Source organism: Ranitomeya variabilis, chromosome 1 (genome assembly GCF_051348905.1).
Source record: "Ranitomeya variabilis isolate aRanVar5 chromosome 1, aRanVar5.hap1, whole genome shotgun sequence".
Taxonomy (NCBI): domain Eukaryota; kingdom Metazoa; phylum Chordata; class Amphibia; order Anura; family Dendrobatidae; genus Ranitomeya; species Ranitomeya variabilis.
The window spans coordinates 321,709,214-321,781,302 of NC_135232.1; the positions used below are offsets into that span (position 1 = coordinate 321,709,214).

The window sequence follows — 72,089 nt, forward strand, 5'->3', positions numbered from 1 at the left end:
AACACACTGACTCACCGGTGACATCTGCAGTTGAGGTATTTTTTCTTCATCCAGTGCAGACCGCCATTACTTCTTCCAGCAAAGATTCGTCTCTGCAGAAAATAACACAGTTAGCTATAGCTGATCGCTTCCAGAGCACATTCCCTACTATTTTCCTCGACTTCTATACTATGTCAGATGAAGAAAAAAAAGACAGTGCCACCCTGCTCAGTAGCAGGACCCTTTTGTTCTCCCCATGGAAGACAGTAAGATCAAAAGTAAATTACACCAGTAATAATGTCCCCTGATTGGCCCCTACAGCAATTATGTCCCCATTTGCCACCATAAACCAATAATGTATGTTCCTCATCCTGACCTCAATACAGTAATTATGTCACCCCTTTATTTAATAAGGTGCCAGATCCTTGGTCCCTTTATTTAATGTCTCCATCTTGGACCCCAATGTCCACCTTAATAAGGTCCCTATCCTGGGCCCCTTCCAGTAATAATGTCCTCATCCTGGGCCCCTTTATTTAATGTACCCTCCCTGGGCCCCTATGTCCGTCCCTATGGCCACTACCTTGCCCAAATACAGAGGGGGGGATTCTTCTCACCTTCTTGCGCTCCCCAGCATCTTCTTGTGGCTTCATATTTGGCGTGGTCGTTACAATGGCTGCCGACTGCAGCTGTGACAGGGCGCTCTGCTCTGTGACAGGCCGCGCGCTGACGTCACATAGCAGTAACATTGAAAGGCCGCCGACCTATCAAAGGCTGCAGGAGTCATTTAACAAAACTGCTATGTGACTTCAACACATGGCCTGTCACAGAGCAGAGCGCCCTGTCACAGTAGCAGCCGGTATTCCTCTTGATGTGCGTTGTCGCCAGGGTCGGCTCCAGGTTTTCATGGGCCCCTTTAACACATGCCACGATTCCTGATGCACAGATAAAAAAACAGATATAGTACAAAATATAGGCACCACACAGTGCGCCATACAGTATTACGGGCACCTCATAGTCCTCCATACAGTATTATGGTCAACACATAATGCTCCATACAGTATTACGGGCACCTCATAGTCCTCCATACAGTATTATGGTCAACCACATAGTCCTCCATACAGTATTATGGGCACCTCATAGTCAGCCATACAGTATTATGGTCAACACATAGTGCTCCATACAGTATTACGGGCACCTCATAGTCCTCCATACAGTATTATGGTCAACCGCATAGTCCTCCATTCAGTATTACGGGCACCTCATAGTCCTCCATACAGTATTATGGTCAACCACATAGTCCTCCATACAGTATTACGGGCACCTCACAGTCCTCCATACAGTATTATGGGCAACCACATAGTCCTCCATATAGTATTATTGGCCCCATATAATGCTCCTCCATACAGTATTACTGTTCCCATATAATGCTCCTCCATACAGTATTATTGGCCCCACATAGTCCTCCATATAGTATTATGGGCCCCATGTAATGCTCCTCCATACAGCACATCATGGGCCCCCTGCTCCTACATTACAGTATTGTGGGCCCCGTGCTTCTCCACACAGTATTACGCCCCCCCAGCTCCTCCACACAGTATTATGCCCCAGCTCCTCAATACAGTATTATGGACTCCCCACTCCTCCAGACAGTATTATGCCCCCCCGCACAGTATTATGCCCACCCCTGAACAGTATTATTGCCGCCCGCACAGTATTATTGCCCCCAATGCAAAGTATTATGCCCCGCACAGTATTTCCTCCCCCAGCTCCTCCACACAGTATTATGCCCCCCTCCCCCTGCACAGTATTATGCCCCCCCCCCTCTCCTTCATAAATTATTATGGGCCCCAGTCAGACATAGAGAAAAAAAAATCCTCACCTCTCCCGTTCCCAGCGCAGGTCCGGTGCACTCAGTGTCTCTCCGGCTCTGCAACGCTCAGGACAGAGAGGCTGAGCGCGCAGTGATGACGTCATCGCACCCTCTGCCCTGAGACAGAGGGAGCTGAAAACACTGCAGCTGCCGCAGGAACCAGGAGAGGTAAGTATTAGAAGGGGGGCCTGATGCCAGCGCTGGCACCGTGGGGGGGGGCCCTTGTCGTGGCGGCGGTCGGTGCCGCCCGAAGATTTAAAGGGCCCGCGTTTTTTTTCTTTCCTTCTCCTCCTCCCTGGGTCGGGGCCCACCGGGCATTTCACCGGTATCCCGGTGGGCCAGTCCGACCCTGGGAATATGTAAAAAAAAAAAAATAAGGGATATGAAATGGTTTACTGTATGTAAACCACGTCTCATATCCTGTCGGGTTTGAGAAGGAGAGAGCAAAAGCCGGCGGTTGATTACTGGCTTTTCTGCTATCTAGCTCTGTATTAAATATAAATATATATGTGTCTCACTGACACACACACACACACATATAGACTGTATATATGCTTTCACGAATATTTGAGAACATGGATCCATTATATGTCCATTTTGCAAGCCCGTACGGATGACACACGGATACTTTTTGGAGAAAAAAAATCGCATCCTCGCATTGAATACGGATCACTGTTCAGGAACTTTTCTGCTTATCTTGACAGTAAAAAACGGACTGTATTTTGATACGTTAAGTCTGACCCCGGCCTTACTCTGTAAGAGACTGGAACATGTATGCAAGGATTTACTTTTAAAGGGAACCTGTTGCCCCCAAAATGGAAGTTGAGCTAAGCCCACCGGCATCAGGAGCTTATCTACAGCATTCTATAATGCATTCTGTAATGGTGTAGATAAGCCCCCCATGTAACCTGAAAGATGAGAAAAAGAGGTTATATTATACTCACCCAGGGGCGGTCCAGGTCCGATGGGTGTTGCGGTCCGGTGCTGGGTCTCCTATCTTCTTACAATGACATCCTCTTGTCTTCTTGCTCCGGCGTACTTTGTCCTGTTGAGGGCAGAGCAAAGTACTGCAGTGCGCAGGCCCCGGGAAAGGTCAGAGAGGCCAGACGCCTGCGCACTGCAGTACTTTGCTCTGCCCCGTACGCTGGAGCAAGAAGACAAGAGGATGTCATTGTAAGAAGATAGGAGACCCAGCACCGGACCGCGACACCCATCGGCCCTGGACCGCATCGGGACCGCCCCTGGGTGAGTATAATCTAACCTCTTTTCCCCATCTTTCAGGATACATCGGGGGCTTATCTACAGCATTACAGAATGCATTACAGACTGCTGTAGATAAGCCCCTGATGCCGGTGGGCTTAGCTCAACTTCCATTTTGGGGGCGACAGGTTCCCTTTAAGAATAAGAATCGTACCCAGCGCCAGCAGATGTCACAGCACTAACTAATGTAGAAACAACACGTACAAACATCAGCTATTAGAAAATCACACAAGTCACAATACAGACTAGGAGTGAGGGCCTGATCCCAGGAGCCGCAATCTGAGACCATGGCTAAGAACCCTTCACTAGACACCACACCAGCAGCATGTAATGAGGCCAGTTTTTACTTTTTACAGTGCAGGGACTGGACAAAGCGGGAAAAGTAGCGCCACGTGCAAGGTGAGCCGGAGCGCCCATCAGTACTGGACGGACAGGAGAGGAGGCCCCTCCTCCTGACCAGTCTCCTCCCCAGTCCCCTCCCGGTAGGAGGCGGAGCTTTGTGCTGTGGGCGGCCCCTCCCCTTCCCAGAACCTTAGCCTCCATTACAGGAGCTGCTGCTGCAGTAGACGCTCTCACTTACCTACGGGCTTGAGGTCGGTGCACAACAAAGCTCCGCTGCTCCAGCTCGTTCCTGAGGTTAGTGCGGGGGCGCGGGCCGGGACTTGTTTGTTGTTCTCCGGTCGCGGAGTTGTGTGTGTGCGGCGTTGTGTCTCTCTGACCTCCAGGCCGCCATGTTGTTGAGCACGCGGTGGCTCCGTGTTCCCGCGCTTTCTGTGGTACTTGGCTTGTCCCTCGTTTTCCATGTGCGGTCAGTAGCCCAGTCCTGTGGCGGACACGTCACTACAGGCTTCTTATTATTCTTTGGTGTCCGGGAGCGGCAATGGCGGCCCTGTGGGGTGTTCCGCCTCGTTGTGTGCCTGGAGCTAGCACTCCGCTCTGCCCGTTACTGACCCTAGAGAGGCTGCGCTCCTTCCCTGTGATCACTGTCGTGGATTTGTTTGCTGGGACTTGGCCGAATGTATGCCCAGCGATGCCTGTAACGCCCCGTGTCTCCAGCCTGCTGTGATGAGTTTGCATAGTCCGTGTTTCACCTGAAAACCAATGATTATGTTCATGCCCTGAGCAGGCTTGTGCTGTGCCCACTGCTTTCCCAGTGATGTGGGGTCTCTGCCCGGCTGCTGCTCCCCATGATATATTAGATTTATAACTTCCACTTGAATAATATTCAATGTTCATTCCCCTCAGATGGTTAGTAGACTACGACCACTGTGACATACACGGATTTTCTGCCAGAGAAGACTTGTGCAGGTAAGCAACACACCTATCATCTTTACTAATGTGTCCTCTGCTTTAGCCCGAAGGTTGTGATCATGTTGTTCGTGACCCTTTTGTAGACCTTACAGGTGCATTTACATGAGCTAATGTAAGGGTTAAATCTGTCTAGATATGTTGTGGGTTTGTCATGACTTGACAAATTACTCGTAAATGTGTTTAAAGGGTTAACTGTCTTGCGTCATTCATCCCAGTTCTAGTAGAACAAGTGGTGGGCGAGCTCCATAAGTACCCTGTGGCGTTCCGTGATGAGTTTGCATAGTCCGTGTTTCACCTGAGATCTGTGATTACAATTCATGCTCTGAGCCACATTTGTCCCTGCGGTCTACGGTAATTCCCTTTAGTAACTTATGTTGCTTCATGACCTTTTTCTGTTTTCTTTAGGTGATCTGGATGTCAGGATAATAAAGGTAAATTTCATTGGTTTGATCTGACTTGTGCTGATTTTCTTACCCTATTATTGGCTAGTGATTTATTAACCCTTCCACTCATCGATGGCTGTTCCTTTCTGAGCCCCGAGCTATGGGCTTTGAGATTTTAGGCTATCGTAGATTAAAGTTGCCTTTTTCACTCGGGAGTGAGTAAAGGTGGGTTGGCTGCCTCACCTCTCTTCTGAATTTTGCGGGGCAAGACAAAAAAAAAATCCGTACTCTAAATGTGTGGTATGTATGACTAGCATGTGTGCTCATTTCTAATCAATCTTGTTGCAGGTTACTTGGACTGATGACAACCTACAGTTGATGCCATCTTGTTTTGTCTGAAGGTACAGTATCATAACGCTATCAATTTTCCTAGTTTCACTTACTGTATTTATCGCCAGTCTGTGGCTGCCCCATTTTTGAAAGCTTCACACAGAGTTCAGTGAGTGTTCTCCAAAAAAGTTGTCATAAAGGTCCTAATTTCCCCATAAATGTCCTGACTCTTGCAAGTCAGATCTCAACTTCTGGGTTGTGATCTTTGCATGCAGAGCAGGATCCAACAACCTTTGATGGATCTCTGTATGTAAGGGCAAAATCTGTCTTTGCACTACCCCAGTGCTTCAGCATGTTTTTACTAAGCTGTTGTCGAACAGTAACCACTTTACTTTTCTGTTACCACTTAATTCTGTTTGTCAGCGGCTTTCTCATAAAGAAACGTGCACTCAACTGAACGGGTGCTCCTTTGTGTGAGGGAAAGTTGACCAAACAAAGTCAACAGCCATCTAATGTATGCGGCTGGTGGCTAGTGTGAACACTGTAAAATTACATTTACTTTTTTTTTTTAAATTGATTACTTCCAGTTTATAAATACCTGTAACTCAAATTTAATTTGCACAATAGGTCATGTCCTGAAAACTTGTCTTTAAATGGCCCAGGAAGCTTTAGTCCCTTTCCACCACCCTTTTTAGATTCTTTAATAATAGTTTAGTGTTTGCTGCCACAGGTGATTTGTGTTATTTGCCAAGCTTTCTGGAGTTAAAATTTTCCCCAAGAACCCACACTAGGTCCCAATATATACTTAAAGGGAAGGTGCCATCAAAAAAAATTTTTTTCCAGCGATTCAAAAAAAAAAAATAAAAAAATAATTAATGTTTACATTTTCTTAAAAAATATGATCATTTGTATTTTAATTTAGTAAAATATGAAAAATAATTTTTAACGGTTTGGCATTTACACTTTTAACCCCTTCACGACCCATGACGCCTATGCGGCGTCATGGAATGATCGCATCCCTGCAGATCGGGTGAAAGGGTTAATTCCTATTTTACCCGATCTGCAGGGAGAGGGGGAGTTGTACTTCAGCCTAGGGGGGGTGGCTTTGCCCCCACGTGGCTACGATCGCTCTGATTGGCTGTTGAAAGTGCAACAGCCAATCAGAGCAATTTGCAATATTTCACCTATGAAAATGGTGAAATATTGCAATCCAGCCATGGCCGATGCTGCAATAGCATCTGCCATGGCTGGAAATCATGTACTGGCCCCCCCCCCACCGCCCCCGATCTCCTCCCCAGTCCTCCGTTCTGTCAGGTACCCCCCTCCGTCCCCCTGTCCGCTCCCCCGTGCTCCTGTCCGCTCCCCCTGTCCTCCGATCCCCCCCCCCCTGTGCTCCGATCCACCCCCCCACCACCCCCTCATACTTACCGATCCTCCCGAAGTCGGTCCGTCTTCTCCCTGGGCGCCGCCATCTTCCAAGATGGCGGGCGCATGCTCAGTACGCCCGCCGAATCTGCAGGCTGGCAGATTCGTTACAGGTACATTTTGATCGCTGTGGTAGGTTCTACCACAGCGATCAAAATTAAAAAATAATAAATAAACCCCCCCCTTTATCACCCCCATAGGTAGGGACAATAATAAAATAAAGAAAATATTTTTTTTTCTTTTTCCACTAGGGTTAGGGTTACGGTTAGGGGTAGGGTTATGGCATGTGCACACAGAGCGGATCGGCCGCGGATCCGCAGCGGATTGGCCGCTGCGAATTCGAAGCAGTTTTCCATCAGGTTTACAGTACCATGTACACCTAAGGAAAACCAAATCTGCTGTGCCCATGGTGCGGAAAATTCCGTGCAGAAACGCTGCATTGTATTTTCCGCAGCATGTCAATTCTTTGTGCGGATTCCGCAGCGTTTTACACCTGTTCCTCAATAGGAATCCGCAGGTGAAATCCGCACAAAAAAACACTGGAAATCTGCTGTAAATCCGCAGGCAAAACGCAGTGCCTTTTACCTGCAGATTTTTCAAAAATCGTGCGGAAAAATCTCACACGAATCCGCAACGTGGGCACATACCCTTAGGGTTAGGGTTGGAATTAGGGCTAGGGTTGGAAATAGGGTTAAGATTAGGCTTGTGGTTAGGGTTACGGATAGGGTTAGGGGTGTGTTGGGGTTACAGTTGTGGTTAGGGTTGGGATTAGGGTTAGGATTAGGGTTGGAATTAGGGTTACGGTTGTGTTGCGGTTAGGGTTGTGGTTAGGGGTGTGTTGGGGTTAGGGTTGTGATTAGGGTTATGGCTACAGTTGGGATTAGGGGTGTGTTGGGGTTAGTGTTGAAGTTAGAATTGAGGGGTTTCCACTGTTTAGGCACATCAGGGGTCTCCAAACGCAACATGGCGCCACCATTGATTCCAGCCAATCTTGCGTTCAAAAAGTCAAATGGTGCTCCCGCCCTTCCAAGCCCCGACGTGCGCCCAAACAGTAGTTTACCCCCACATTTGGGGTACCAGCGTACTCAGGACAAACTGGGCAACAACTGTTGGGGTCCAATTTCTCCTGTTACCCTTGCAAAAATAAAAAATTACTTGCTAAAACATAATTTTTGAGGAAAGAACAATTATTTTTTATTTTCACGGCTCTGCGTTATAAACTTCTGTGAAGCACTTGGGGGTTGAAAGTGCTCACCACACATCTAGATAAGTTCCTTCGGGGGTCTAGTTTCCAAAATGGGGTCACTTGTGGGGTGTTTCTACTGTTTAGGCACATCAGGGGCTCTGCAAATGCAATGTGACGCCCGCAGACCATTCCATCAAAGTCTGCATTTCAAATGTCACTACTTCCCTTCCGAGCCCTGACGTGTGCCCAAACAGTGGTTTACCCCCACATATGGGGTATCAGCGTACTCACAACAAACTGGGCAACAAATATTGGGGTCCAATTTCTCCTGTTACTCTTGCAAAAATAAAAAAATTCTGGGCTAAAAAAATATTTTTGAGGAAAGGAAACACATTTTTTATTTTCACGGCTCTGCGTTATAAACTTCTGTGAAGCACTTGGGGCTTCAAAGTGCTCACTACACATCTAGATAAGTTCCCTTGGGGGTCTAGTTTCCAAAATGGAGTCAATTGTGGGGAGTTCCTACTGTTTAGGCACATCAGGGGCTCCGCAAACGCAACCTGACGCCCGCAGAGCATTCCATCAAAGTCTGCATTTCAAAACGTCACTACTTCCCTTCCGAACCCCGACGTGTGCCAAAACAGTGGTTTACCCCCACATATGGGGTATCATCGTACTCAGGAGAAACTGGAAAACAACTTTTGGGGTCCAATTTCTCCTATTACCCTTGGGAAAATAAAAAATTGTGGGCTAAAAAATCATTTTTGAGAAAAGAAAAATTATTTTTTATTTTCATGGCTCTGCGTTATAAACTTCTGTGAAGCACTTGGGGGTTCAAAGTGCTCACCACACATCTAGATTAGTTCCTTGGGAGGTCTAGTTTCCAAAATGGGGTCACTTGTGCGGGAGCTCCAATGTTTAGGCACACAGGGGCTCTCCAAACGCGACATGGTGTCCGCTAAAGATTGGAGCCAATTTTTCATTGAAAAAGTCAAATGGCGCTCCTTCCCTTCCGAGCCCTGCCGTGCGCCCAAACAGTGGTTTACCCCCACATATGAGGTATCAGCGTACTCAGGACAAATTGGACAACAACGTCCGTGGTCCAGTTTCTCCTTTTACCCTTGGGAAAATAAAAAAATTTTCGCTAAAATATCATTTTTGTGACTAAAAAGTTAAATGTTCATTTTTTACTTCCATGTTGCTTCTGCTGCTGTGAAACACCTGAAGGGTTAATAAACTTCTTGAATGTGGTTTTGAGCACCTTGAGGGGTGCAGTTTTTAGAATGGTGTCACTTTTGGGTATTTTCAGCCATATAGAACCCTCAAACTGACTTCAAATGTGAGGTGGTCCCTAAAAAAAATGGTTTTGTAAATTTTGTTGTAAAAATGAGAAATCACTGGTCAAATTTTAACCCTTATAACTTCCTAGCAAAAAAAAAAATTGTTTCCAAAATTGTGCTGATGTAAAGTAGACATGTGGGAAATGTTATTTATTAACTATTTTGTGTCACATAACTCTCTAGTTTAACAGAATAAAAATTCAAAATGTGAAAATTGCGAAATTTTCAAAATTTTTGCCAAATTTCCGTTTTTTTCACAAATAAACTCAGAAATTATCGACCTAAATTTACCACTAACATGAAGCCCACTATGTCACGAAAAAACAATCTCAGAATCGCTAGGATCCGTTGAAGCGTTCCTGAGTTATTACCTCATAAAGGGACACTGGTCAGAATTGCAAAAAACTGCAAGGTCATGAAGGGGTTAAAACCCCTTTCTGTCATTGGACGTACTGTTCCGTCCATGTGGGGTGGGCCCTACTTCCCAAGGACGGAATAGTACGTCCAGCGCGATTGGCCGCGCTCACAGGGGGAGCGCGGCCGGGTGTCAGCTGCCTATCGCAGCTGACATCCGGCGCTATGTGCCAGGAGCGGTCCTCAAACATGATCGCGGTGTGCCGGCTGTATAGGGAAGCATCGCGCAGGGAGGGGGCTCCCTGCGGGCTTCCCTGAGACCCCCGGAGCAACGCGATGTGATGGCGTTGCTCCGAGGGTCTCCTACCTCCTTCCTTCGCTGCAGGTCCCGGATCCAAGATGGCCGTGGCATCCGGGTCCTGCAGGGAGGGAGGTGGCTTACCGAGTGCCTGCTCAGAGCAGGCGCTTGGTAAGCCTGCAGTGCTCCAAGTCAAATCGGTGATCTGTGATGTCCCCCCCCCCCCCCTGGGACACAGTAAAGTTTTTAAAAAAAGTCCACATGTGTGAAAAAAATAAATAAATAAAAAAAAATCCTAAATAATTATTCCCATAAATACATTTCTTTATCTAAATAAAAAACAAAAGTACACATATTTAGTATCGCCGCGTCCGTAACGACCCAACCTATAAAACTGTCCCACTAGTTAACCCCTTCAGTAAACACCGTAAGGAAAGAGGCAAAAAACAACGCTTTATTATCATACCGCCGAATAAAACACGATCAAAAAGACAGATCTAAATAACCATGGTACCGCCGAAAGCGTCATTTTGTCCCACAAAAAAAGAGCCGCCATACAGCATCAGCAAAAAAATAAAAAAGTTATAGTCCTCAGAATAAAGCGATGCCAAAATAATTATTTATTCTAGAAAATAGTTTTTATCGTATAAAAGCGCCAAAACATAAAAAAATGATATAAATGAGGTATCGCTGTAATCGTACTGACCCGAAGAATAAAACTGCTTTATCAATTTTACCAAACGCGGAACGGTATAAACGCCTCCCCCAAAAGAAATTCATGAATAGCTGGTTTTTGGTCATTCTGCCTCACAAAAATCGGAATAAAAAGCAATCAAAAAATATCACGTGCCCAAAAATGTTACCAATAAAAACGTCAACTCGTCCCGCAAAAAACAAGACCTCACATGACTCTGGTCTCAAATATGGAAAAATTACAGCTTAGTCCATGAGCCGGGCCAGATATCGGTACCACCCGGAGTGACTAATTTTCTTTGGTATTTTTAGGTAGATGCATGTCTGTAGTTTATTTTTTGATATGATAGCCCTTACATATACGTAGCTTATTAACCCCTTCAGCCCTAGGCCTATTTGTACCCAAGTGCCTAAGCCAATCTGACCTGTGCCACTTCATGGGCTAATAACTTTGGAACGCTTTCACCTATCCAAGCCATTCTGAGATTGTTTTCTCGTGACATATTGTACTTCACGTCAGTGCTAAATGGGAGTCAATATATTTTACCTTTCTATATAAAAAAAATGCTAAATATTCGGAAATTTTGGAAAAATCGGCAATTTTTTAACTTTGAAATTCTCTGCTTTTTACAAAAATACTGATACCCCCCCATAATAGTTATTAATTTACACTCCCCACATGTTTACTTCATATTGGCATCATTTTGAAAATGAAACCTTATTGTTTTACGACGTAATAGGGCTTATAGTTTTATGCGCAATTTTTCACATTTACAGCAAAACCCACTTTTCAAAGGACCAAGTCACTTCTGAAGTCACTTTAAGGGGCTTACATAACAGAAACCACCCATAAATTACCCCATTTTGCAAACTACACCCCTCAAGCTGTTCAAAACTCATTTTTAAAAACTGTTAACCCTTTAGGTGTTCCACAGGAATTTTAGCAGAATGAAGGCGAAATTTCAAAATTTCATTTTTTTTCCAGATATTACATTGTAATCCAATTTTACCTGCAACCTAGCAAGGGTTAACGGCAAACCCAAACTTGGTTACCCTAATTCTGCAGTTTATAGAAACACCCCACATGTACTCGTAAACTAAAGTATGGGCACACAGCACAGCTCAACACGGAAGGAGCGCTATGTGGTTTTTGGGTGGCGGATTCACTGGAAGAAATCTAGGGGGCCATGTCACATTTGAAGGCTGCCTGAGGTACCCCCACAGTGGAAACCCCAAAAAGTGACCCTATTTTGGAAACTACACCCCCAAGGAATCTTTTAGGGGGTATAGTGACCACTTTGACCCAACCAGTGTTTCACAGTAGTTGGAAACACTTGGTTGAGAAAATGGAAAAAGTGCATTTTTTACATGAAGGTGTCATTTTAGGCTCATTTTTTTATTTTTAAGAGGTGTACCAGCAAAAAATGCACCCCACTATTTGTTCACCAATCTCTCCCGAACACAACAACACCCGATATGTTGTCGTACACTGCAGTATTGGGGAACGGCAGGCCTCGGAAGGGAAGGAGCGCCAAATGACTTTTGGAGTGCAAATTTTACTGGAAGAAATCTAGGGGGCTATGTCACATTTGAAGACACCCTGAGGTGCCCCAACACACGCACACACACTGACACATACACGTTCTGTGCTGAACAGGACTCTCCGGTCTTCTCTGCAGAGCTCCTATCTCCCTCTGTAGAGGCTGACACCTCCCAGGCTTGTGACTGATCACATGGCCGTGACATCACCACAGGTCCTGTAGTCCTGTACTGTGTGCTGCTGCTGGTAAGGAACTTGTGGAGAGAGGGGGAACAGTCACCTAGCACCAGCGCTCCCAGCTCTAAGAACGAGCGCCTCATGAAGGTGGGCCCCTGCCTCCTCCTTCCCTGCGCGGCGGCCTTTCCCCCCGGCGGCTGTATTCGGCGTATAAGACAACCGCCCTCTTGGAGCCATGTTTTTCATGGCTAAAAAGTTGTCTTATACGCCAGGAAATACGGTAAATAAAATTTTAATGTTTTTCTTTGTGTTTGCAGGTGTTTACTGACTATCTAACGGCATGATGGAAGTACCAGCAAGGAAGAAATCACGGATCGACTGTATCATACACTGCTCTAATGATGACAGCGATGATCTGGCGTCCCTTAAGGATTTGGACTCCTGGAAAACATTGCTTAGGGCTGCAGAGATCAGGCAGCATGAATCAGTCCTGGTAGCAGCTAAGGGCCTTGAAGAAGGAGAAATACCACACATACAATATCACCGTAAATGTCGTAGTATCTTTACAATGAAGAAGTCACTGGATTCTATCCTTGGCAAGGGTGTCAATGTCGAAACAGCAAGCAAAATCTCCATGAGGAAGCTACCGAGGGGTGCCCCCAGTGATAGCAGGGTGTATGCCAAAGTATGTATCTTCTGTGAGAAGTCAAGCAAGTACCTAAAAGGAAAACAAACAAGGGAGCCAATTGTCCAGTGTGTTGAGCTACGAGCAGATGAGACGATCCGCAGAGCAGCGATAAGGAAAGGCACACAGAGAATACTTGGTTTACTTAGCAGAGACCTTGTTGCTGCAGAGGGGCACTACCACAAGTCGTGCTACAAACTATTCACAAAAGATGATTCCCAAGTGGCCTGTAGGTCTAGTGCAGCTGAAAATCAGGTCGAAAGCGAGGAAGTACGCTACGAAGAGGCAGAGAAAGAGGCCCTTGAAGAACTCTTCTTGTATATAAGGACTAAATTGTTCCCAAACCCAGAAGTACTGCCTATGATAAACCTCACATCTAGACTTGAGAGATTAATGATATCCCGTGGTATCATCCAACTGAAACCATCGACAAAGAAACATGTTCGACGAAAACTTGAAACAGAGATTGGGGAATCACTCCGCTTTCTCTCAGATGAGAAAGGTAAGCTTCTAGTCTATCCATGTAGCCTATCAATGGACGACCTTGTCCGGCAAGTACACAGCATGACAAAAGATCTGCAAGAAGCAAGAGCTGCTAACTCTGGAGATATCGTAACCAAAGCAGCAATGCAGCTAAGGAATGAGATCAAGAAGCAAGATGTGAGTCAGCCATGGCCTCCCAATACAGATCAGAATGTCGTTCCTGCATTAGTCACTCAATTCCTGCAAACCCTGCTTACAGGAGATTGTGAGTGCCAAACTACCTGTGAAAGAGCTCAACGTCTTGCCACATCCTTCGGCAGTGACTTGGTTTTTGCTGTTACCAATGGAAAGACAAAGCCACCAAAGCACGTACTGCTATCCTTTGCAGTTAAGTCTTTGACCGGCAATACAGAACTGATTCGAACTCTGAATCGTCTTGGCCACTGTGTGTCATATTCAATGGCTGAGGAGATCGATACAGCCCTTTGTATCCAGAAGTTGGAATGTTCAAAGGATGACATCCCAATGCCAGCAAGTATCTACCCAGGTGTGTTCACAACCCTGGCCTGGGATAACATTGACAGACTTGAGGAGACACTAAGTGGAGCAGGTACATCTCATAGAGTCAATGGCATTGCTGTTCAGTCCAATGTTGCATGCTCTGTGACAAAGAAAGTCCTGCCAGATGTAACCAAGTCGAAGAAAAGAAGCATAACTCAGACAGAATTAATGCTACCGATATACAATGTTGGGCAGCGGGGAGAGCCACCCAGGATTGAGACTTCGAATGTTAACACTACCAAGGAGGTCCAGGATTCAAAAACCAAAAACCATATCTGGCTTCTGGCTAGAATGTCAGACCATGAGGATCAGACCACCAGCAGTTGGACTGGGTTCAACATAAAAATCCGCAGCGACATTGTAGTGGCCCAGGACACTGTAAGCTACCTGCCCACTATCAATGCTCCTGCAACAGCCATGTCCACTGTGAATGAAGTCTTGGAGCAAACACATGCCATCATGCAGACCCTGAAGCTTAACAGAATTGTGTGTGTGTTTGATCAAGCACTCTATGCCAAAGCTGCCGAGGTTATCTGGAAACAGGAGAAGTTCAAGAACATTATAATTAGAATGGGTGTCTTCCACACAATCTGTAATCTCCTCTCTATCATAGGGAACAGATTTCAGGATGCAGGCCTTAGAGATCTGTGTGTTGAATCCGGTGTAATCGCTGAAGGATCAGTGTCTGGAGTGATGGACGGCCGGAGGTACAACAGAGCAGTGAGACTACACAAGCTGGTCTATGAAGCACTTATGAGGCTTGCATGGAAAAACTTCCTTCCATGGCTAGAAGAAAACCATGCAAGGGACCTTCACCATCTGGATGAAACACTGAAGAACATCACAAACTTTCGCATCAGTGTGTCGCAGGGATCCTTCGAAAAGCTCTTGGATAATGAATCTTGCACACTTACCCTGAAGCTCTTTCAAGTTTATCTTGAGACCCTCAGAAATGAACAACTCTCAGCATTCTGGATGTCATACTTGGACATGGTCGAGACCATGCTGGCCCTGGTTCGAGCTTCAAGAGAAGGCAACTGGATGCTTCACCTAGGAGCAATCCGACAGATGATACCATGGTGTTTTGCCTATGACAAGGTCAACTATGCCCGATGCCTAACCTATTACTATGCCACAATGTCTCGGCTGCCCATAGAACACCCAGAGGTCCATGAATACTTCATGCAAGGTGGCTTTTCGGTCCAGATCGGTAGCAAGAATCCTTTTGGACGAATTCCTGTGGACCAGACCATTGAAGAGACAATCAACAAAGACACCCAGACACCAGGGGGCACAAAAGGCTTCAGCCTCAAAGTTGGAGCTGTTTCCAGGTTCTACCTGACATCAGAGTACCGCAGTATGTACTTGAGGCAGCTGAGGGCCCTGGTAGGCCAACAATATACTGACTTCAGCCATTCAGACCTACAGGTGTCTAGGATTAGAAGAGATGAAGCCGATGTCCAATCTTTCGTTCAACTGCTGGAGACAGGTTGGGTGAACCCCTTCAACAAAGAGCATAATGGTGAACTTATCAGTTTGTCAACAGCGACTGTAGCACCACCAGATGTAGCCAAAGACCTTCAAGGGGCATACAGTATAGGAGAGGATGCATATCAAACATTCAAGGATGAGCGTTTGGGTACCGATAAGCCAACTACATTGTTTCATGACAAGATGACGAAGAACAAACTTAAAACGTTCTCTAACATCCAAATGAAGACACGCAGACAAGGTCTTGGCAAGGAGGTAATTTTGAAGGCTGACAGAAACCTATTTGGCCAGATGATACTTGTAGCTGAGAACAGAAAGCTACAAATGAGTGATGTCTTGACTCATCCCCTGGGTCCATTGCCATGGGCACTTGCCAATGGTGATGGGTCTATCCGCAAGACCAACAAGGCTGCCCTCGCAAGGGAGTTGGAGAGGAATGCTCGTCCTGCAGAAGTGATCCCCGAGCCCTCTGCAACCATCATTGATGGGATGAGCCTGGTTCAGAAACTGAAGGGAAACAATGCAACATTTGGCCAGCTAGCAGGCACAGCAATGAGTCGCGCTATCCATGAGGGTGCTAAGAGCAAGCGCATTGATATTGTCTTTGACGTCTACAAGGAGACATCCATCAAAGATACAGAAAGAGTCAACAGATATGAAGGCACAGGGATCCATTTCAAGAACATTCAACATGGGCACAACATCCAGCAGTGGAAAAAGCTTCTAAGTAGTTCCTCCAACAAGGCAAGTCTCATAAAGTTTCTGGTAGAAGAATGGAAGGCGAAACACCACAGGGAGAAGCTTGAGGAGAAGGAGCTGTATGTCACATGTGAGCAGCTCTGCTTTAAGATCACCAAAGAACAGTGGGAAGAGGCTGCTGACCTTAAGTCAAATCAAGAAGAAGCAGACACACGCCTCCTTCTCCATGCTCTTCATGCAGCAGAATCTGGTTACAAGTCGGTCATCATCACTTCGGAGGATACTGATGTCATGGTCCTGTGTCTGGGCATGTGCCACAAAATCCCATCCCACCTGTTCCAGAAATGCGGTACACAGAACCGGACAAGATTCCTGGATATCACCACTCTGAGCCGAACATTGGGAGGCAGCGTATGTGATTCATTGATTGGTATGCATGCATTTACAGGCTGTGACACCGTCAGTGCATTCGCTGGCCGTGGGAAGATGACGACACTCAAGCAGTTGAAGATGAACAAGACATACCAGGATGCCTTTCAGGAAGTTGGTCGTTCATGGGAAGTGTCTACCGAACTTTTTGAGAAGTTACAGGAAATCACCTGCCACATGTACCTGCCAACTACCCAAACAACTGAGGTAAACAGGCTCCGTTATCAGCTGTTCTGTGCCAGACGTGGAGTGGTAGAGTCAAGTCAACTCCCTCCTTGCCAGGACTGCCTTTTCATGCATGCACTGCGTGCAAACTACCAGGCTGCGATCTGGAGGAGAAGTCTGCAGAGCCAGCCATGGGTTGCAAACCCAACAGACTGCGGTTGGATGATAGATAACGACGGAAAGCTTGTTGTCAAGTGGATGCAAGGGGCACCAGCACCAGAAGCTATTATACAGCTACTGTCCTGCAAGTGTGTGCGGTCATGTGAACTTCCTCAGTGTACTTGCCTCAGCAATGGCCTGAAGTGCACAGACATGTGCAGATTACAGACATGCCAGAACAAGGGTACTGAAGACGAGCCAGTAGAACAACAGTCAGATTCAGAGTCCGATGTTGAAGATATTATGGAGTAACATATATATATATATATATATATATATATATATATATATATATATATATATATATATATATATATATATATATATATATATATATATATATATATATATATATATATATATATATATATATATGCACATGACATGTTCAGTGTGTATTTACATAACTTGGATTAAATTTTGTTACAAATACTACATCTAGTCACTCCGGGTGGTACCGATATCGTCATATTTGGTTCTTGGCTCATGCTAAAATTCCTGTGGAACACCTAAAGGGTTAACAGTTTTTAAAAATGAGTTTTGAACAGCTTGAGGGGTGTAGTTTGCAAAATGGGGTAATTTATGGGTGGTTTCTGTTATGTAAGCCCCTTAAAGTGACTTCAGAAGTGACTTGGTCCTTTGAAAAGTGGGTTTTGCTGTAAATGTGAAAAATTGCGCATAAAACTATAAGCCCTATTACGTCGTAAAACAATAAGGTTTCATTTTCAAAATGATGCCAATATGAAGTAAACATGTGGGGAGTGTAAATTAATAACTATTATGGGGGGTATCAGTATTTTTGTAAAAAGCAGAGAATTTCAAAGTTAAAAAATTGCCGATTTTTCCAAAATTTCCGAATATTTAGCATTTTTTTATATAGAAAGGTAAAATATATTGACTCCCATTTAGCACTGACGTGAAGTACAATATGTCACGAGAAAACAATCTCAGAATGGCTTGGATAGGTGAAAGCGTTCCAAAGTTATTAGCCCATGAAGTGGCACAGGTCAGATTGGCTTAGGCACTTGGGTACAAATAGGCCTAGGGCTGAAGGGGTTAATAAGCTACGTATATGTAAGGGCTATCATATCAAAAAATAAACTACAGACATGCATCTACCTAAAAATACCAAAGAGAATTAGTCACTCCGCTTGGTACCGATATCGTCAAATTTGGTTCTTGGCTCATGGACTAGCTCTCAAAATGTGGTAACTAGTGTTGAGCGATACCGTCCGATACTTGAAAGTATCGGATCCAATCCGATACCGATACCCGATACCAATACAAGTCAATGGGACTCAAGTATCGGACGGTATTCCTGATGGTTCCCAGGGTCTGAAGGAGAGGAAACTCTCCTTCAGGCCCTGGGAACCATATTAATGTGTAAAAGAAAGAATTAAAATAAAAAATATTGCTATACTCACCTCTCCGACGCAGCCTGCACCTTACCGAGGGAAGCGGCAGCGTTGTTTGTTTAAAATTTGCGCGTTTACTTGGTTACGTGAAGTCCCGGCTTGTGATTGGTCGCGGCGGCCATGTTGCCGGGACGCGGACCAATCACAGCAAGCCGTGACGTAATTTCAGGTCCTGCAGGATTTTAAAATTACGTCCCGGCGTTGTGATTGGTTGCGCCGCAGTCACATGGGCGACGCAACCAATCACAAGCCGTGACGTCACGGGAGGCTGGACACGCGCGTATTTTAAAATGCGCGCTTGTCCAGCCTCCCGTGACGTCCCGGCTTGTGATTTGTTGCATCGCGGTCAACCAATCACAAGCCGGGACTTCACGTAACCAAGTAAACGCGCGAATTTTAAACAAACAACGCTGCCGGTTCCCTCGCTGAGGTCCGGGCTGCGTCGGAGAGGTGAGTATAGCAATATTTTTTATTTTAATTCTCTCTTTTACACATTTTTACATTAATGTTGTTTCGATACCGATACCACAAAAGTATCGGATCTCGGTATCGGAATTCCGATACAGCAAGTATCGGCCGATACCCGATACTTGCAGTATCGGAATGCTCAACACTAGTGGTAACGCAAAAAATGTTTTTTGCAATAAAAAGCGTCTTTCAGTGTGTGACGGCTGCCAATCATAAAAATCTGCAAAAAAACCCGCTATAAAAGTAAATCAAACCCCCCCTTCATCACCCCCTTAGTTAGGGAAAAAATAAAAAAACGTATATTTATTTCCATTTTCCCGTTAGGGTTGGGGCTAGAGTTAAGGCTACAGTTAGGGTTGGGGCTAAAGTTAGGGTTAGGGTTTGGATTACATTTACGGTTGGGATTAGGGTTAGGGGTGTGTCTGGGTTAGAGGTGTGGTTAGGGTTACCGTTGGGGTTAGGGGTGTGTTTGCATTAGGGTTTCAGTTATAATTGGGGTTTCCACTCTTTAGGCACATCAGGGGCTCTCCAAACGCGACATGGCGTCCGATCTCAATTACAGCCAATTCTGCGTTGAAAAAGGAAAACAGTGCTCCTTCCCTTCCGAGCTCTCCCGTGTGCCCACACAGGGGTTTACCCCAACATATGGGGTATCAGCGTACTCAGGACAAATTGGACAACAACTTTTGGGGTCCAAGTTCTCCTGTTACCCTTGGGAAAATACAAAACTGGGGGCTAAAAAATAATTTTTGTGGGAAAAAAAACGTTTTTTATTTGCACGGCTCTGCGTTATAAACTGTAGTGAAACACTAGGGGGTTCAAAGCTCTCAACACATCTAGATGAGTTCCTTAGGGGGTCTACTTTCCAAAATGGTGTCACTTGTGGGGGGTTTCTACTGTTTAGGTACATTAGGGGCTCTGCAAACGCAATGTGATGCCTGCAGACCATTCCATCTAAGTCTGCATTCCAAATGGCGCTCCTTCCCTTCCGAGCCCTCCCATGCACCCAAACGGTGCCCCCCACATATGGGGTATGAGCGCACTCAGGACAAATTGGACAACAACTTTGGGGGTCCAATTTATCCTGTTACCCTTGGAAAAATACAAAACTGGGGGCTAAATAATTTTTGTGGGAAAAAAATGTTTGTTTTATTTTTACTTTACGGCTCTGCATTATAAACTTCTGTGAAGCCCTTGGTGGGTCAAAGTGCTTACCACACATCTAGATTAGTTCCTTAGGGGGTCTACTTTCCAAAATGGTGTCACTTGTGGGGGGTTTCAATGTTTAGACACATCAGTGGCTCTCCAAATGCAACATGACGTCCCATCTCAATTCCTGTCAATTTTGCATTGAAAAGTCAAACGGCGCTCCTTCCCTTCCGAGCTCTGCCATGCGCCCAAACAGTGGTTTACACCCACATATGGGGTATCAGCGTACTCAGGACAAATTGTACAACAACGTTTGGGGTCCATTTTCTCCAGTTACCCTTGGTAAAATAAAACAAATTGGAGCTGAAGTAAATTTTTTGTGAAAAAAAGTTAAATGTTCATTTTTATTTAAACATTCCAAAAATTCCTGTGAAACACCTGAAGGTTTAATAAACTTCTTGAATGTGGTTTTGAGCACCTTGAGGGGTGCAGTTTTTAGAATGGTGTCACTCTTGGGTATTTTCTATCATATAGACCCCTCAAAATGACTTCAAATGAGATGTGGTCCCTGAAAAAAAATGGTGTTGTAAAAATGAGAAATTGCTGGTCAACTTTTAACCCTTATAACTCCCTAACAAAAAAAATTTTGGTTCCAAAATTGTGCTGATGTAAAGTAGACATGTGGGAAATGTTACTTATTAAGTATTTTGTGTGACGTATCTCTGTGATTTAATTGCATAAAAATTCAAAGTTGGAAAATTGTGAAATTTTCGCCAAATTTTCGTTTTTTTTCACAAATAAACGCAGGTAATATCAAATTTTACCACTATCATGAAGTACAATATGTCACGAGAAAACAATGTCAGAATCACCGGGATCCGTTGAAGCGTTCCAGAGTTATAACCTCATAAAGGGACAGTGGTCAGAATTGTAAAAATTGGCTCGATCCATAACGTGCAAACCACCCTTGGGGGTAAAGGGGTTAAACACTAGGGGGAGCAGCTAATGAAATTTGACAAAAACCTAGTGTACAACTAGCTCACATTACTGCACTGCAGTAATTATGGGCTGAGTCTGCTGACATGGGTGTGATGTCACTCCTCTCTTCCCCTTCTGGTGTTTGCTAGGGGATGAGAGGATTCAGGAACAGTGTGCAGCCATTTTGTTGGTGACTGCAAAGTTATACTGACAAGTAGACAGTCACAGAGGATGGCAGGCAGCAAGGATTCTGGGAGATATATGGTGGAGGGAGCAGGGTGACAGCAGCACAGAGTATTTCAGGAGAGCAGTGTGCTGGTCTATGGGGGGCACCCTGTGCGGAGCAGCCAGGGATTGTACATAGAGCGCTGTCTTTTATACACATGGATGGACCGTCTCCTCAGAAATCCAGGAAACATTTCTGCTGATTGATGGCCTGTTCTGATCCAGGCTTTGCATGCAAAGACCCCATTCCCCTCCTCAGATCCTGTCCTGGCGATGTGTGAAAGCGAGGTGACAGGCGCAGTCCGGGGTGATGCTGGGAAGGAAATGTAGCCATATAGTAACGATAAACATGAGACCCCTCTCTTCAGCTGCCTTACCAGCCCTCCCCTGAAGGCACCTAACTGGAGGTCATGCTGCCCCCTCTATTACCCCAGACCCGCGTGCAGCTGCTCAACCGGAACCACCCTAGATTGGGTCCCCTTTCTGCAGATAATACTTCCATAGTGTTCTCACATAATACCATCATATAGATCACAAATAACGACGCCAGAGTGTTCTCACATAATACCGCCATATAGAGCACACATAATACAGAGCACACAATACCGCAATATACTTCACACAATACCGCCATATACTTCACCCATAATACCGTCATATAGATCTCACATAATACCACCAGTGTTCTCACATATCGCCATATACATCACATAGTACCGCCATATACTTCTCACATAACGACGCCATATAGATCTCACATAATACCGCCATATAGAGCACACAATACCGCCATATACAGCACACATAATACCGCCATATAGAGCACACATAATACAGAGCACGCAATATACTTCACACATAATACCGCCATATAGATCTCACATAATACCACCAGTGTTCTCACATACCGCCATATACATCACACATAATACTGCCATATACATCACATAGTACCGCCATATACTTCTCACATAACGACGCCATATAGATCTCACATAATACCGCCATATAGATCACACAATACCGCCATATAGATCACACATAACAGGGGAGAGGACTGCATAGGAGAGGATTAGATACACAGCTCAACAGTCAGTATCACACAGGACAGTATTAGATACACAGCTCAGTCAGTATCATACAGGATAGGATTAGATACAAGGCTCAGCACACAGTATCACACAGGAGAGGATTAGATATACAGCTCAGCACACAGTATCACACAGGATAAGATTAGATACACTGCTCAGCACACAGTATCACACAGGAGAGGATTAGATGCATGGCTCAGCAGACAGTATCACACAGGAGAGGATTAGATACACAGCTCAGCACAGTAACACACATGGGAGGAGATACACTGCTCAGTCAGCACCACAAGGGATAGGATTACATTCCCTCTCCCCCTCCCCCTCCCCACTGATACTTACGGCTCACACAGGAGAGGATTAGATACACAGCTCAGTCAGTATCACACAGGATAGGATTAGATACATGGCTCAGCACACAGTATCCCACAGTAGAGGATTAGATACACGGCTCAGCACAGTATCACACAGGGTAGGATTAGATACAAGGCTCAGCATAGTATCACAAAGGATAGGATTAGATGCATGGCTCAGCAGACAGTATCACACAGAGGATTAGATACATGGCTCAGTCAGTATCACACAGGATAGGACTAGATACACGGCTCAGCACACAGTATCACACAGGAGAGGATTAGATACACTGCTCAGCACACAGTATCACACAGGATAGGATTAGATACATATACAACCAAAAAGCTACTTGAAATAATTAAAGGAGAATCATATAAAATTTAAATATTTTATTTAACACCAATAAAGCAATACACAAATATTTAAAAACAAGAGGGGCAGTTGATGGCACTCTAAAGCAATATATATAAATCCATAACACATGTTTCTTTTGTAACATTAAATACTGGTAGTAAGAGAAGATTTATTTATTCCGCTATAATACCAAATTGGTATATATCCCGAGTGGGGCAAGAAATAAAAAAAAAGTGTAATTTAATAAGTATACCAAGAAAAAATTAGTGGCATTTCAAATGTAGAAACAATCAACTTCAAGAGTAATTGGAAAGTGCATAGTGCTAGTGCATAAAGAGATATATACTAACCAGTACTCATAGTAAACGTGCTGACACTGCCACCTCACACTCCAACGCGCGTTTCACACGTCTTGCTCCTCCCTGAGGAAGCAAGACGTGTGAAACGCGCGTTGGAGTGTGAGGTGGCAGTGTCAGCACGTTTACTATGAGTACTGGTTAGTATATATCTCTCTATGCACTAGCACTATGCACTTTCCAATTACTCTTGAAGTTGATTGTTTCTACATTTGAAATGCCACTAATTTTTTCTTGGTATACTTATTAAATTACACTTTTTTTATTTCTTGCCCCACTCGGGATATATACCAATTTGGTATTATAGCGGAATAAATAAATCTTCTCTTACTACCAGTATTTAATGTTACAAAAGAAACATGTGTTATGGATTTATATATATTGCTTTAGAGTGCCATCAACTGCCCCTCTTGTTTTTAAATATTTTTGTGTATTGCTTTATTGGTGTTAAATAAAATATTTAAATTTTATATGATTCTCCTTTAATTATTTCAAGTAGCTTTTTGGTTGTATAATAGTTTGTTTATCTGCTTGAAGTTTATTTATTTATTATTGTGGGATATTTTCCTTTTCGGATTAGGATTAGATACATGGCTCAGCAGTCAGTATCACACAGGATAGGATTAGATACACAGCTCAGTCAGTATCACACAGGAGAGGATTAGATACATGACTCAGCGCAATATCACAGGGTAGGATTAGATACAAGGCTCAGCAGACAGTATCACACAGGAGAGGATTAGATACACGGCTCAGCAGACAGTATCACACAGGAGAGGATTAGATACATGGCTCAGCAGTCAGTATCACACAGGATAGGATTAGATGCATGGCTCAGCAGACAGTATCACACAGGAGAGGATTAGGTATACAGCTCAGCAGACAGTATCACACAGGATAGGATTAGATGCTCAGCAGACAGTATCACACAGGATAGGATTAGATGCATGGCTCAGTCAGTATCACACAGAATAGGACTAGATACACGGCTCAGCACACAGTATCACACAGGATAGGATTAGATACACTGCTCAGCACACAGTATCACACAGGAGAGGATTAGATGCATGGCTCAGCAGACAGTATCACACAGGAGAGGATTAGATACACAGCTCAGCACAGTAACACACATGGGAGGAGATACACTGCTCAGTCAGCACCACAAGGGATAGGATTACATTCCCTCTCCCCCTCCCCACTGACTCCCTGCTGAGTCCTTTCTCCCTCCCGTCCTTGGTCTCCTCCTCCTCCTCCTATAACTGCAGGGCTCCTGCGAATATCCTGGGAAGCTGGAGCTCACAGATGCAGTGTGAGCTCCAGGAAGATGGCGCTGATCTCCTGCCTCTGCTGTGCTGTGGACGGCTCAGGGGGCGTGGCCAGACCAGAGCAGAGAGCAGCTTATAATGCTAGGTATAGTGTCGCCTCCCGACCGGAGATCTCTATGCCCAGGGCTGCCGTAATTGCAGAGTGTGTCGTGCAGCTTCACTTACACTCCTGCAAAGCAAAATGGTGGCGCCCAGTGGCGGAAAAAAAAATTAATAAAAAAAATATTAAAGTTAAAAAAAGAATTTGTATGAAAAATAATTGTTTATATAAACAATCATTTTTAATACAAAAAATAAAATGCGGCACCTTTCCTTTAACGATTCCTAGAACACTCCCCACATGTCTCCAGCCTACTGTGATGAGTTTGCATTGTCTGTGTTTCACCTGAAAACTAATGATTATGTTCATGCCCTGAGCAGGCTTTTACTGTGCCCACTGCTTGTCCAGTGATGTTGGGTCTCTGGTGCCCATCATCTGAGAGAGGCTGCGCCCAACATATTGCTAATCCTTCCATCTGTAATGTGCGCTTTGAAGAGTGGTTTTTATTTGCTTCCAGTATAATATTTAATGTTCATTTCCCTCAGATGGGTGGTAGACTACGACCACTGTGACATGCCTGGATTTTCTTCCACAGATGACTTGTGCACTCACTTTCTGTGCAGGTAAGCAACACGCCTATCATACTAATGTGGAAATAATGATCTTTAGTGAACTGTCCCCTGCTTTAGTCTTATAAAAGTTATGAATGTTCTGGTTTTCCTGGCCCATTTGTACACACTTGGGTTTATTTACATGACCGTACGTATTGGTGGGAGAACTGAGTAGTGCATCCATCTACACTGTGTTCCAAATTATGCAAATAATATTTCCTCATATTTTCTCTAAATTACCTATCTGAATTGCAGTCATTGTTGTTTTCCAGTCATCTACTATTCTAGTATAATTGCAATGTTTTGGAACAAACTGCCCATGAAAACAGTATATTTTTAAAAAAAAAATAAGCACTCAAAATGCATGTTCCAAATTATTATGCACAGCAGAGTTTAACTTTTTTTTTTATTTTGAACCAAAAAATGGTCAATTGTGAAGTTATAGGCATTATCAGCTTATTACAAAATGAAATCAAACAGTTTTCAAGTGAAAACTTTATTCAAGGTGATGTTACATTTGCACATAGGACCCCTTGTTCGAAAGAAGCTTCTGAACTCTCGTCCATTTAATTTGTCAGTTTTTGGATGGTTTCTGCTTCAGTTGTTTTGCATGTGGACAGAATACCCTCCCAGAGCTGTTGCTTAGATGTGAACTACCTCCCGCCATCATAGACACTCCTTTTGATGATGCTCCAGAGGTTCTCAATGGGTTTGAGGTCAGGGGAAGATGGTGGCCACACCATAAGTTTGTCCTCGTTTATGCCCATAGCAGCCAGAGATGCAGATGTGTTTTTTGCAGCATGAGACTGTGCATTATCATGCATGAAAATGATCTTGCTGCTGAAAGCACGGTTCTTCCTCTTGGACCATGGCAGGAAGTGTTGTTTTAGAAACTCCACATAGATTATGGAGTTCATCTTTACCCCTTCAGGGATCATAAAGGGGCCGACAATCTCTCCCCATGATTCCAGCCCAAAACTTTACTCCACCTCCTCGTTGGCGCCTTAGCCGTGTTTTCATAGGGTGTCCTTCAACCAGCCATCCTCCACTCCATCCATCTGGACCATCGAGCGTTGCACGGCACTCATCGGTGAACAAAACCGTTTGGAAGTCAGTCTTCATTATCGTTTGGCCCACTGGAGCCGTTTCTGCTTGTGTGCAGTGGATAGAGGTGGTCGACAGGATGGCTTACGCACAGCTGCAAACCTCTGAAGGACCCTGCATCTTGCTGTTCTGGGGACAATGGAGGCACCAGCAGCTTCAAAAACTTGTCTGCTGCTATGACAAGGCATTTTTGCAGCTGCTCTTTTAACCTTATGCAATTGCCTGTTGGAAAGAGTGCTCAATTTTTCCTTATCAGCACGCACACGTGTGTGCTGGGAATCAGCTACATACTTCTTGGTTGTGTGATGATCACGATGAAGTGTCTTGGCAATGTTGATTGTAGTCATGCCTTGACCTAAATACTCCACAATTTGTTGCTTCTCAGCAGCCGACACATCCTTTTTCTTTCCCATTTTGGCAAAAAATGTAGGCTGCTTAATAATGTGGAACAGACTTCTTAAGTAGTCTTGCCTTTATTTGGACACACCTTCCAAACTAATGTGCACAGGTATCTGCAATTGCTTTCAGTGATATAAAGAGCCCTGACACACACCACCATCAATGAGTTTAAATGACAAACAAAAAAAATTCTAACCTTATCACTCCTAAACTTTGTGCATAATAATTTGGAACACAGTGTATACTCTACAGAGATGTGGGCTACCTGTTTAACCCATTCAAGACGGAGCCCTTTTTCGTTTTTGTGTTATGTTTTTTTGCGGGACAAGTTGTACTTTTTGACCTGCACCATTGATTTTACCATATCATATGTACTCAAACGGGAAAAAAAAAATTTCAAGTGCGGTGAAATTGCAAAAAGAAAAACTGCAATTCCACAACTGTTTTGGATTTATTATTTTTTTTTAAAACCATGTTCGCGAAATGCAAGAACTGATCTGGCAATATGATTCACCAGGCCATTAAGAGTTCATAGACACCAAACATGTTACACTTACACCAAACATGTTTAGGTTCTTTTTTTTTTTTTCTTTTTTTTTAATCAAAGTGGCGAAAAAAAATCCTGTTTTTGTTACCATTTTGGTGCAGATACGATCTTTTAATCACTCATTGCATTTTAATGCAACGTTGCGGCAACAAAAAAAAATGCAATTCTGGTATTTGAAATTTTTTTTTTTTTTTCTCGTTACTGTCAAGCGATCAGGTTAGGCTACGTTCACATTTGCGGTCGGCGCCGCAGCGTCGGGCGTCGCCGCATGCGTCATGCGCCCCTATATTTAACATGGGGGTGCATGGACATGCGTCGCACTTGCGTTTTGCGCCGCATGTGTCCCTGCGGCGCCCGCGTCCGGGCGCAGAGGACGCAGCCAGTTGCATTTTTGCTGCGTCCAAAATCAATGAAAAAAGACGCATGCGGCGCAAAACGCAGCGTTGTGCATGCGTTTTGCTGCGTTTTTGTTTGCGTTGTGCGTTGCGGCGCCGACGCTGCAGCGCACAACGCAATTGTGAACGTAGCCTTAATTCTTTGTTGATTGGGTGATTTTTGAACGCTACCTAAATGTGTTTGGTTTTTTTTAATTGTTTTGAATGGGGCAAAAGGGGTGATTTGAACTTTTGTTTGTTAACATTTTTTTTTTTTTTTTTATTATAATTTTGGCATGTTTCAATAGTCTCCATGGGAGACTAGAAGGTGCCATAACCTGATCGGCCCTGCTACTTATAGGCGATGATCAGATCACCTGTATGTAGCAGAGTTGCTAAGAGTGCCGACCATTGGGCGCTCACGATCACGTGATGGAGGTCACCAATGGGCGGATTTCCGGCGTGATGGGCAGAAGTGTGCGTTAAATGCAACTGACAGCTGTTCAGGGCACATGTCAGCTGTTCAAAACAGCTAACATGTGCCGGAAAAGATGTGGGCTCACCACCAGAACCCACATCAAATGGGGAGACACGCCATGCGCCGTACATGTACGGCGCATATTGTAATTTGGCCGCTTTCCTGTAAATGCATTAAAAGGTTAATGGTCTTGCTTTGTTCAAGCCTAAAAAGTGTGGACAAGCTCCATAACTACCCTGTGATGAGTTTGCATAGTCCATGTTTCACCTGAGATCTGTGATTATGATTCATGCTCTGATTCACACTTGTCCATGCTGTTTAATTCTTTTTAGTAGTAACTTGAGTGTTTATCTACTTGATTGTCATTTTATGGTTTTCTTTAGGTGATCTGGATTAAGGCTGTCGGGGAAGGTTACTTCTGAAAGGTAAACTTCAGCTGTTAGAATGATTAATCGAGATTTGTCTTCTGCTAATTTAAACAATTAAAAGCTACAGAATTTCTAAAGTTTCGGCAGCTGTTCCTTTCTGAGCCACAAGCTATGGGCTTTGAGATTTTAGGCTGTCGTAGATTAAAGTGGCCTTTTTCACTCAGGGTTGAGTAAAGGTGGGTTGGCTGCCTCTCCTCACTTCTGAAGCTTGCGGGGTAAGACAAAAAAAACAATGTATGGGGTTAGGCTAGTTTCACATTTGCGTCTATGTGCGCAGCGTAACAAACGCATGCTAACGCAGCGGTTTTTATCCGCATCAGCTTACGCATGACTGCAAAAAAACGCAGCGTTTGAATGCGGCGTGTCTCATGGAAATTCTGTATATAGACCCTTGTACATATGAAATCCTCATCTTTTGCTTCTGTTTCCAGCGTCAAGATGGCTCTAAGCATGGACAGTTTCTATATGAATATGGAATTGGATTTCAACTTGTTTCTTGCCTTTGCATTTGCTTGTGAGCAAGAAAGGAAAAGAGAAAGACGGAGAAGACGTCGGCGCTTTTGGCAACACCCCATTGTTGAAGTCAGAGAGAGCCGTGGAGCCTACCTCTCCTTTCTCAGTGAGCTCCGTGAAAACCCGGATAAATATTTTGAGTACACAAGGATGTCTCAAGAGAGCTTCAGGGATTTGCTGCTTCGTGTACAAGGAGCCATCAGCAGGCAGGACACACAGCTACGTAGAGCGATTCCTGCTGAGGAACGTCTGCTGGTGACCCTAAGGTATGTAATATTTCAAAAGAAACGCCTGTCATAAATATTATTGTTCTACCATGTACGGTACTTAATGTGTTTTTTTTTTTTTTTTTTTTTCTCGGCAGATTCCTGGCTACCGGAGAGAGCTTATCATCGCTCCAGTTCCAATTCCAGATTGGAATTTCAACACTTTCTGGGATTGTTGTAGACACCTGCCAGGCTTTGTGGGACGTTCTGCGTGAGGAATTTATCCCCCTTCCCACCCCTGTAATCTGGCAAGAAAATGCAGAAAAATTCTGGGAAATTTGTAATTTCCCAAATTGTTTGGGGGCTGTGGATGGAAAATATATTAGAATTACCAAACCGTCTGGAACTGCATCCAAGTACTTTAATTATAAAAAATACTTTTCTGTAGTGCTCATGGCGATTGCAGCGGCGGACTGTAGATTTATCTCCATGGACATTGGACCTTCTGGACAAGGTAATGACTCGCAGACATTTAAAAACTCGGTCATGGGCAAACGCTTGTATGAGAACAATTTAAATTTCCCACTGCCACGACCTCTTCCCAACAGTGAAGGCCCACCAATGCCATTTGTTGTGGTTGGAGATGAGGCCTTTCAGATGTGTGCAAACCTCCTTAAACCATACTCCAGTCGGGATTTGAACCATACAAAAAGAATTTTTAACTACCGACTGACAAGGGCACGAAGAACTGTTGAGTGTGCCTTTGGTTTGCTGGTATCTAAATGGCGCATTTTGGGAACAGCCATTAATCTCAACCTTGATACAATCGATGGGGTTGTAAAAGCGTGTGTCGTTCTGCACAACTACATCATAGCCAAAGAGCAACCCAACATAGAACTTGATGCACCTGTTTCTAACCCATTGCCAGATTACCATCATCACCCTCTCAGGACAACAATGGAAGTTGCCCAAATGAGGGATACATTTGCTGCCTACTTTGTTTCTGATATTGGAAGTGTGGCATGGCAAGATGACATGGTTTAGTAAAATGTTCCTGTGATATGTAATATTATGTACCTGGAATGTTAATTTACCTTTAATGTTTGCTGACAATAAAACGCCTGTAGTGAAACGCCTCTTCCAAGTTCCCACTACATTACAATGCTTAGTTTTATAAGGTGATCACCGGGTCACAACTAGTCTTTGTTCCACTCCCTGTCTCATGCAGATTGGGTTGTCACCCATGCTTTACACTACACCTCTTCTGTCAGGGCTATGGTAGGTGATGTCGGATTAGCTCCATCGTCTCCAATCTATAGTCCAATAGATTAATGCATACTGAAGAGACGATGAAGCTAATCCACCTCATATCATTACTCGCTTGCCCGTGTCAGAACTAGTGCACTCAGTATGCAGCAAACCCATGTAGTAAACATGGTGGCAACACAGGTTTGCTGCATCCTGAGTGCACTAGTGTTGACACCTGGGCAGGTGTGCATTGCTGACCCTCTATGCTGTATTATGTTGTTTTGGAGGATTTTCAGTCCTTTTTTTGTGTTTTTGCCACCTCCTAGCTCTATGACAAATGTAACACCCCAGGTAACCGGTTGCTGCAGTGACATTGCTTTCCTCTCGGGGAGAGTGATGTCATGCATGGAAGCGAGGAAGTATCCCTTTAACAGGTATTCAGCACATACAACACCGTTCTGACTCCAGGCCAGAAGGGTGAGCTCTTCACCCGACTTCAGGGGAGCTGCTCTCTGGTCGGGGGGAATTAGTCAGTTGGTGAGAGGATAGTGAAGACTGAAAGCTGGGGGGCTGTGCAGATGAGTGATTCTGAAGCTCCTGGGAAGGAAAAAGAGCAGAGCAACTTGAAAATAGACTGAAAGGAGGAAGGAACAAAGGTGAAGTGAAGAGGAGGAGAAAAGTTGCGACTGAACTTCCTCCACGCTGAGTACATATACCGGAAGACAGAGGTTGTGGGGATAACTTCATGCCCCATGGCAGAAACCGGCGTGCAGCTAGATTTCAAGTTACCTGTCCACCGTTAACACCCGAGGACTCGGTAACAGAGCCTGAGTCATGATAGAGATCCTGTAAAAAGCCTCGAGTTACCTGTCGTACAGGTTGCTGTCCTACCTAAAGGGGGATAGATTGTGAGGCCTAAGGCAGCAAGGGACTACAACACAGCGCTAGAATGAAGGCTTCCATCTTCACCTGGTTAGGGGGATTCCTGAGACGCTTCCAAGCCGGCCGGACCAGCACCTGTGAGCCGGGAGCCTGGACTGGCTGCCTGAATCATACAGTAAAGAGACTTCCAACCCTGTGACACCACCTGTCCCTACTACATTGGGGGCCCAGCTTCACCTGTGGGAAGCCACACCATCCCTGCTGCCATAACCTCACCCCAGTGGACCCCTTTAACCCCTTCAAGACGCAGCCCTTTTTAATTTTTGCATTTTCGTTTTTCGCTCCCCTCCTTCCCAGAGCCATAACTTTTTTTTTTTTTATATATATATGTATTTTCTGTCAATATGGCCATGTGAGGGCTTTTTTTGTGGGACAAGTTGTACTTTTTAATCACACCATTGGTTTTACCATGTCTTGTACTAGAAAACGGGAAAAAAAATTCCAAGTGTGGTGAAATTGCAAAAAAAAACCTGCAATCCTACACTTGTTTGTTTGGCTTTTTTGCGAGGTTCACTGAATGCTAAAACTGACCTGCCGTTGCGATTCTCCACGTTATTACAAGTTCATAGACACCAAAGATGTCTAGGTTATTTTTTTCTCTCTGGTGGAATAAAAAAAATTCCAAACTTTGCTAAAAGAGAAAATAAAAATTTGTGCCATTTTCCGATACCCTTAGCGTTTACATTTTTCGGGATCTCGGGTCGGGTGAGGGCTTAATTTTTGTGTGCCGAGCTGACGTTTTTAATGATGCCACTTATGTGCAGATACGTTCTTTTGATCACCCCTTACTGCATTTTAATGCAATGTTGCGGCAATCAAAAACGTAATTCTGGCGTTTTTGAATTTTTATATATTTTTTTTTCTCACTACGCCGTTTAGCCATCAGGCTAATCCTTTTGTTTAATTGATGGATCAGGTGATTCTGAACGCGGCGATACCAAATATGTTTGATTTTAAAGGGGGGTGATTTAATCTCTTATATTTTTTTCATTTGCCATGCTTCAATAGCCTCCATGCGAGGCTAGAAGCTGGCACAACTGGATTGGCTCAGCTACATAAAAGCAATTATCAAGAATTACAGGCTTGCTATGAGCGCCAACCACAGGGTGGCGCTCACAGCAAGCCAGCATCAACAACCATAGAGGTCTCAAGGAGACCTCTGGTTGTTATGCTGACGCATCGCTGACCCCGATAACATGACGAGGGTTGGCGATGCGCGCTTTTCCGGCCGGAAGCAGTAGTTAAATGTCGCTGTCAGCGTTTGACAGCGGCATTTAACTAATAGTGGCGGGTGGATTGCTGACATGTCGTGACTTTGATGTAGGCTCAGCGCCGGAGCCCACATCAAAGGGGAGACACGACATGCGCCGTACTAGTACGGTGCATGTTGTGAAGGGATTAAGCAGCATTGGTCACCCCTGACCGAATACCACAGATGGCGTCATGAACATTAATTATTTTACGAATCGCTTTAAAGACTTTCCCTTTAACATGGACGCCCAGGGCCACAGACCTGGTCACCGCCACGTGACATCCCTTTAAGTACCGGACCCGGTACAGAGTACCTCACGACCCTAGAGGGCGTTTCACAGACAGAAAAAGCAAAGCTACAATGTAAAGCAAAGAAAGAAGAGGAGCAGATTGTCATGGAGCTATGAGGTGGCAAAAACACAAAGCTTTACACTGCAGCTTTTTTTCTTGAGTGAATACTTCCATAGCAGTGACAGCGCAGTGTTGACTGCAACGAAAGACAGAACAAGCAGTGATAGGGGATAAAAAGCCCACAAATTTATTTTACAACACAATTTTCTTTTACGAAAGAATGAGGGTGAAATGTGGAACTGGGATGATTGGCTAGGTGTGGATAATGAAGGGGTTCCAGGGGAAGGGCCTACTAAATGTGTAGGGTCAGGGATGGAAGTAGACACATTAGGAGTGGAAGCATGGGATGGGAGACACATTGGAAGGGAGACACAAACTGGACAACAGACACACTGGGAGATGAGGATGGAGGTAGCTAGACAGTTCTGGTGCCACGACTTTTTGGATTTCTGTCCGGTCTTAGGCGGCTGCCTTTTTTTTTTTTTTTTTTTTTCTCCTCTAGTCACTTTCCATGACGGATACGGAGGTTGCCTCTTTGCCCTGATGGGGGACAGGAAGCACACACAGAGGTTAAAAGGCCCGCCCACTTGCCAGTGTCTTTCCTATTCCCTATGGGACAGGGAGAGGTCTCCGTGTGCTGTGGTGGCTGGCGACTGCAGTTACCTTAATTTGACAGGCAGAGCCTGTATTGCTGGGCAGCAGGTGGTCGTTCCTCGCCTCCTCCAGGCTGCTCCCGTCGTCCCCTGTTGCGGTGACCTCGGGATCCCCTCCCGGCCTTCCTGCGCCCCCAAGAGGGCAAAGCAGGTCAGTGATCTCGACCGGGGGCCTCCCAGAGCTCCCCGGTCTTCTCCCCCTCCACACGTGGCTCGGCATCCAGGAAGTGATGTCAGTGGAGTGCGTGCGTGCGTCACTTCCGGGGACTTGTCAACGTGTCCTCAATGTCATCAAGGAGGGCCTATTGATGGAGTTCATCTCCTCCCCTCCACAGGGTCTGAAAGTCACCTCCCTTCCAACATCTCAGCGCTAAGAATCTTCTCTAAAGTAATGGCAGAAGCAGTGGCCTTTATCCAGAGTCAAGGCGTCTGTATAGTGCCTTACCTGGATGACTTGCTGATAGTAGCCTCCACCGAGACGACCCTGGAATCTCGTATCAAAGACTCTAGATATATTAAGATCTCTGGGGTGGATCCCGAACCTAAAAAAAAAATCTCTGCTACGGTCCTCTAAAACCAGGAAATTCCTGGACTCTGCAAAACAGATGTCTTTCCTTCCAGTAGACCACTGTCTGACCTTAATAACAAAGGTCAAGATGTTCAGGGACATGAGGTCCCCTACACTCCGAGAAGACATGTTGGTCTTGGGCTCCATGACAGCCAGCATCCAATCGGTTGTCTGGGCTCAAGTCCACTCCAGAGTCCTTCAGGTCCATATTTTAAGGAACTGGAACGGCCATCCCAGTACTCTAAACAGAAGGCTACACACACCGGGTCGAGTAAGAGCCTCCGTGGCATGGTGGATAAATTCCAGAAACCTCCACAGAGGTGTGAGCTGGACTCAGGTCCCGCTAACTGCAATTACATCTAATGCCAGCAGGAGGGCCTGGGGAGCCATTATAAACAATATACCGCTTCAAGGACTCTGGGACCAAACAACGAGTGGGAAGTCATCCAATTTCAGAGAATTAAAAGCTGTAGAGGAAGCTCTTCTGGCAGTAGGTCGCCAGATCGCTGGACAGCACATCCAAATATATTCGGACAACATGACTTCAGTTGCTCATATGAAGCATTAAGGCAGTACAAGGTTCAACAACCTAACAAGTATTTACGCTCAAATATACTGCTGGGCAGAAAAACACCTACTGTCTCTGACAGCAGTCAATTTGAAAGACTCCCAACACCCAGGCAGATTATCTGAGTCGCCAAGACATCCAGCCGGGGGAATGGAGCTTGGACAGTTGGAGCTTCAAAATACTGGTAGACAGGTGGGGCCTACCAGAAATCGATCTTTTTGCATCTCGCCAAAACACGCAGGTCAAAGCCTTTTCCTGAAACCCCTGGGACAATTCCAGGGGAATAGATGCTCTAGCCCACAATTGGGACCTATGCATTCCCACCAATTCCGATTTTGGCGAAGGTTCTACGGAAAATCCAAGAATGGACCCCAACTATCTTGGTAGCCCCGTTATGGCCAAGAAGAAGTTGGTTCAACCTGATTATTGATCTGCAGGTGGACGGCCCGGTCCAGTTTCCAGTAGAAAACGACCTCTCATGGATCCTTAGAAGTGGAACCTAGCTGCATGGTTACTGAAGCCCAGGTACTGAGAGCCAAAGGGTTGTCGGACCCAGTAATTGCTACTCTACAAAGGTCCAGAAAGCCGGTAACAACGCTATCTGCAATAAGGTCTGGAAGAAATTTTCATCCTTGTGCCTCCCTAACCTACCGGATCCTCTTAGCCCAAATATGTCACAAATCCTAGATTTTCTACAAAGGGGCTTAGAGATCGGCCTTAGGCCTAGCACCCTAAAGGTCCAGGTCTCTGCTCTCAGCTCTGTTTTTGACCAAGATGTAGCAGGTCATCGCTGGATCAAGAGGTTCATGACATCGGCCATCAGAATGAACCCTAAGACATTCGGTGGTTCCCTCATGGGATCTTAACAAGGGCTCACAGGTCCACCATTTGAACCATTGTCTTCCTGTTCTCAAAACCTTGCATACAAAACGGTTTTCTTGGTGGCTATAACCATGGCTAGGAGGGTAGGAGAACTACAAGCCCTATCAACAAGGGATCCCTATTTGTCAATTAAAGACTACTCTATAGTCTTCCGTCTCGGCCCTTCTTTTCTTCCAAAGGTAGTCTCTGAATTCCACCGTTCCCAGGAAATCGTCCTACCATCTTTTTGCCAAAATCCAGCAAACTCGAAGGAGGAAAAATTCCACTCCCTCAATGTATTGTCCGATGTATTGTCATACATTACTTAGAGCAAACCAGCTCTTGCTGAAAATAGAATTAGACTTACCGGTAATTCGGTTTCTAGGAACCTTCCACAACAGCGCTAATTCCCTCCCTATATTCCTTGATAAAAATCTGGGATTCAAAGGTAAACCAGTGCTATGGTTTTCAGTTATAAGTCACTGGCAAGTGGGAGGGCCTTTTAACCTCTGTGTTTCCTGTCCCTTATCAGGGCAAAGAGCCAACTTCCGTATGCCATCGTGGAAGGTTCCTAGAAACCGGATTACCGGTAAGTCTAATTCTATTTATTTGGTCTCCTTGGGAGGGTGGGAGTAATGGGTTTTATCATGGCGTGCAGTCCCAAGACTGCATCGTGGATGTGGACAGCCTAGCAGGATCTGGACCCAGCCTGGTGGTGGCGATGGAGAGCCGTGCAGAATCTGGACCTGGCCTGGCGGTGGACGGCCATGCAGGAGCAGGACTCTGCATGCTGGTGGCGGTGGACTGGTGTTCAGCAGGACCCGGAATAGTGGTGGCGGTATAGTGATGTTCAGCAGGACTGGGCATGGTGGTGGCCGTACAGCAGAACTCGGTAAAGAACAAGCGGGTTAGTGGTGGCACAGGCAGAAAAGTGTGGCTGCTGGAAGTACAGAGTCTGCTGCATACCCTGAACATAAGCAGCATTGCAGGCCTGCATCACATTAAGCTGAAGTTCAGGCGTAAGGTGTTCCGACATGCCCCGCTCTATCGCAGTAAAAAATGTGCTGGTCTCTGAAGGTTGGCTTCCATGTGGTCAAGGCGTCGGTTGACATCCTGGAAAAGTGTTTATATGGGCGAAACCACTTTCCAGTCTGCCTCGGAGCACCTTCAGGCCATTCTGGAAGACCGAGCTCAAGTGAACAAACTCGGGCATGAGTGTCCCGTAAAAAGGCCTTCTGCCGCTGGCTGGAAGACCCAAAAAACACAGTTGCAGAGGACTGTGATGGGAACACCTGAAGAACCAGCTGCCTGTTCTCCAGCCTGTGAAGCCTGCCTACTTGCTGCATCGCTGGTGGATGGTTGAGACTGTTCGTGGCTGTTTGATGAGGGGCCGTTCCAGAGGACGATCCAGGTTCGAGGGTGCTGCTCCAGGTTCTGTGTGGAAAAGAAATGAAAAAATTACTACAAAAAAATTACAATTGCAAAAAGCGCCAACATCTCCTGTGGAATAGAAAAAATCAGATTAGATAATACAACACAATGGAATACAACACAAAAATACTTGCATTTGCTGAGCAAGGACAGGCCTCAGGAAAGAGCCTCCTATGGTACTTGTATTTCCTGATCTTTGCAGCAGCACCACTGCCAACTTGGGTCTCCTGTCTCAGGTCTCTATTAAAGGGATCTTTCATCTAATGCCAATGGGTTCTGACTTTGTTCACTGTGAACGGGGAAAAAAATTGTTAAACAATGCACTTTAGGCCGGGATCACACAACCGTGTGTGATGCGAGAAACTCTCAGGAGTTTCTCGCATCATACATGGCTGTGTGATCACGGCCGCTTCAGACCACATTGCAATACTTAAGAAAATTATTTTGGACTTGTGGCGTGTAGGGTTGAGCGACTTTTGCTTTTTTAGGATCGAGTCGGGTTCTCGAAAGTCGGATCGTGTGAAATCGGACGATTATTGTGAAAAGTCGGGTGGCCGACCGAAACCCAATGCAAGTCAATGGGGATTTTCTCTCTCTCTCTCTCTCTCTCTCTCTCTCTCTCTCTCTCTCTCTCTCTCTCTCTCTCTCTCTCTCTCTCTCTCTCTCTCTCTCTCTCTCTCTCCTCTGACACAGTGTAAATCAGTACATTCCTCGGACTGTGTAAATCGCTACATCCAAAACAGTAAGATGGCGTTTCTACCCCCACCCCCTGTGACGCCGCAGAAAGCAAGACCAGACCTATGTCATCACGTTGCCCACACGCCTTCATTGGCTGAAAAAATGGCGGTTAAAGCGTCATACGAAACGCGACTTTGGCGCGAAGATCGCCGACCGCATAGCCGATCCCACGCTGGGATCGGCTCGGGTTTCATGAAACCCGACTTTGCCGAAAGTCGGCGACTTATGAAATTGACCGATCCGTTTCGCTCAACCCTAGTGGCGTGGCATTGTCTCAGTCATTCATCAGCGATTGGACCACTTCATTCCACAGCCTCCGAATCACCACAGTGTCCGAGTGCTGCTTCATGCGGTTGTTCCACAATAGAACTCTCTCTTCCACCAATGTTATGAGGAGGTCATTGTCGATTAATTCTTCATCCCATTGTGGAACCTAGAAATGAAAGAAAGACATTAATGTTGTAAAGGTAAAACACTTAAAAACAGTCAACAAGAACAAAAAACAGTCAAGATTACCAAAAACAATCAAGAATAACAACAGTCAAGAATACTTACACACCGTCTTGCCACCGGAACTTGGGCATGGGTCTGCTGCTGCTGCTCGTCTGCACTTGAAGTGTTCTGTAAAGAAAAAAACATGATTTTGCCACATGTGTAAATAGTGATAGTGAATACTTACCAATCTGTAGCAAATGTACTTATTTCAGTGTCCTGTCCACTGTGTGACGTCCGTTCGGCACTGGAGGACATGGCTATAGCTACAAGAGAGACAAATGATTACAGACTGCAGGGAGAAAAACAGACAGGCAGACATATAGCTTTAATACTCACATTTTGTAAATATGAGTCTTCACAGAATCCGATTGCTTGCAATCTCTTCCATAGGCTTGAGAGTCCAGGACTTCCAGTGCCCACACTGTTATGGACCTGGTGGTTAGGTGCACCAGGAATGACCTGATAGTTAAACACGGAATCGGGACGAGCTCTGGGGAAATGGGAATTCTGCTGACCGCAAACCCTACTCCTATCAACACAACTAAAAATAGCCGTGGAGCGTGCCTGACTCTGCCTAGACACCTCTTCACAGCCTAAGAGCTAACTACCCCTAAAGAAAGGAAACAAAGCCTCACTTGCCTCAGAGAAATTTCCCCAAAGGTAAAAGCAGCCCCCCACAAGTATTGACTGTGAGTTAAGAGGAAATCACAAACACAGGATGAAATAGGCTTTAGCAAAGGGAGGCCAGTCTAACTAAACAGATTGAAGATAAAAAAGGGATCTTTGCGGTCAACACAAAAAAACTACAGAGTGCAAAAAATACCCCCGCACCGACTCACGGTGCGGTGGTGCCACTCTGCACCCCCAGAGCTTCCAGCTAGCCAGGCAGTTTCATGGTAGCAAGCTGGACTAGAACTTAGCAAGAAAAACCATATGTAACAAATGAACAAGCAGGAACTTAGCTTCGCTGGAGTAGGTAGGTCCTCAGAAAGATCCAGGAGAGATCTGAACCAGTACTAGAACATTGTCAGCTGGCATGGAGTAACGATCTGAGTGGAGTTAAATAGAGAATCCAGCCTAGCCCTAAACGAGGGCAGGTGGGGAAGGAATCTCAGAACCAGCAGCTCCACTCACAGCCACCAGAGGGAGTTCACAGACAGAACTCACCGAAGTACCATTCATGACCACAGGAGGGAGTTCGAGAACGGAATTCACAACAGTACCCCCCCCTTGAGGAGGGGTCACCGATCCCTCACCAGAGCCCCCAGGCCGATCAGGACGAGCCAAATGAAAGGCACGAACTAAATCGGCAGCATGGACATCAGAGGCAACAACCCAGGAATTATCCTCCTGACCATAGCCCTTCCATTTGACCAAGTACTGAAGTTTTCGTCTCGAAATACGAGAATCCAAAATCTTCTCCACCACATACTCCAACTCCCCCTTGACCAACACCGGAGCAGGAGGATCAACGGAGGGAACCATAGGCGCCACATATCTCTGCAGCAACGACCTATGGAACACATTATGGATGGCAAAAGAAGCAGGAAGGGCCAAACGAAATGATACAGGATTAAGAATTTCAGAAATCTTATAAGGACCAATGAAACGAGGCTTAAACTTAGGAGAAGGAACCTTCATAGGAACATAACGAGATGATAACCAAACCAAATCCCCAACACGAAGTCGGGGACCAACACGGCGACGGTGGTTAGCGAAACGTTGAGCCTTCTCTTGGGACAAGGTCAAATTGTCCACCACATGAGTCCAAATTTATTGCAACCTGTCCACCACAGAATCCACACCAGGACAGTCCGAAGGCTCAACCTGCCCTGAAGAAAAACGAGGATGAAAACCAGAATTACAAAAAAAAGGCGAAACCAAAGTAGCCGAACTGGCCCGATTATTAAGGGCGAACTCAGCCAATGGCAAGAAGGTCACCCAATCATCCTGATCCGCAGAAACAAAGCATCTCAGATAAGTTTCCAAAGTCTGATTGGTTCGTTCGGTTTGGCCATTTGAGGATGGAAAGCCGAAGAAAAAGACAAATCAATGCCCATCCTAGCACAAAAGGAACGCCAAAACCTTGAAACAAACTGGGAACCTCTGTCAGACACAATGTTCTCCGGAATGCCATGCAAACGAACCACATGTTGGAAAAATAATGGAACCAAATCAGAGGAAGAAGGCAATTTAGGCAAGGGTACCAAATGGACCATTTTAGAGAAGCGATCACAAACCACCCAGATGACCGACATCCTTTGAGAAACAGGAAGATCTGAAATAAAATCCATGGAAACGCGTCCAGGGCCTTTTTGGGACCGGCAAGGGCAAAAGTAACCCACTGGCACGAGAACAGCAGGGCTTAGCCCAAGCACAAGTCCCACAAGACTGCACAAAAGAACGCACATCCCGCGACAAAGAAGGCCACCAAAAGGACCTAGCCACCAAATCTCTGGTACCAAAAATCCCAGGATGACCAGCCAACACCGAACAATGAACCTCAGAGATAACTCTATTAGTCCATCTATCAGGGACAAACAGTTTCTCCGCTGGACAACGGTCAGGTCTATCAGCCTGGAACTCCTGCAGCACCCGCCGCAAATCAGGGGAGATGGCAGACAGAACTACCCCCTCTCTGAGAATACCAGCTGGCTCAGGAACCCCAGGAGAATCAGGCACAAAACTCCTTGAAAGGGCATCAGCCTTCACATTCTTAGAACCCGGAAGGTACGAAACCACAAAATTGAAACGGGAGAAAAACAGCGACCAACGAGCCTGTCTAGGATTCAACCGCTTGGCAGACTCGAGATAAGTCAGATTCTTGTGATCTGTCAAGACCACCACGCGATGCTTGGCTCCTTCAAGCCAATGTCGCCACTCCTCGAATGCCCACTTCATAGCCAACTCCCGATTGCCAACATCATAATTACGCTCAGCAGGCGAAAACTTTTTTGAAAAGAAAGCGCATGGCTTCATTACAGAGCAATCAGAACTTCTCTGAGACAAAACAGCCCCTGCTCCAATTTCAGAAGCATCAACCTCGACCTGAAAAGAGAGCGAAACATCTGGCTGACACAACACAGGAGCCGAAGAGAAACGACGTTTCAACTCCTGAAAAGCCTCAACGGCCGCAGAGGACCAATTCACCACATCAGCACCCTTCTTGGTCAAATCAGTCAACGGTTTAACAACACTAGAAAAATTAGCGATGAAGCGACGGTAAAAATTGGCAAAGCCCAGAAATTTCTGAAGGCTCTTCACAGATGTAGGCCGAGTCCAATCATAAATAGCTTGGACTTTAACAGGATCCATCTCGATAGTAGAAGGGGAAAAAATGAAACCCAAAAAGGAAACCTTCTGAACTCCAAAGAGACACTTGGATCCCTTCACAAACAAGAAATTAGCACGAAGGACCTGGAACACCATTCTGACCTGCTTCACATGGGACTCCCAATCATCCGAAAAGACCAAAATATCATCCAAATATACGATCATGAATCCAGATACTTTCAGAAGATGTCATGCATAAAGGACTGAAACACAGAGGGAGCATTAGAAAGGCCGAATGGCATCACCAGGTACTCAAAATGGCCCTCGGGCGTATTAAATGCTGTTTTTAATTCATCGCCCTGTTTAATACGCACAAGATTATACGCCCCTCGAAGGTCTATCTTGGTGAACCAACTAGCCCCCTTAATCCGAGCAAATAAATCAGACAGTAGAGGCAAAGGGTACTGAAATTTGACCGTGATTTTATTAAGAAGGCGGTAATCTATACAAGGTCTCAGAGAACCATCCTTCTTGGCCACAAAAAAGAACCCTGCTCCCAATGGTGACGACGACGGGCGAATATGCCCTTTCTCCAAGGACTCCTTTATATAACTCCGCATAGCGGCGTGTTCTGGCACAGACAAATTGAAAAGTCGTCCCTTAGGGAACTTGCTACCAGGAATCAAATTAATAGCACAATCACAATCCCTATGAGGAGGTAGAGTAGACTTGGGTTCATCAAATACATCCCGGTAATCCGACAAAAACTCAGGGACTTCAGAAGGAGTGGAGGAAGAAATTGACAACAATGAAACATCCCCATGTACCCCTTGACAACCCCAACTGGACACCGACATTGATTTCCAATCCAATACTGGATTATGGACCTGCAGCCATGGCAAACCCAACACGACCACATCATGCAGATTATGCAACACCAAAAAGCGAATATCCTCCTGATGTGCAGGAGCCATGCACATGGTCAACTGGGTCCAGTACTGAGGCTTATTCTTGGCCAAAGGCGTAGCATCAATTCCCCTCAAAGGAATGGGATGCTGCAAGGGCTCCAAGAAAAAACCACAGCGCCTGGCAAACTCTTAAGTCCATCAAATTCAGGGCAGCGCCTGAATCCACAAATGCCATAACAGAATAGGATGACAGAGCAAATCAGAGTAACGGACAAAAGAAATTTAGGCTGTACAGTACCAATGGTGACGGACCTAGCGAACCGCTTAGTGCGCTTGGGACAATCAGAGATAGCATGAGTGGAGTCACCACAGTAAAAACACAGCCCATTCTGACATCTGTGTTCTTGCCGTTCAGCTCTGGTCAAAGTCTTATCACATTGCATAGGCTCAGGCCTCTGCTCAGAGGATACCGCCAAATGGTGCACAGTTTTGCGCTCACGTAAGCGCCGATCGATCTGTATGGCCAAGGACATTGATTCATTCAGACCAGCAGGCGTGGGGAACCCCACCATAACATCCTTAAGGGCTTCAGAAAGACCCTTTCTGAAAATTGCTGCCAGGGCACACTCATTCCACTGAGTAAGCACAGACCACTTTCTGAACTTCTGGCAATATACCTCCGCTTCATCCTGACCCTGACACAAAGCCAGCAAAATTTTCTCTGCCTGATCCACAGAATTCGGTTCATCATAAAGCAATCCCAGCGCCAGAAAAAACGCATCTACATTACACAATGCAGGATCTCCTGGCGCCAGGGCGAATGCCCAGTCTTGAGGGTCGCCACGCAACAAAGAAATAATGATTCTTGCTGAATAGGGTCACCAGAAGAGCGGGGTTTCAGAGCAAGAAACAGTTTACAATTGTTTTTGAAATTCAGAAATTTAGATCTATCCCCAGAAAACAAATCAGGAATTGGAATTCTAGGCTCCAACATAGGATTCTGAACTACATAATCTTGAATGTTTTGTACCTTTGCAGCGAGTTGATCTACACTAGAGGACAGACCTTGAATGTCCATATCCACACCTGAGTTCTGAACCACCCAGAGTTTAAGGGGAAAAGAAAGGCAAAACACACTGCAGAGAAAAAAAAAATGGTCTCAGAACTTCTCTTTTCCCTCTATTGAGATGCATTAACACTTTGTGGGCCAGCTGTACTGTTATGGACCTGGTGGTTAGGTGCACCAGGAATGACCTGATAGTTAAACACGGAATCGGGACGAGCTCTGGGGAAATGGGAACTCTGCTGACCGCAAACCCTACTCCTATCAACACAACTAGAAATAGCCGTGGAGCGTGCCTGACTCTGCCTAGACGCCTCTTCACAGCCTAAGAGCTAACTACCCCTAAAGAAAGGAAACAGCCTCACTTGCCTCAGAGAAATTTCCCCAAAGGTAAAAGCAGCCTCCCACAAGTATTGACTGTGAGTTAAGAGGAAATCACAAACACAGGATGAAATAGGCTTTAGCAAAGGGAGGCCAGTCTAACTAAACAGATTGAGGATAGAAAAGGGATCTTTGCGGTCAACACAAAAAACTATAAAACCACGCAGAGTGTGCAAAAAAATACCCCCGCACCGACTCACGGTGCAGTGGTGCCACTCTGCACACCCAGAGCTTCCAGCTAGCCAGGCAGTTTCATGGTAGCAAGCTGGACTAGAACTTAGCAAGAAAAACCATATGTAACAAATGAACAAGCAGGAACTTAGCTTCGCTGGAGTAGTCAGGTCCTCAGAAAGATCCAGGAGAGATCTGAACCAGTACTAGAACATTGTCAGCTGGCATGGAGTAACGATCTGAGTGGAGTTAAATAGAGAATCCAGCCTAGCCCTAAACGAGGGCAGGTGGGGAAGGAATCTCAGAACCAGCAGCTCCACTCACAGCCACCAGAGGGAGTTCACGGACAGATATCACCGAAGTACCATTCATGACCACAGGAGGGAGTTCGAGAACGGAATTCACAACACCACACCCTCTTTTTATACATCTTTGTTTGGGGGGTGGCTTAAATCAGTTACTGTATTAGATCAGGAGTGGCGCACTCAATAATGAAAAGGTGCTCAAAGGAAAATAAAGTAATAAAAATAGAATAACCTTTAGCACTCAGTTGATCCACAAATGAATATTCTTTGAGCCTCTGGACACACGCCGAGACACGTAGAGTGCCACTCATCACATATGCCTTTGGCATAGAATACATGTCGCACGCCAGCAACCTTGCATAGACTTCCTTGAAAAAGGCATGGTTTGCCAAAACGTCGGAATTGATGAAGTCTGTTGTTCCTTAATGTTGGCTGAGAAAAAAATAAAATAAATGTTTCTTCAAAGAATATTCATTTGTGGATCAACTGAGTGCTAAAGGTTATTCTATTTTTAAATCAGTTACTGGACATGTTTACTCATAAATACGCATATGTACGCAAACACGCAAGTCTTTGCGTACCTATGCGTTTCCATAGACTAATGTTTTGTTTTGACGCACTCCATCCGCAAGCGGCCGCATGTGCATGGCCGCGGAGATTTGATGCCTCAAAAAATGCAACGTTGCGTTAGCCGAACACTGCAAAATGACGCATGTGTAAGCATCCAGAAATACACTCTATACATTGTTAATGTGGTAAATGACTATTCTAGCTGCAAACACCTGGTTTGTAATGCAATATCTTCATAGGTGTATAGAGGCCCATTTACAACAACCATCACTCCAGTGTTCTTATGGTACTTTGTGTTTGCTAACTGTGTAAGAAGGCTGATGGATAGTTAGCATACCCTTGAAAACCCTTGTGCAAGTATGTTAGCACAGCTAAGAACAGTTTGGCTGATTAGAGAACCTGACCTTCCTTTTTGAGCTAGTTGAGAATCTGGAGCAATACATTTGCTTGTTCCATTAAACTCTCAAAATGGGCAGAAAAAAAGAACTTTCATGTGAAACTTGACAGTCTATTCTTGTTCTTAAAAATGAAGGCTATTATATGCAAGAAATTGCCAAGAAACTGAAGATTTCCTACAACGGTGTGTACTACTCCCTTCAGAAGAGAGCACAAACAGTCTCTAACCAGAGTAGAAAGAGAAGTGGTAGGCCCCGCTGCACAACTGAGCAACAAGACAAGTACATTAGAGTCTGTAGTTTGATAAATCGACGCCTCACAGGTCCCCAACTGGCAGCTTCATTAAATAGTACATGCAAAATGCCAGTGTCAACGTTTACAGTGAAGAGGCGACTCCGAGATGCTGGCCTTCAGGGCAGAGTGGCAAAGAAAAGGCATAATATGGGCAAAAGAACAGACATTGGGCACAGGAAGATTGGGAAAAAAGTGTTATAGACACACAAATCCAAATTTGAGGTGTTTGGATCACACAGAAGAACATTTGTGAGACGCAGAACAACTGAGAAGATGCTGGAAGAGTGCCTGACGCCATCTGTCAAACATGGTGGAGGTAATGTGATGGTCTGCGGTTGCTTTGATGCTGGTAAAGTGGGAGATTTGTACAAGGTAAAAGGGATAATAAGGAAGGCTATCACTCCATTTTGCAATGCCATACCCTGTAGACAGTGCTTGATTGGAGCCAATTTCATCCTACAACAGGACAATGACCCAAAGCACACCTCCAAATTATGCAAGAACTATTTAGGGAAGAAGCAGGCAGCTGGTATTCTATCTGTAATGGAGTGGTCAGCGCAGTCACCAGATCTCAATCCCATTGAGCTGTTGTGGGAGCAGCTTGACCGTATGGTACGCAAAAAGTGCCCATCAAGCCAAACCAACATGTGGGAGGGGCTTCTGGATGCATGGGGTGAATTTTCTCCAGATTACCTCAGCAAATTAACTGCTAGAATGCCAAAGGTCTGCAATGCTGTAATTGCTGCAAAGGGAGCATTCTTTGACAAAAGCAAAGTTTGAAGGAGAAAATTATTTCAAATAAAAGTATTTTTTTCGAACCTTGTCAATGTCTGGACTAGATATTCAATTCATTTGGCACCTCATTTGATTAATAAAAGTATGAGTTTTCATGGAAAACACAACATTGTCTGGGTGACCCTAAACTATGGAACCGTAGTGTATGTTCTAATAAAGACAAATGAAACCAAGACGTGTGTGTGTGTGTGTGTGTGTGTGTGTGTATATATGTATGGTCTCAAAATATGAATTGTGATATTTACTGTTAGTGTAAAAGCAGTTTTCCGTGTCATTACTGATTTAGCCACAATTGGGTCTTCTTGGATTGGAATAATCTAGAGATAAGCGAATCTGCTAATATTAATTTGGCGGATTTGCCCAAATTCTGACTCTGTTAAACAGCACTCATTTGATGGAAACGAATGTGCTCAAACTTCTATTCTGGCAGTTTGTCTTCTGAACCCAAAGTAGAATAAACAGAGGGATTGTGAAGGAGTTAAAAGAATAAAAATCTCTTGGCCCATCTGCAGCTTCTCCCACTGTCCTTCCAAAAGATTTAGGGTATGTTTCCATGATCAGGAACCGACAGCCCTAACCCTAATCCCAACCCTATCCATAACCCAAACCCCAACACACCCCTAATCCCAACCATTACCGTAACCACAATCCTAACACACATCCGTAATCATAACCATAACCCTAACTTTAGCCCAACTCACTTTAGCCGAACTCTATCCCTAATGGAAAAATACCATTTTATTATGTTTATTACTAAACATTGGGCTTGGTATCTATCTATCATCCATCTATCTCCTATCTATCTTTCTGTCTGTGTAAACATTCTTCAATGGAGTACGTAAGTGAAGAGGTTGGACAAGAAATTACATCACCTTTTTTTTTGAAAGTATGTCAGCTTTATTTAGGTTACAAATATAGAAGAATAGGAGACAAAAAAGCGCATATAGGGTCTTATCCTCAGGACTGCTCTTAAAGAATTATAAGAGAACTGCTCACCTGATGGTGCAAAGTAAAAGCATGTAATTTGTCAGCTGCTGCAGATCCACAGGTCGGCGCTGCGACCTCTTAGAGACGTTATAGTAGATGAATGTGGATAAAATCTGCGCTGCTGTGTCAAATAATGAATCCAGATATAGTTGTAAGGTGTTCAGGTGGTTTATTCAACGCGTTTCAAAGCTCATGGCTTCTTCTTCAGGACGTTTCCACACAAAGATATCTTTGTGTGGAAACTTCCTGAAGAAGAAGCCATGAGCTTTGAAACGCGTTGAATAAACCACCTGAACACCTTACAACTATATCTGGATTCATTATTTGACACAGCAGCGCAGATTTTATCCACATTCATCTACTATAACGTCTTATTTAGGTTACAAAAACGTAGACAAATCCGCATTAAAAAAACACAAAAAACAGCAAATCCACACCTGCGTTTTCTGGCAAGAGAAGGAAGAATCTGCACAGAAAATTCCACAGGCAAATCTGCAATGTGTGCACATACCCTTAGAAAACTGCAGCATGTCACTTCTTTCAGCATTTTATCACCCATAGAAAGCAAGTCAAAATCTGCTTTTTGTAAGCAGCATAAAATTTGCATTAAAAAAGCACAGCAAAAAACGTAATGTATGAACATATGTTTTGTTTTTTTTATGCCAAGCTTAACCCCTTTACCCCCCCAAGGGTGGTTTGCACGTTAATGACCATGCCAATTTTTACAATTCTGACCACTGTCCCTTTATGAGGTTATAACTCTGGAACGCTTCAACGGATCCCGGTGATTCTGACATTGTTTTCTCGTGACATATTGTAATTCATGATAGTGGTAAAATTTCTTTGATATTACATTACCTTTCTTTTATTTGTGAAAAAATGGAAATTTGGCACAATTTTCCAACTTTGTATTTTTATGCAATTAAATCACACAGATACAAAATACTTAATAAGTAACATTTCCCACATGTCTACTTTACATCAGCACAATTTTGGAACCAAAATTTTTTTTTTGTTACGGAGTTATAAGGGTTAAAAGTTGACCAGCAATTTCTCATTTTTATAACACCATTTTTTTTAGGGACCACATCTCATTTGAAGTCATTTTGAGGGGTCTATATGATAGAAAATAACCAAGTGTGACACCATTCTAAAAACTGCACCCCTCAAGGTGCTCAAAACCACATTCAAGAAGTTTATTAACCCTTCAGGTGTTTCACAGGAATTTTTGGAATGTTTAAATAAAAATGAACATTTAACTTTTTTTCACAAAAAATTTACTTCAGCTCCAATTTGTTTTATTTTACCAAGGGTGACAGGAGAAAATGGACCCCAAAAGTTGTAAAATTTGTCCTGAGTACGCCGATACCCCATATGGGGGGGTAAACCACGGTTTGGGTACATGGGAGAGCTTGGAAGGGAAGGAGCGCCGTTTGACTTTTCAATGCAAAATTGACAGGAATTGAGATGGGACGCCATGCTGCGTTTGGAGAGCCCCTGATGTGCCTAAACATTGAAACCCCCCACAAGTGACACCATTTTGGAAAGTAGACCCGCTAAGGAACTTATCTAGATGTGTGGTGAGCAATTTGACCCATTAAGTGATTCACAGAAGTTTATAATGCAGAGCTGTAAAAATAAAAAAATCATATTTTTTCCCAAAAATGGTCTTTTCGCCCCCATTTTTATTTTCCCAAGGGTAAGAGAAGAAGTTGGACACCAAAAGTTGTTGTCCAATTTGTCCTGAGTACGCTGATACCCCATATGTGGGGGTAAACCACTGTTTGGGCGCATGGGAGAGCTTGGAAGGGAAGGAGCGCCGTTTGACTTTTCAATGCAAAATTGACAGGAATTGAGATGGGACGCCATGCTGCGTTTGGAGAGCCCCTGATGTGCCTAAACATTGAAACCCCCCACAAGTGACACCATTTTGGAAAGTAGACCCGCTAAGGAACTTATCTAGATGTGTGGTGAGCAATTTGACCCATTAAGTGATTCACAGAAGTTTATAATGCAGAGCTGTAAAAATAAAAAAATCATATTTTTTCCCAAAAATGGTCTTTTCGCCCCCATTTTTATTTTCCCAAGGGTAAGAGAAGAAGTTGGACACCAAAAGTTGTTGTACAATTTGTCCTGAGTACGCTGATACCCCATATGTGGGGGTAAACCACTGTTTGGGCGCATGGGAGAGCTCGGAAGGGAAGGAGCGCCGTTTGACTTTTCAATGCAAAATTGACAGGAATTGAGATGGGACGCCATGTTGCGTTTGGAGAGCCACTGATGTGCTTAAACATTGAAACCCCCACAAGTGACACAATTTTGGAAAGTAGACCCCCTAAGGAACTCATCTAGATGTGTTGTGAGAGCTTTGAACCCCCAAGTGTTTCACTACACTTTATAACGCAGAGCCGTGAAAATAAAAAAAAAAATTTTCCACACAAATTATTTTTTAACCCCCAGTTTTGTATTTTTCCAAGGGTAACAGTTGAAATTGGACCCCAAAAGTTGTCCAATTTGTCCTGAGTATGCTGATACCCCATATGTGGGGGGAACCACCGTTTGAGCGCATGTCAGAGCTCGGAAGGGAAGGAGCGCGATTTGGAATGCAGACTTAGGGTATGTTTCCACGGTCAGGATGGCCGCTAAGCCCTGCCCCCTTTCTGGGACGCGATCATGCCGGATTTGTTAACTCTTCACATCCGGGATGATCGCTCTCTCCCATAGCGCCATGTGATATGCCTTGCGGGGACGCTGCGTCCCCGCAAGGTGTACGGACATGCTGCGATCTGAAAAGACGCGCAGCATGTCCGGAGTCGCAGGGCCGCCGCGTGCGGGTTTCCACGCATAGTGGAGACGGGATTTCATAAAATCCCCTCCACTATGCAGGAACATCTGGACGCTGCGTGTTTGACGCTGCAGCTCTGCGCAGCGTCAAACAAGCAGCGTTTCAAGACCGTGGAAACATACCCTTAGATGGACTGGTCTGCAGGCGTCACATTGAGTTTGCAGAGCCCCTAATGTACCTAAACTGTAGAAACCCCCCAAAAGTGACCCCATATTGGAAACTAGACCCCCCAAGGAACTTATCTAGATGTGTTGTGAGAACTTTGAACCCCCAAGTGTTTCACTACAGTTTATAATGCAAAGCCGTGAAAATAAAAAATCCTTTTTTTTCCACAAAAATTATTTTTACGGCCTAGTTTTGTATTTTCCCAAGGGTAACAGGAGAAATTGGACCCCAAAAGTTGTCCAATATGTCTTGAGTACGCTGATACCCCATATGTTGGGGAAAACCCCTGTTTGGGCGCACGGGAGAGCTCGGAAGGGAAGGAGCACTGTTTTACTTTTTCAACGCAGAATTGGCTGTAATTGAGATCGGACTCCATGTCGCGTTTGGAGAGCCCCTGATGTGCCTAAACAGTGGAAACCCCCCAATTATAACTGAAACCCTAATCCAAACACATCCCTAACCCTAACACACCCCTAACCCTAATCCCAACCCTATTCCCAACCATAAATGTAATCCAAACCCTAACTTTAGCCCCAACCCTAACTTTAGCCCCAACCCTAACTGTAACCTTAACCCTAGCCCCAACCCTAACCCTTGCCCCAACCCTAGCCCTAACCCAAATTGGAAATAAATACATTTTTTTAATTTTATAATTTTTCGCTAACTAAGGGGGTGATGAAGGGGGGTTTGATTTACTTTTATAGCGGGTTTTTTAGCGGATTTTTATGATTGGCAGCCGTCACACACTGAAATATTTTTTGCGTTACCACATTTTGAGAGCTATAATTTTTCCATATTTTGGTCCACAGAGGCATGTGAGGTCTTGTTTTTTGCGGGACGAGTTGACGTTTTTATTGATAACATTTTCGGGCACGTGACATGTTTTGATCACTTTTTATTCCGATTTTTGTGAGGCAGAATGACCAAAAAACAGCTATTCATTAATTTCTTTTGGGGGAGGCGTTTATACCGTTCCGCGTTTGGTAAAATGGATAAAGCAGTTTTATTCTTCGGGCCAGTACGATTACAGTGATACCTCATTTATATCATTTTTTAATGTTTTGGCGCTTTATGATAAAAACTATTTTATAGAAAAAATTATTTTTGCATTGCTTTATTCTGAGGACTATAACTTTTTTATTTTTTCTTTGATGACGCTGTATGGTGGCTCGTTTTTTGCGGGACAAGATGACATTTTCAGTGGTACCATGGTTATTTATATCCATCTTTTTGATCGCGTGTTATTCCACTTTTTGTTTGGTGGTATGATAATAAAGCGTTGTTTTTTGCCTCGGGGGGGGGGGGGGGGGGTTACGGTGTTCACTGAAGGGGTTAACTAGTGGGACAGTTTTATAGGTCGGGTCGTTACGGACGTGGCGATGCTAAATATGTGTACTTTTATTGTTTTTTTTATTTAGATACAGAAATGTATTTATAGGAACAATATTTTTTTGGGGGGGAAATTTTTGGGGGGAATTTTTTTTTTTTTTTTTTTACACATGTGAATATTTTTTTTTTTACACTATAACATTGCCCCAGGGGGGCATCATGGTGTAGTGTAAGATCGCTGATCTGACACTTTGCTGTGCACTGTGTCAGATCGGCGATCTGACGTGCACAGCTCCAGGCTTCCTGGCGCCTGCTCTGAGCAGGCGCTGTGAAGCCACCCCCTGCAGAACCCGGATGCCGCGGCCATTTTGGATCCGGGCCTGCTGCAGGGAGGAGGAGGTAAGAGACCTTCGGAGCAACGCGTTCATATCGCTTTGCTCCGGGGGTCTCAGGAAAGCCCGCAGGGAGCCCCCTCCCTGCGTGATGCTTCCCTATACCACCGGAACACTGCGATCATGATGTCAGCTGTGATAGTCAGCTGACACCCGGCCGCGATCGGCCGTGCTCCCCCCCATGAGCGCGGCCGATCGCATATGACGTACTATCCCGTCGGTGGTCATACGGGCCCACCCCACCTCGACGGGATAGTACGTCCAATGTCAGAAAGGGGTTAAGCTGCTCTTTAATGTGCTTACAAAAAGCAGGTTTTGCACAGTTTCCCTGCGTTTTTTCGCTGCGTTTTTGTCAGGGTACATTTGTCTCTTGTGCATGCTGATAAAGTTTAGTGCATGAAAAAAATGTGATTCAACTACATCAGGTTTTGACAAAAACGCAGCAACATGAAATACTTGCATTTTTCAACATTTTTTTGCACTTATTGCTCTGTGTGTGAAAATCGCTGCAAAAATGCTGAAAGAAGTAACATGTTACATTTTGCAAAAACCAAGTTCTCGACAAAACAGTCAGAAAAAAAAACAAGGTGTATGCATGAGATTTCTGAAATCTCAGACTTTGTTGAGTACCACAGCAGAAAAGTTGCATCAAACAACATGTGAACATAGCCTAACACTTTTCATTACTTGGACTGAGGTGATTTTCTAATGTATGTAACGTACTGATGTGATTTTCAAATATTTTTTAAGCAAATTTTAGCGGCAAAATATATATAAAAAAGAGAAAACGAAAAACCTGTGTAAACATTTGAAGCTAATGGCGCCCTCTAGCGGTCACATACTATTTGGTGACGCATGAACTCGATTCATGTCTTGTGACTGACAAAACTCAGTCCAGTTTCGTCTATCGCACTCCTAATAATGGGCTCACGACTTGAAACGGAGTTTCTGAGGTGACAATGAATAAGACTCCTGTGTCACCTGGTGCGCTCCTCACATAATGGATTGCAGGTGACTAAGTATCAGTGCGGTTTCCTGAGAAAATGCAGTCTATATATTCTAGTTCATTGTGAAGTAAAAACACGTGATTTAGATGCTAAAATAGTAAAATAGCATAATGTATTGGCAATAATGAATTTATAAACATGAAATTAATTAATACCTTTCAAAATAGAAACAATTAAAAAGAGGGCTCGTCCGGGATTTGAACCCGGGACCTCTCGCACCCAAAGCGAGAATCATACCCCTAGACCAACGAGCCACTATTATAGGTTACACTGCTCTTGTACTTTACTGCATATGTCTGTAGCCAATGATGTGTATGCTGTAGGTTGGCACTGTAATTTATTACAGACAATAGAGACAAGATAAAGCTGAGGAGCTCTGGCAAGTCTTCCTGAATAAAGGCCCCGTCTCACATAGCGAGATCGCTGCTGAGTCACTAGTTTTGTGACGCAACAGCGACCTCAGTAGCGATCTCGCTATGTGTGACACGTACCAGCGATCAGGCCCCTGCTGCGAGATCGCTGGTCGTGTCGGAATGGCCTGGACCTTTTTTTGGTCGTTGAGGTCCCGCTGACATCGCTGAATCGGTGTGTGTGACACCGATCCAGCGATGTCTTCACTGGTAACCAGGGTAAACATCGGGTTACTAAGCGCAGGGCCGCGCTTAGTAACCCGATGTTTACCCTGGTTACCAGCGTAAATGTAAAAAAAACAAACAGTACATACTTACCATCTGATGTCCGTCAGGTCCCTTGCTGTCTGCTTCCTGCTCTGACTGAGCGCCGCAAAGTGAAAGTGAAAGCAGATCACAGCGGTGACGTCACCGCTGCGCTCTGCTCTCAGTGTACGGCGGCTCAGTCAGAGCAGGAAGCAGACGACAAGGGACACCGAAAGGCGAGTATGTACTGTTTGTTTTTTTTGGTAACCAGGGTAAACATCGGGTTACTAAGCGTGGCCCTGCGCTTAGTAACCCGATGTTTACCCTGGTTACCCGGGTGCTGCAGGGGGACTTCGGCATCGTTGAAGACAGTTTCAACGATGCCGAAGTCGTTCCCCTGATCGTTGGTCGCTGGAGAGAGCGGTCTGTGTGACAGCTCCCCAGCGACCACACAGCGACTTACCAACGATCACGGCCAGGTCGTATCGCTGGTCGTGATCGCTGGTAAATCGCTATGTGAGACGGGGCCTTAAGGCTAGTTTCACATTTGCGTTACAATACACAGCGTTTAATCCGCAACCTCAAACGCACGAAAAACCGCATACAAACGCAGCGTTTTTTAGACGCAAAAAGTAGCGCATGTGGTTAAAGAAACACGGCGTTTACACGCTTTTTTATGCGTTTTGCATGCATTTGCGTTTTCTGTGCGCATGGTGGAAAATTTAACAGGAGAAAAATCTAGATAAACAGACACCGACAATGGGACTACAGAGGGCGTGTATTATGGGATATCTATATACAGACCCTTGGACTGCTGAAATCTGCCACTGTGTGCCACTGTATCCTGTGTCATGATGGATCTTCGCATGGAGAGCTTTTATTTCAAACTGGATTTAAGCATCAAGCTCTTTCTTGCCTGTGCGTTTGCTTGGGAGCAACAAAGAAAAAGAGAACAACAGAGAAGGACACGACATAGACGTTTTTGGAGACACCCATTATTGAACTCCGGGAGAGCCGTGGAGCCTATCACACGCTATATGGCGAGCTTAATGCCAACCCGGACAAATTCCCCAAATATACCAGGATGTCTCAAGAGACTTTTCAGGATTTACTTGGTCGTGTCCAAGGAGCTATCCGAAGACAGGACACCCAGCTCCGTAGAGAGATTCCAACAGAGGAACGTCTCCTGGTTACATTAAGGTACGTAATAATTCTAAACAAATGGCTGGCATAATTATTGTTGGTCTGCCATGTATTATTTGTATTTTCCTTTATGACTTTAGCTAAACACCACCATAAATGGAATTGATTGTAATTTTATTTTTTTATTTTATTTCCGATTTCTGGCAACCGGAGAGAGCTTATCATCCCTCCAGTTTCAGTACTGGCTTGGAATTTCTACCCTGTCTGGAATAGTTGCGGACACCTGCCGAGCTTTGTGGAACATTCTCTGGGATGAATTTATACCCCTACCCACGGAGGTCATGTGGATGGAAATTGCAGAAAAATTTTGGAGTGTGTGTGATTTCTCCAATTGTTTGGGAGCGGCGGATGGAAAGCACATACGCATTATCAAACCCGCCAAAACTGGATCGGAGTACTTCAACTACAAAAAATATTTTTCTGTTGTGCTCATGGCAATAGCAGATGCGGACTGTCGCTTCATCGCCGTGGACATTGGAGCTTTTGGCCGTGGCAATGATTCACAGACTTTCAAGAACTCTGATATGGGCCGATGTGTGTATGGCAATAATTTTAATTTTCTACTGCCACGACCTCTCCCCAACACTCAAGGCCCACCGATGCCATTTGTTATGGTTGGGGATGAGTCCTTTCAGATGTGTGAAAACCTACTGAAGCCATATTCCAGTCGGGACTTGAACCACACTAAAAGGATTTATAATTATAGACTGACCAGGGCCCGAAGAACAGTAGAGTGTACCTTTGGGATTCTAGTTTCAAAATGGCGCATTCTTGGGACAGCCATTAATCTAAAAATGGAGACAGTCGATGAGGTTGTCAAAGCCTGTGTGGTTCTCCACAATTACATAATGGCTAAGGAGCGACCCAACATTGAACTGGATGAACCAGTTGCAAACCCATTGCCAGATTACCAGCATCACCCACTGCGGTCAACTGTTGAAGTTGGCCACATGCGGGACCAATTTGCAGCCTATTTTGATTCTGACAATGGATGTGTTGCATGGCAAGACAATATTGTGTAAAATGTCCTGTTGGGTTTGGGTCTGTACCAGTTATGTTTTAAATGTTACTAATATTTTTTGTTAATAAACTTCATGTTTTGATATCTTGACCGAGTCTCCTATGTATTTCCTCTAAAAACCACTTAGGTTGCTAGTGATAAGGTAGTTGATGTCATTACGTCCTGATTCTGTTCTGCAGTATCTATTGGACGCAGACTGAAGAGACGATGGAGGTATAATACAAAGCAAATCTACACTCATCAAGTCAGGTGTCAAATAATGAATTCATGATGCACAAATAACAGCCTCATGAATTCACTGTTTCTGACACATGTCCAGGTGAGTATAGATATGCCTTGTATGACCTCCATCGTCTCTTCAGTTTGTGTGAAATAGATTACGTACACTGATGAAAAAATGGAGGTTATACAAGGCAGTTCTCTACTCACCAGGTCAGGTGTCATAAATAATAAGTTCAAGACGCAAAGTTTTGTGCATCATGAACTCACTATTTATGACACATGACCTGTTGAGTATAGTTCTGCTTTGTATTACCGCCATTTTCTCTTTGCGACACAGATTAATCAGACTGAAGAGATTATGGAGAAAACACTTTTTCTTTTTTTTTTTTTGCCACCTCCTAGCTCTATACCAAACATACAAAGCTGCAGTGTTGTACTTAATAACTACTAGAGCTATGAGTTGGCAAAAAAATATAGTGTGCGGCGCAGTGTTTTATTAGGCGCACGGTGTGTGTTGCCGGCGGAAAAATACACAAATAACTAAACATTATTTGGGGCAAAAAACATTATTATTTATTTTTTAACAAAAAAATAAATAACTGCGCCTGCTTGGGGTAGAGTGACTGAACTGGGGGGGGGGGTGTAGCTGTGAGGCCTGGCTAAGTGTGGATGACGCAGGGGTGGCAGGAGAAGGGGCAATTAAAGTAGTGGGTCTGGGAGTTCTGGGATGGGGCTTGACACATGAGAGGCCTGAGACCGACTGGAAGGGTGAGACAGACCTGACATTACAGACACATTGGGAGGTGATGGGGGAGGAATACAGATAGTACGCTGTTTTTTTATTTTTTTCCCTTTTTGGGATCTACGTGGTCTTGGGAGCCTCAGTGGGCTCATTTGTTGTGGCTTGGTCATGGTGGGCGACCTGTCAGGGTCCGGCTGCTGCATTGTGCTCGTAGAGCGGACAGCCATGCCAGAGTCCATTGTGCTCGTAGAGCGGACAGCCATGACAGAGTCCATTGTGCTCGTAGAGCGGAAGGCCATGCCAGAGTCCATTGTGCTCGGAGAGCGGAATGCCATGCCAGGGTCCTGCTGCATCGTGGTGGTGGTGGAGCAGAAGGCCATGCCAGGGTCCTGCTGCTGCATGGTGGTGGAGCGGAAGGCCATGCCAGGGTCCTGCTGATGTATGGTGGTGGGGAAGACCATGCCTGGGTCCTGCTGCATCATGGTGGTGGAGGAGCGGAAGGCCATGCCAGGGTCCTGCTGCAGCGTGGTGGTGGCAGTGGAGGAGGTCCAAGCTGGAGCAGCATTTGTCATGGTGGTGGTGGTGGGCTGTCCAACAGCACTCGGCATGGTGGTGGTGCTGTAGTGGCATCCGGCAGTGCTTGGAATGGAGGTGGCCGTGCAGTGGTATGCAGCAGAGCTCGGCATTGAGGTCAAGCGTGACAGTGTTGGCACAGGTGGCTATGCTGCCACTGTCTGCTGAAAATACCAACTCTGCTGCATAGCCTGCACATAAACAGCATTGCAGGCCTGCATGACACTAAGCTGGAGATCAGGAGTAAGGTGTTCCGACATGCCCTTCTCTATTTGAAAAAATGATGTGCTGGCCTCTGGAGGTCGGCTTTCACTTGGTCAAGGCTTTTGGTGACCTCCTGGATAAGTGTATTCATATGGTTTATGGCACTATCCAGTCGGTCACCCATCACCTTGAGTCCATCATGAAAGACCGAGCTCAAGTGCAAAAACTTGGGAATGAGTGACCTGTCCAAGGCCCTCTGCCGCTGCTGGGAAGAGCACAAAAAAAAGGCAGAGGCAGAGGACTTGGTCAGGGGAACACCTGATGGACCAGCTTCCTGGTCTCCAGTCTGTGTTGCAGGCCCACTTGCTGCAGCGCTGCTGGATGGCTGGGACGGGTCCGTGGCTGTTTGACGAAGGACCGCTCCAGAACCAGGGTCAAGAGTGCTGCTCCATGTGCTGTGAAAAAAACCCAAAAAACATTAGTACCAAACATTTACAATAGTAAAGTGCCAACTCCTGTGGAATAGAAAAATACAGATTAGGCAATACAACACAACCCATTACACCACAAAAAAAAATTATGTTCTCTGGACAAGGACCGGTCTCAAAAATGCAAGGATGTGGTGATATTTGTATTTGTGGATCCTTGCTCCAGAACCACTAGGAACCCGGCTCTCTTGACGAAGGTCCTTGTTGAAGCGATATTTCATCGAACGCCAACGTGTTTTGTCTTTGAGCACTGTTGAAAAATATAAATAATGGTTAGGCAATGCACTTTTGACCCTGATCACACAACTGTGTGTGATGAGAGAAACTCCTGAGAGTGTCTCTCGTCACACACAGTTGTGTGACCCTGGCCAAGGTCACTGCTGCAGCATACCGCATTGCAATACTTACAAAATGCATTTCGGACCCGAGTCGGGGCGTTGTCCCAGCCATCCCACATCGCTTTGGCCACCTCATTCCATAGCCGCCGGATCGTCACGTCCGAGTGCTGCGGGACCCGGGTGTCCCTCAACGGGACTCGCTCATGGACCAGGGAGATTAGGAGGTCATTTTCAATGAGGTCCTCATCCCGTTCTGGAACCTAAAAAATAAATAAAGACATTAATGTTGGAGACATTAACATAAGGAAAAGAAATAAAACAGACAGAAAACTGGCATGAATATTGAAAGTAAAGAAAAAAAAGTCCAGAAGAAAAAGGTAAAGAAAGAGGAAAGTAAAGAAATGAACATTCAAGAATTGTAAAGTCAGGATATAATAACAGTCAGCCAGGTATACGTACATGCTGCCGCCTTGCCACCCGACCGTGGCCCTGCTGCTCCTGCTCAACCTCTTGCCGCAGTGGAAGAACTGCTCTAAAAACAGGAATAAAAAAAATTTGTCACATGTGTAGATGTGACAGTGAATACTGTCATGGTTCCCAATGGCAAGGGAACGTCAGAAACATATAAGTAACGGACGAGCTCTCGGGTGATGGAAACTCGAGCTGACCATGAGCTAAATCTACCACACAACTAATAGTAGCCAGGGAGCATACCTACGACTTCCTAGATGCCGCGCGCCAGCCGGAGAACTAACTACGCCTGGTAGAGGAAGGAACAGACCTGGCTTACCTCTAGTGAAATTCCCCAAAGATGATAGCAGCCCCCCACATATATTAACGGTGATTTCAGAGGAAATGACATACACAGTATGAAAGTAGATTTAGCAAAGAGAGGTCCACTTACTAGATAGCAGAAGGATTCAAAATAGGACTTCACGGTCAACTGAAAACCCTTTCAAAAACCATCCTGAAATTACTTTAAGACTCCTGTGTCAACTCATCACACAGGAGTGGCAATTTCAGCCCACAAGAGCTTCCAGCCACAGAAAATGACAAAACTGTAAACTGGACAAAAGTACAAAAACGATAAGGACTAAGAGTCCACTTAGCTGATCAGCAGACTAGTAGCAGGAACATGCAACCGAAAGGCTCTGGTTACAATGATGACCGGCAAGGAAATGACTGGAGAGCAAGGCTAAATAGGAAACTCCCAAACACTGATGGAAGCAGGTGAACAGAAACAGCAAAGTGCAAACAAGTCACAAGTACCACCAGAAACCACCAGGGGAGCCCAAAAAGCGGATACACAACAGTACCCTCCCCTTAAGGAGGGGGCACCGAACCCTCACAAGAACCGCCAGGGCGATCTGGATGAGCCCTATGAAAGGCACGAACCAAATCCGAGGCATGAACATCAGAGGCAGTTACCCAAGAATTATCTTCCTGACCATAGCCCTTCCATTTAACCAGATATTGAAGTCTCCGTCTGGAAATACGGGAGTCCAAGATCTTCTCTACCACGTACTCCAATTCACCCTCCACCAGCACAGGAGCAGGAGGTTCAGTAGAAGGAACCACCGGTACCTCATATCTCCGCAACAATGACCGATGGAATACATTATGGATAGCGAAAGATGCCGGGAGGTCCAAACGAAAGGAAACAGGGTTAAGAATCTCCAAAATCCTATAAGGACCGATGAACCGAGGCTTAAATTTAGGAGAAGAAACCCTCATAGGGACAAAACGGGAAGACAACCACACCAAGTCCCCAACACGAAGGTGAGGACCAACACGACGACGGCGGTTAGCAAACTGATGAGTCCTCTCCTGGGACAATTCCAAATTATCCACCACTTGTCCCCAAATCCGATGCAACCGATCCACTACCGCATCCACTCCAGGACAATCCGAAGATTCAACCTGACCAGATGAAAAACGCGGATGAAGCCCTGAATTGCAAAAGAAAGGAGAAACCAAAGTGGCAGAACTAGCCCGATTATTAAGAGCAAACTCTGCCAACGGCAGAAAGTCAACCCAATCATCCTGATCCGCAGACACAAAACACCTCAAATAAGTCTCCAAAGTTTGATTAGTTCGCTCCGTCTGGCCATTGGTCTGAGGATGGAATGCAGACGAAAAAGACAAATCAATGCCCAACCTGGCACAGACTGCCCGCCAAAATCTAGACACGAACTGGGTACCCCTGTCAGAAACGATGTTTTCCGGAATACCATGCAAGCGAACCACATTTTGAAAAAACAGAGGGACCAACTCAGATGAGGAAGGCAACTTAGGCAATGGCACCAAATGAACCATTTTAGAAAAACGGTCACACACCACCCAGATGACAGACATCTTCTGAGAAACAGGGAGATCCGAGATAAAGTCCATAGAGATGTGCGTCCAAGGCCTCTTCGGAATAGGCAAGGGCAACAATAACCCACTAGCCTTAGAACAACAAGGCTTGGCCCGAGCACACACATCGCAAGACTGCACAAAAACACGCACATCTCGAGACAGGGAAGGCCACCAGAAGGATCTAGCCACCAAATCTCTGGTGCCAAAAATTCCCGGATGACCTGCCAGAGTAGAAGAATGAACTTCCGAGATGACTCTACTGGTCCAATCGTCAGGAACAAACAGTCTACCAGACGGACAACGATCAGGTCTATCCGCCTGAAATTCTTGCAAAGCACGTCGCAGATCTGGGGAGACAGCAGACAAAACCACCCCATCCTTAAGGACACCCGCAGGTTCAGAATTCCCAGGAGAGTCAGGCTCAAAACTCCTAGAAAGAGCATCTGCCTTCACATTCCTAGAACCCGGTAAGTACGAGACCACAAAATTAAACCGAGAAAAGAACAACGACCAACGTGCCTGTCTAGGATTCAGGCGCCTAGCAGACTCTAAATAAATGAGATTCTTGTGATCAGTCAAAACTAACACCTGATGTCTGGCACCCTCAAGCCAATGACGCCACTCCTCAAATGCCCACTTCATGGCCAAAAGCTCCCGATTACCAACATCATAGTTTCGCTCGGCGGCCGAAAATTTTCGAGAAAAGAACGCACAAGGTCTCATCACTGAGCAGTCGGAACTTTTCTGCGACAAAACCGCCCCCGCTCCGATCTCTGAAGCATCGACCTCAACCTGAAAGGGAAGAGAAACATCAGGCTGGCGCAACACAGGGGCAGACAAAAAGCGGCGCTTAAGCTCCCGAAAGGCCTCCACAGCAGCAGGGGACCAATTGGCAACATCAGCACCCTTTTTAGTCAAATCTGTCAGAGGTTTAGCAACGCCAGAAAAACCAGCTATAAATCGACGATAAAAATTAGCAAAGCCCAAGAATTTCTGAAGACTCTTCAGAGAAGTAGGCTGCGTCCAGTCATAAATAGCCCGAACCTTGACAGGGTCCATCTCAATAGAAGAAGGGGAAAAAATGTACCCCAAAAAGGAAATTTTTTGAACCCCAAAAACACACTTTGAACCCTTTACACACAAAGAATTCTCCCGCAAAACCTGAAAAACCCTCCTGACCTGCTGAACATGAGACTCCCAGTCATCAGAAAAAATCAAAATATCATCCAAATACACAATCATAAATTTATCCAAATAGTCACGGAAAATATCATGCATTAAGGACTGAAAGACCGAAGGTGCATTAGAAAGGCCGAAAGGCATTACTAAATACTCAAAATGGCCCTCAGGCGTATTAAATGCGGTTTTCCACTCATCCCCCTGCTTAATTCGCACCAAATTATACGCCCCACGAAGATCAATCTTAGAGAACCACTTAGCCCCCCTTATGCGAGCAAACAAATCAGTCAGCAAAGGCAACGGATACTGATATTTGACTGTAATTTTATTCAGGAGTCGATAATCAATACAAGGCCTCAAAGAGCCATCCTTTTTAGAGACAAAGAAAAAACCGGCTCCTAAAGGTGAGGAAGAAGGACGAATATGTCCCTTTTCCAGGGACTCCTTAATATACTCGCGCATAGCAGCATGTTCAGGTACAGATAGGTTAAACAAACGACCCTTTGGAAATTTACTGCCAGGAATCAGATCTATGGCACAATCACAATCCCTGTGGGGAGGGAGTGAACCAATTTTAGGCTCTTCAAAAATATCACGATAATCAGACAAAAATGCCGGAATCTCAGATGGAATAGATGACGAAATGGACACCAAAGGTATGTCCCCATGAGCCCCCCGACATCCCCAGCTTAACACAGACATAGCTTTCCAGTCAAGGACTGGGTTATGAGATTGTAACCATGGTAATCCAAGCACCAAAACATCATGTAAATTGTACAACACAAGGAAGCGAATCACCTCCTGATGGTCTGGAGTCATACGCATAGTCACTTGCGTCCAGAACTGTGGTTTATTACAAGCCAAAGGTGTAGAATCAATACCCTTCAGAGGTATAGGGACTTCCAGAGGCTCTAAATCAAACCCACAGCGCCTGGCAAAGGACCAGTCCATAAGACTCAGAGCGGCGCCAGAGTCCACATAGGCATCCACGGTAATAACTGATAATGAACAAATCAAGGTTACAGACAAAATAAATTTGGACTGTAAAGTGCCAATTGAAATAGACTTGTCAACCTTCTTAGTACGTTTAGAGCATGCTGATATAACATGAGCAGAATCACCACAATAGAAGCATAACCCATTTTTACGCCTATAATTATGCCGCTCGCTTCTGGACATAATTCTGTCACATTGCATTTTCTCTGGCGTCTCTTCAGAAGATACCACCAAATGGTGCACGGGTTTGCGCTCCCGCAAACGCCGATCAATCTGAATAGCCATTGTCATGGACTCATTCAGACCTGTAGGCGCAGGGAACCCGACCATAACATCTTTAACGGCATCAGAAAGGCCCTCTCTGAAATTTGCCGCTAGGGCGCACTCATTCCACTGAGTAAGCACAGACCATTTACGAAATTTTTGGCAGTATATCTCAGCTTCATCTTGCCCTTGAGATAGGGCTATCAAAGCTTTTTCAGCTTGAATCTCCAAATTAGGTTCCTCATAAAGCAACCCCAAAGCCAGGAAAAACGCATCCACATTGAGCAACGCAGGATCCCCTGGTGCCAATGAAAATGCCCAATTTTGAGGGTCACCTCGCAGCAAAGAGATTACAATCTTAACCTGCTGGACAGGATCTGGACAGGAGGTCTGAGAGAAAGGAATAATTTACAATTATATTTGAAATTCAGAAACCGAGATCTATCTCCGGAAAACACCTCTGGTGTAGGGATTTTAGGTTCAGAAATAGGAGTATGTATAACAAAATCTTGTAAATTTTGAACCTTCGTAGCAAGATTATTTAAACCTGCAGCCAAACTCTGAGGATCCATCTTTAAACAGGTGAGCTCAGAGCCATTCAAGGATAATAAGGAGAGAAAGGCAAAGGCTGTAATTAGAGCTGAAATACAACTGATCCAACTATGGAGCAAGCATAGGGGAAAAAAAAAAAAAAAATTACAGACTTCTTTTTTCTCTCCTTTCTTCTGCCAATAAGTTTAACACTGGCCGGTCATACTGTCATGGTTCCCAATGGCAAGGGAACGTCAGAAACATATAAATAACGGACGAGCTCTCGGGTGATGGAAACTCGAGCTGACCGTGAGCTAAATCTACCACACAACTAATAGTAGCCAGGGAGCATACCTACGACTTCCTAGATGCCGCGCGCCAGCCGGAGAACTAACTACGCCTGGTAGAGGAAGGAACAGACCTGGCTTACCTCTAGTGAAATTCCCCAAAGATGATAGCAGCCCCCCACATATATTAACGGTGATTTCAGAGGAAATGACATACACAGTATGAAAGTAGATTTAGCAAAGAGAGGTCCACTTACTAGATAGCAGAAGGATACAAAAGAGGACTTCACGGTCAACTGAAAACCCTTTCAAAAACCATCCTGAAATTACTTTAAGACTCCTGTGTCAACTCATCACACAGGAGTGGCAATTTCAGCCCACAAGAGCTTCCAGCCACAGAAAATGACAAAACTGTAAACTGGACAAAAGTACAAAAACGATAAGGACTAAGAGTCCACTTAGCTGATCAGCAGACTAGTAGCAGGAACATGCAACCGAAAGGCTCTGGTTACAATGATGACCGGCAAGGAAATGACTGGAGAGCAAGGCTAAATAGGAAACTCCCAAACACTGATGGAAGCAGGTGAACAGAAACAGCAAAGTGCAAACAAGTCACCAGTACCACCAGCAACCACCAGGGGAGCCCAAAAAGCGGATACACAACAGAATACTTACCAATCTGAAGAGGTGAGTACTCACTTCACTGACATTTTCCCCTTGTGCAGGCCCATGCCGTTGCTCCTCCTCAGAAGAAGATGACATTCTGATGAATGCAGAAAGAAAAAAATGGCAGAAATTAGGACATATAGAGACAGAAAATAGAAAGTAAAGACATTGGCTTTGGTACTCACATTGTTCATAGTGTTGATTCCTCCCAGGTTCCTGCGTCTGTCTGCTTTTGTTCCCAGTCTGCTGAGTTGTGGACTGCAAATGCCCACTCCCTCCTTTTATCAGTTTGTATGTGGGGGTTGGCTAATCATTGTCTAGACATGTTTTCCTGTGGTGCAACGCATGCGTTCACAAACGCAAGCAAACGCATGTGCTTGGGAACACATGCGTTCACATAGACCGTAATGCATTTTTTTGCCACATTCCTTCCGCTAACAACCGCATACGTTTCTAGGTGGCAAATTGACGCCTCTAAAATTACTACATGTAGCATTTACCGCGCCAAGCCGCAGATGACGAAACGACGCATGTGTCGTCAAACGCGGCAAAACGCAACCAATTACAGTCATCTGCGTCCCTAATGTTAAAGATAGGAATACACGACGCATGCGGAAAATTGCGACACAAACACTGCGGACACAACCGCAAATGTGAAACCAGCGTAAGGCATGGTCATCTCATTAACAGAATAGGCTCCAAAAGAAATAGTGAGAGAAGCTATAGTCTTATGGAACTGTGAATGTAGTGTTACCACTGCACGTGCACTCACTGGCAGACACAGACAGCAGAGGGCCCCTGCGCAATAACACTATATGGGCCCTTTGCTTTTCAATAGCCAATCATTATGCACAATCCAACCTGCTTTGGAGGTGGAATTGGCCCCCTTATATCTTGGGCCCTGTGTGGCTGCACAGGTCAGGTTGCACCAATGATATGTTCGGCCCTGTGTACAGTCATTCTTAGGATGGAGCCCCATGTAGTAGTGGTCAACGTTCGTGGATGCACATCTCCTATCATTTAGGCTAGCTGCATACAATATGGAAGTAGCAGCGCTTTGGACACAGCATATGATTGCTACATCCAAAGCGCTGCCTTCTATTGCATGCAAGTGAAATCCGCATGTGATCACTGAACTGTGTGGATTCACCGTGTCCAATACATTCTATGGGTGAAATCTCTCTTGCGGAGATGCCAGTCTCCACAAAAGTAATAGACATGTTGCGGTCCGGAAAGAGAGCCATCACATACTTCTGCCAGTGATTGTGCGGCTTCCAACTGGCATCACATCATCAGAGCAGCGGTTTCTCTCCCACTCTGCCAATATCATACTGATGGATAGCTGGCTCCCCACTGCATAACTGCGGGGAGCTAGCTGTCAATCAGCATGACATCAGCAATTACACCCCATCAACAAAGCTGCCTGGAAGAAGGGCTGCTCTGCTGAAGTGAGGTCAACTGAAGCAGTAGACTGGCTGTCAGGAGCAGTCCGTGACCACTCTGCGCTGGCGCCACACACAACTGGTAGGTCGTTATCAACTACCTGCCATTCAGTTCTTAGCCCCATTAGAAAATAATGAAATAGTCTTCATAACCCCTTTAACTTCTCTAAAAGATTTTTCATTTTTGAGTCTCCATTCTCTTCCTCCCCTTCTTCAAATGCATAATTTTTTTATTTTTCTGTTGATATAGGGTTTGTGTTTTCTTGACTGACGAGTTGTAGTTTTGAAAGTCATCATTCATTTTAATGAAAGCCAGGAAAAAAAATCCAAGTGCTACCTCCATATACAATAAACAAAAAAAGTTGTACTCTATAATGCTAAGGCATGGCAATATGAAATATGAATAGCAATACTGCTTCTGGATACTAGGAAAAAATGAGATGCACATAATTTGGCCAATTCATGCATGCCCAGCAACCAATGACTAGGTGGTCTCAAAACTGCTGGGTCCTAACGTGTCTCGTGTCTACACACATTGCAGATTTAGTGCATATTTGTTGCATTTTTTCTGCGCAGATTTTTGGCAAAATCTGATGCCAGCAAAGTAAATAAGAATCCTGATGTGTAATGCACACGACTATTTTTGATTTGCAGATTTGTTGCAGAAAATAATCTGCTGCATGTCAATTCTCTGTGCATTTTGCCCTGCGTTTTCCACCATTTTCTTCACTCCATTCAATCAAAAAACGGAAAGAAAACGCATAAAAACCGCACGTTTTGCAGCTACATTTTTCTGCGAAGAGATGCAGAAATGGTGCAGAAATTTTACTCAATGTCAAACTTCTCTTCCAAGCCCTGCCGTGCATCCAAACAGTAGTTTTCCCCCATATATGGGGTATCGGCATACTCTAAAAACTGCACAACAAATCTTCTGGTCCATTTTCTCCCGTTACCTTTGTGAAAATAAAAAATAAAAAATTGAGGGTTAAAGAAAAATTTTTGTGAAAACAAATAAAATGTAAATTTTTCCCTTCCATATTGAATTATTTCCTGTGAAGCACCTGAAAGGTTAATAAACTTTTTAGTATGGTTTTGAGGACTTTGAGGGGTACAATTTTTGAAATGGTGTTACTTTTGGCTATTTTCTGTCATATACGTCCCCCAAAGTCACTTCAAATGTGATGTGGTGCCTAAAAAATGATTTTTTAAAATTTTGTTGGAAAATAAGAAATTGCTGATCAACTTTTAACCCCTCTAACTCGCTAAGAAAAAAAGTTTCAAAAATTGTGCTGATGTAAAGTACACGTGATAAATTAACTATTATGTGTGAAATTTAGCCAAATTTTGGATATTTTCACAAATATCAAGGAAGCCATATCGAACAAATTTTACCACTATCATGAAAGTAAAATATATGTCTAGAAAACAATCACAGAATCAGATGGATTCATTGAAGCGTTCCAGAGTTATTACCTGATAAAGTGACACTGGTCAGAATTGAAAAAATTGACCTGGTCAGGAAGGTGAAAACAGGCTTCGAGGTGAAGGTGTAAATTCGTCTACTGCTGAATCTTATTGGTGGAGATGCCGGGTATCCCATAGATCCGATATGGATAACCTACCCCAAGGATTGGTCATCTATATCTTTTAAGCAGATAACCTCTTTAGTCCCTTAGGAATCATGTTTCTCATCCAGTGAGGCAGCAACTGATCTCTTAAGGCTATATTCACAATGTGACGACACAGCAATTATTCTTTATTAGGCCAGACGCATTTTTCTATGGTGGGTCAAAAGACATACACCATTGTTCATATGAGCCTGAACGTTGACTCTTGAATTGATATTTGTTGCAACTTATTGTGCTGCTAAGCTTAGAATACATGGTCACAGAGTAATTGAAGAAATCGATGGTCTCTAATATGTTGATTAACCATTGTATTAGTCCATGAAGCTTGTTGACCTGTAAACAGTGCAGGACAAACTATGCAGATTGATTGAATACTTGACCATTGCATTTGTCTTTCACTGTCTATATGTCAACAAGCTTCATGGACTACCTATGCAGATTGATTGAATACTTGAACAATGAGAGATGACCTCATCCCACCTTCCATCTGACCTGTGCATGTTGGCCTGAAGGAACAGTTGTGAACTATAAAAAGGGGATCTGCTCTGTTCCCACAGAGACTCTACATGAGAGTAGCCAATGAACCATGGCTCCAGCTGGAGAAATACAGAAATGCTCCATTGACCATAACTGAACCCATGGAGATGTTCAGAGAGGCAAGGTTGGGACAATCAGGTCACTTTGCCCAATGTAAACGTTTAGAGATGTTAAGTTGGGACAATCAGATCACCTGGGCACGTACCTCAATGGACTGTCAACTTCCTAAGCTTGACATTACCTCCTCTCTGTGGGTGCCCGCCAAAAGCGGGGCACCACTGGTAGGGGTAGTTGGCCCCAGACGCACCAAAGTTGTAGCTGCTCTAATCCCGACGAGCCAGTGGAAGAGGGTGACTCTGTAATTTGCACAATCTTGTGTATTTGCTGGGTCTGTACTATATGTTATTGTCTTTTGTGGTTCAATAAAGTATTACCACACTGTGTTACTCTCACCCTGTGTTGTCCGAGTGGTAATCTGCCCATGGGAAAGGAGTGCAGGCATTTAGTGGGTTGAGCCCTGGTCCTTGCGGTCTTTCTAAAGAGAGCCAGGCCAGCGGATGAGAGCACCCAATTACCCCTGTGTCTCTGCACACACGTTGCATTTTTACTGCGTGTTTTTATGCCATGCTTTTGTTACGTACAGTGGGTACGGAAAGTATTCAGACCCCTTTAAATTTTTCATTCTTTGTTTCATTGCAGCCTTTTTGCAAATTCAAAAAAGTTAATTTTTTCTTATTAATGTATACTCTGCACCCCATCTTGATTGAAAACATGGTCATAAGGATCCAGACCCTTTGCTCGGTATTGAGTAGAAGCACCCTTTTGAGCTAGTACAGCCATGAGTCTTCTTGGGAATGATGCAACAACTTTTTTCACACCTGGATTTGGGGATCATCTGCCATTCTTGACATAAAAAAAAGAAATGTAGAAATATTTGCAAATTTATTAAAAAAGAAAAACTGAACTATCACATGGTCATAAGTAGGGTTGAGCGAAACGGATCAGACAAATTCAAAAATCGCCGACTTTCGGCAAAGTCAGGTTTCATGAAACCCGACCCGATCCTAGTGTGGGATCGGCCATGAGGTCGCCGATCTGCGCGCAAAAGTCGCGTTTCATATGACGCTTTCAGCGCCATTTTTCAGCCAATGAAGGAGGACGCAGAGTGTGGGCAGCGTGATGACATAGGTCTCGGTCCCCACCATCTTAGAGAAGGGCATGACAGTGATTGGCTTGCTTTCTGTGGCGTCACAGGGGCTATAAAGGGGCGTGCACGCCGACCGCCATCTTCCGCCGATCTTAGCATAGGGAGAGGTTGCTGCAGCTTCATCAGAAGAAGGGATATAGTTAGGGAGGGAAGATTAACCCCCAAACTGCTTGTGCTGTAGCGATTTCCACTGTCCAACACCACCTTTTTTTTTGCAGGGACAGTGGAGGCTATATTTTTGTGCATCAGCTCTGTAGCTTATTAGGCTGCCTTATAAGGCTCCCTGACAGCTGCATTGCTGTTTGCACGCTGCTGTGCAAACCAACTGCTTTTTTAAAGCAAAAATCCTGTTGTTCCTTTCTGCACAGTTGTCTTGTTTATTTGTCAACACTTTTGTGTGCAGCAGTCCTTTTTATTGCTGCCATACTTGTCCTGAGATCATTGTAGGGAGATTGAAATTGTACTACAGTCCTTGTATTTTTTCATATATCTTCCAGCCACTTTCTGCCACTTGCATTGTGTTGTTTTATACACTGGGCCTGAGTTTTGGTTCAGTTTCCAAAAAAAAAGTGAGATTCAAATTCTCACAAAGTGGATATACCTCAGTCCTGTTAGTTTGTCGTATGTCAGCCAGCCACTTTCTGCCACTTAGATTGCGTTGTTATATACACTGGGCCTGAGTTTTGGTTCAGTCTCCCAAAAAAAAGTGAGATTCAAATTCTCACAAAGTGGATATGCTTCAGTCCTGTTAGTTTGTCATATATCAGCCAGCCACTTTCTGCCACTTGCATTGTGTTGTTTTATACACTGGGCCTGAGTTTTGGTTCAGTCTCCAAAAAAAAAGTGAGATTCAAATTCTCACAAAGTGGATATACTTCAGTCCTCTTAGTTTGTCGTATGTCAGCCAGCCACTTTCTGACACTTAGATTGCATTGTTATATACACAGGGCCTGAGTTTTGGTTCAGTCTCCCAAAAAAAGGGAGATTTAAATTCTCAACACGTTTATATACACCTTCTACCTTGTTTTACAGTACCATATAACGGTTGTTATTTTGGTTAGATTTTCCAAAAAATTAGGAAGTCTGGTGGAAGAGCCCGTGGGCGGTGGTTGCCAGCTGGTACTGATGGTGGTGGTACATCTGGTGGTAGTGGCAAAAGCACAATAGCACCTAAGGCTGGAGGTGTTGAGCCAGTGTCATCGTCTGGCTACACAAGGCCTCGAAGGGTCCCAACATGGCAGAGCTGTTAGAGGTGCACAAATCCGATGTGGGGTTGGACAGAGGGGTTTTATGACCAGGTTGTGGAGTGATTTCGCAATGACCGCTGACACGACAGGTACTGCTGCATCGATTCAAAGTGACAGGAGACAGCATTTGTCCAGTATGGTTACGAACTACTTTTCCTCCCTTATCGATGTTCTCCCTCACAGGTCATTCCCCTTTGATTACTGGGCATCTAAAATAAACACCTGGCCTGAATTGGCAGAATATGCATTACAGGAGCTCGCTTGCTCTGCTGCTAGTGTGCTATCAGAAAGAGTCTTCAGTGCTGCTGGTTCAATACTGACCGAAAAAGGACACGTCTGGCTACCCAAAATGTTGATGATCTAACCTTCATTAAAATGAACCAATCATGGATTTCAAATTATTTTGCCCCACCTTCCCCTGCTGACACGTAGCTTGCCTGAAAAATGCCTTGCTTTTGGCCTCCTCTTACTGACTTCTCCAATTCCTCCATTTGCAGCTGCTGAATGTCCACCATAGGCCATTTTTATACCTCCCTAAATGGGCTGACTCCCCCCACAGGGCCGTGGTCACCACCTGGCGCAAGCACCCGTGCGAATGCCGTTTGCCTGGACAGGTGGGTGGGCCCACTCTTGGGCGGCGGCACTGGCACAGGGTCCCTCATAGTACAATGAAGTGTCTCTGATGGTGGTGGTGCACAACCAACGTCAGACACCGTCGTAATATGAGGGGCCCTGTGCCAGTACCGCCGCCCACGAGAGAGTGTTACCCCCCAGCTCGAACAGTGCTCTACCACTTGCAATACTTACCTCTCCCTGCTCCACCCTAGTCTGTGCTGTTAACTGAACAAAGCAATGCCGCCTGTTTAGTCCTGTTACCACATTTGAACTGCATTTAGCCTACTTTATTATTTGGGCCTACTAACTGTGTCTGCCACTCATTACAGTTTTCCTCCACTGAACAAAGCAATGCCGCCTGTTTAGTCCTGTTACAACATTTGAACTGCATTTAGCCTACTTTATTAT

At 44.8% G+C, this 72,089-nt stretch overlaps 1 protein-coding gene, 1 long non-coding RNA gene and 4 other non-coding genes across 6 annotated transcripts; 4 read left to right on the forward strand and 2 right to left on the reverse strand.

The window, feature by feature from the left end:
- Nucleotides 1-14: 14 nt before the first annotated feature.
- On the reverse strand, nt 15-895 carry LOC143793971 (uncharacterized). Its single transcript, XR_013220359.1, has 2 exons — nt 594-895; nt 15-92 (listed from the first exon to the last, which is right to left on the reverse strand). It is a non-coding gene; the product is annotated as an uncharacterized LOC143793971 (long non-coding RNA).
- A 2,709-nt stretch (nt 896-3,604) lies between these two features.
- Nucleotides 3,605-17,130, forward strand: LOC143795089 (uncharacterized). The gene is made up of 5 exons (XM_077280996.1): nt 3,605-3,745; nt 4,355-4,417; nt 4,826-4,851; nt 5,152-5,204; nt 12,464-17,130. Exon 5 carries the CDS (start codon nt 12,487-12,489, stop codon nt 17,128-17,130), a length of 4,644 nt encoding a protein of 1,547 aa, XP_077137111.1. The 5' UTR covers nt 3,605-3,745; nt 4,355-4,417; nt 4,826-4,851; nt 5,152-5,204; nt 12,464-12,486.
- LOC143797499 (small nucleolar RNA SNORD126) lies at nt 4,164-4,238 on the forward strand. Its single transcript, XR_013220516.1, has one exon. It is a non-coding gene; the product is annotated as a small nucleolar RNA SNORD126 (small nucleolar RNA).
- On the forward strand, nt 4,934-5,078 carry LOC143797496 (small nucleolar RNA SNORA79). The gene has a single exon (XR_013220514.1). It is a non-coding gene; the product is annotated as a small nucleolar RNA SNORA79 (small nucleolar RNA).
- An 11,522-nt stretch (nt 17,131-28,652) lies between the features above and the next one.
- LOC143797497 (small nucleolar RNA SNORA79) lies at nt 28,653-28,797 on the forward strand. Its single transcript, XR_013220515.1, has one exon. It is a non-coding gene; the product is annotated as a small nucleolar RNA SNORA79 (small nucleolar RNA).
- Nucleotides 28,798-53,459: 24,662 nt separating this feature from the next.
- TRNAP-UGG (transfer RNA proline (anticodon UGG)) lies at nt 53,460-53,531 on the reverse strand. Its single transcript has one exon. It is a non-coding gene; the product is annotated as a tRNA-Pro (tRNA).
- Nucleotides 53,532-72,089: the final 18,558 nt, after the last annotated feature.

Bases quoted from the DNA above. Each gene is read 5' to 3' on its own strand.
- LOC143795089 (XM_077280996.1), top strand. From the start codon at position 12,487: ATGATGGAAGTACCAGCAAGGAAGAAATCACGGATCGACTGTATCATA.